This window comes from Perca flavescens, chromosome 21 (genome assembly GCF_004354835.1).
Source record: "Perca flavescens isolate YP-PL-M2 chromosome 21, PFLA_1.0, whole genome shotgun sequence".
Taxonomy (NCBI): domain Eukaryota; kingdom Metazoa; phylum Chordata; class Actinopteri; order Perciformes; family Percidae; genus Perca; species Perca flavescens.
The window spans coordinates 10,198,967-10,271,055 of NC_041351.1; the positions used below are offsets into that span (position 1 = coordinate 10,198,967).

Consider the following 72,089-nt stretch of genomic DNA (forward strand, 5'->3'; position numbering starts at 1 on the left):
CGGCAAAAATACATGCATCCGGTGGAATTTCCTGCGGTAGGGCCTACCGGAGCAATTCTGGAAGTGGAACGTCAAGGATATGCTATATGTACCATAACATAATATTAGCTAAATAAAATGCTTGAAGTTGCATGTCAGCATGTTAAGTTCCCATAGTTTAACTTAGTAGTAACTTAAAGATGAACACGTGAAGCCCTGCTGAGTTTATAGTCTAAGTAGCCTAACTTAACAATGGTTAAAATTAATTCAGCTGTGATCGCGTGTAAGCCTTAGCGCTACTGAAAGATCAGCCAAGTCGGACAATTTATGAGATGTCCTAAAATTGCCATTATAGTTGATAAACCATAACAATATGGTCTTTCCTCTCCAAGTTGTATTCTCTGGTGTCTAACAGACTACAGCCTTACTGGGCTGCTGGTATGGGTTTGTTCCATCTGTAAATGTAGGCTGAATATTGGAGCAGGTGTGTTAGCTCGAGGTAACTGATCGGCACTGGAGTTGTTTCTTGTTTACCTTATAAGCAGGACTGTCTTTATCTTAGCTGTCTGCGGTCAAGGACAGCACAGAGGCAGATGGCTTCGGCCAACAAGCCTTTTGTTGAGCACAGACTCTTCAGCAAAAGATGAAAAAAAAGGAAAAGACAAACAAGTGAGAGAACAAGACAGCCAGACTTGGGTGTTTATTGAAAAAGCAGGTCCTTGTAGCTTCTCTCACCTGAGGACGCAAGCTCAACCCTGCAGTCTCAGAGATCTTTCATCCAGCAAACAGCAACTCTGCAGAGACTTATACCGCTCACTGCACATTCATACTTCAAAGCCTTGTGTGGTGTGTGCGAGGGGGCATTTATGTGTGTCTGTTGTCCCAGTTAGACACAGTGGGACTTGGAAGAAAAGGTGTTACTTTCCTTACTTTAATAAAGCAAGAGGTGAAAGGGAAGACGAATGTGGGAATCTGCAACATGTAGATAATTTGTTAGAAGCACATAGTGCCACATTTTGGGAAATACACTGATTTGCTTTCCGGCAGAGTTAGATGTGAAGATCAACACCACTCTCATGTATAGCCGTTAAATATACAGCTACAGCCGGCTAGCTTAGTTCTTTCCATGGTAGGGCTACATCTAATGATTATTTTCATCATTGATTAATCTACAAATTATTTGAAACTTTAATGGAACCCAAGAAAGCACAAAATTTGGAATTATATTTATACTACAAAGTTAGTTTTTTATTTATTTTTTACTATATTGTACGCTAATGTGCATAATAGCAAACATGCAACAGATGGGATTTTTGTTTCCTCAATTTTATTAAATTTTTATATTTTATAAAGACATTGGTTTTCACATGCTTATCTAAACAGGGACTAATACTATATAAGATAAATTTGTCTCTGTTTATAATAATAAGCATAACAACCATGACATAGCTACCCACACTGCCGTACTTAAACAAAATGAATCAATTATCCTCTCATGGCCAATGTGAGACAGACACAGTATTTCTGTCTGCAGGCAGATGGGAGCTAAAACCAACACACAAATGCACTCCAGGCTCACTTGGGTAATATTTTATTTACTCATTAATCTTCAAAACTATTTTTCATAATAAATTTCCACTTTATGTTCATCAAAGAACCGTAACAATAAAAATAAAAGTAAATACTGTAGAAAAATTGTACATATAGAAAATAAACATGGTTAATGAACACCTAGATGTAGAATCCCATTGGTTGAGACACCTCCTTTGTTTCAGATGGCAACAGAACAGAGATAGAGGGGAAAGAAAGCGATAGACACGGAGGAACTGGGAGGGCAGAGTGGGAAACTTACAAAACAAGGGGAAAATGAGAAGGGAGGAAAAGGAGGTCAAGGCCAGTTGAGGAAAGAAAGAATAAGGAAATATGTTAAGTTAATTTTGACATTTAACTTTCAAATCTCACACAGTCGTTTTCATGTCCGTTCTCGCCCTGGTCATTTTGCATGCATCCGACTGGTTCATTATGTTGCTTGCAAGATCAGGAGGGGCTTGTTCATGTCATGGCACTGTTTGTAGTGATATATCATGGAGCTACAATTCTTGAGCTGTTGAGGGCTCAGACACTGCAAAAGTCCATAAACAGATAATTATACGGTAGCACATCGGAAACCCATCTATCTGCCCTGTATTGTTCATGTCATGAATATTAATAATAAACAGTCAACCAATAGCATGAAGACAAAAGGACACAAAGAGAAAGAGAGAAATGGAGAGCAATGAAATCAAAGCAACTCAGGTTTTCATAGAGTCAATGGCATCATGAACTGGACTTTTCTATCTATTAGCAACACATGGTAACATTTACTTTGTTCTGTTTTTGATTCTTTTCCTCGGCTGTTTTTTTGCTAAAAAAAAGGTGGTTGGTTAGAGCAGGTATAGTGGGAGTGGCCTATAAGACATCAGGCTAAAAAACAGGACGTGGCCTTTGGTGGCCGCACACATCCAGGCGTTGCACAACAACACCCTCCCTCCTCCCACAAACAAACCTACCACCTCTGGACTTAGTGGGACACGCAACCACTTCACAGCACAGTTCAGAGACTCAGGCATGCAGCACACTCGAGATGGTCACACTTTGTCAATAAGGATTTGAACTGAGAGTCGATTCAGAGATTAAATCATGGTTGAATCCCACAGACTGAAAACCATTTGAAGTGTGTATTTAGAAATACTTCAAGCCAAGGTGGTAAGTTTATGATGGTGGTGCATCACGGTGTAACCTCTGGAATTTCAATGCGGTATAAATCACACGGAGTAAGATAATTCACGTGCAATAAGACCCCCCCCCTCCCTTCCCCAAAAAGTCTATACTGCCCAAATGTTCTTCATGTTCATCATTATCATTGCCATAACAATTATCATAATGGTCATTGTCATTTTCACCATTGTCTTCTTTTATAGTCTTCAGTGTCAGATATGAAGATATGGTCGGTCTTTAGCATTGCAGGTATGTGTATGTCTGCAGGTATAGATTGTTTATATTTTCTGTGTGTGCATGTGTGCTGTATGTATGTGTGTGATGACACCGCAGTCATGCACGACTGGTGTCCGTAGGTAGCATCTGAAGTCTCAAGTATCCTGTCCAGGAAAAATCTCTCCGTTTTCCGTTGATTCCACCTTTGTGATTTAGAGGGTGCCATAAAACAGCAGCACCACAGCCTATCCATTATATTCACGGCACCAGCCCTGCCTCTGCCTATTAACTCGTAATTTACTGTCTCTATTGCTACACCTTGATTCCCTGTCATGTTGCTTGGGGTTAGACTTGGACTGTCAGTGTGCTTGTTTCTTCAGCATCCTCAGTGCTTCATCAAGTCCCGTCTGCTAAAGGGGAGGAATGCCAAGAAACTTGGGAGAGACACTTAGTGCTTGTCTTGGTGCTTTTACATCATCTTTGTTCTGGTGCTCTGCCCTTTCGCTCAACACACTCAGTCTGCCATGTGCTTCACTTAAAAGTCTTCCTTGACCTCTCCAAGTCCAACAGGAGAGGTCCTACTGTGGCAGGGGAGTGACTGGTCTTTTTATCTGGCTGGCCCCAAAATTGTTCTTAACTGGGAGTTGAACTGGTGCTTTTTTAAATCATTTGGAATGGTTTTTATGTTCTTAAAACAAGCCTCTTTCAGAGGCTTTTCTCATTGGTAAATACTGTACAATAAGGGTCCACACCCTTGGGCCAGTCTGTATGAGTGTGTGTGTGTGTATGTTTGTGCTTAAATGTATGTGTGCTTGAATGTGTATATGTTTGTGCCTGCCAGCATGTGTGCAGATGTGATTATTGGAGAGTAAACATTAACATCAGCATGTCTATGTCGGTGTGTATGTGTGCTTTTTTTTGTTTGTTGAGAATATATCTTTATGTACATATACCGTTATATATAAAGGTGTATGCGTATATGTCTGTGTGTCGGACGTCTTCCGCCTCAGACGTAGTACTCCTTGTCTTTGTTCTTCTTGTTCTTGGAGATCTTGGCGATCCCCAGCGGCTTGTCCTTGGCGCTGCCGTTGGGCTGTGTGGCTGAGTTGCTGATGTAGTTGCGGCTCTCATCCACGTGGTAGGAACCCTCGTCGCGGTTGCGGTACTTGTACATGGCATAGAGGAGGATGAGAATGCAGAGGGCTGCAGCCGCCACGATGCCCACCACCATACCTGTAGTGCTGCTGCTCTCCCGAACCACCTCAGATGGACCTGGGAACACCTTAACCTCTGGCAGGGGAGGGCGGGCTGTATAAGAAGGGAAGAGGGGAGGAGGGGAGGGAGAGAGGGGAGGTATGTGATGTTACATTACAGTTAATTGCACACATTATTAATTTGTATTACACGTCAAGGTGTTGGGTGGAGGGCCGGAGCAAGAAGATACAATGCATCATCATGATGAATTATTTGACATGCATTTTGCATAATGCTACATGATGGCAAGGGAAATCTGCAGCTTAGAGCCAAAGCTGTTTGCATATTATCACATAATGTGTAAACAGATTGCATTACTGTGTTGAGAGGAGGGCCAGAGCACAGGTGCACATTATATCAGTTTTATTACATACATTTGACACTTTATGACATGCACAGGCAGTGAGGGCTGCAGTGCCGTGATATACAGTGTGGAGGGGAAAAGAAGGAAAGGAAAGATAAAGGGAAAAAAGAAAAGAAACTGCTAAAAAAAGAAAAGATGGATAAAATGAGATAAGGAAAGGTGAGGTTAGAGGGTGAAAGCAAAGTAAGGGATGGAGATGAATATAGGGGGAGTGGATGGAGAGTGTTAGGTAATGCCCGGAGGCAAAACCTAAGTGGAAATGAAAAATTCATCGCGGCGAGCGACCAAGCGGCAGGAAAGAGCTGAGCGACAGTGAATGTGCAGGGAAAAAAAAGTGGCAGTGTGATCTGTGTATTTGTGTGGATAGTCTCACCTGAACTGGGGTCACAGGGGTCAATGTCTTCATCATCGCTGGGACACTCAGCTGACGCCACCAGCAGGTCGTCTACCGACTACGGAGAGAGGATCCAGAAAAAAAGTAAGAATATTAACACACGTACATACAAACAAACCCTTTATCCACTTACAGCCTGTGCCCACACCCCTTCGGTTTATTTTCTACATGTGTGAGCACACAGCACCAATCCATCGCCCACCCGTTATCCAGTTTGCCACAAACACTTTTGCTTGTTACGGCCCCCAGCAATGGCAGGTGGCCAAAACTTGAGTACCAAGGAGGGAAGAAGAAAGGAGGAGGGAGGAGAGAAACATAGAATTCTGTTTAAAACCACAAGGGGACAGTCAGTTATCATCTCCTACTCTCTTGACCCTCCCTCTCTTTTCTCTCCTATGGCCTTTCTATTTTCCGCACCTCCCTGCTTCCCTTTGTTCTGCTTTCTCCATCTGATTTGGCTTGTGTTGATAAGTGTTGGAGAATGCACAGTGTGAAGCCAAAGAGAGGAATAAAACCCCCCAGTTTTCATTATTCAATATTCCAGCTAAGCACTTAATGGCTCATTTAAATCTCCTTTATTTAACACCTCTCCATAAGCACCATGTCAATAACCCACTTACACTGAACCTCTAACCTATATCAACCAAGTAATATCTCAACAACCGCTCATTCTCCGAGCCTCGCTCCCTCTCTATTGAAAAGGCGCCCTTTTTACTCTCCATCCTTGCTCCTGCTGTTGCCATGGCAACTCTAAGTTCAGGCTGTTAAAAATGATGGGGAATAAAAAAAGGAGTGTGCACCCTCAGTGGGGACCTGTGCATTGATTTGCCATTCCAGCCAGAGTATGAGGAGAGGGGGGAAGAGTTAAAGATATATGGATGAATAAAAGGAATTTTAGGGGAATTGGGAAAAAAGAAAGAGAAAAGAAGATGTATATATGAGCAGAAAGACTTCAAAGTGCTGTGGTCTTTACTTAGCACCGTGCTAATGTGCTTCGCATATTCATGAATTACTGTTATACATCGCCTGCCTTGACACTTCGGTATGAGAAATGTGAATGTGTGTGTGTGTGTGTGTGTTTTTAACCACACTGGGCGCTCAGTGCCAGCATTAAATTAAAATTGGATTGTGATGCATTGCAGTAGATCTTAGTAACCCACAGAATAAAGGAGAGAGCGGCAGAGCTCTTGAGGCAGATTACAACTAGACACCAGAACAGAATCTGAACCAAAGTAGTAAGTGGTCGATTATCTCTTACCTAAAACATACAGGCAGTATTTCAAACCAAAATTCATTACGCTTTTCTCTGTCTTTGGTTTCTCTATTTCCTTGCCTCCTTGTCTTTGTAAGAACATATATTACATAAGGTTAGAGAAGCAACCACTGAGTTTATTCATCTGAAAAAGCACGCACTGGCTTTGTATGGTGTGGTCTTGGTCCTGACAAGTCTACTGTGGTTTAGTTTGGCCTGAAACATATATTAGGTTATTGATGCTTGACTCTGTCTCTTTCCTCCACTGCCTTTCCAATCAGTTCTGCCCACTGGGCTGTCAAATGCTGCTAGGGTGAGCTTAGCCTCTGGAATCTAGCCAGTCAATAAACCTTTGTGCCTTTGCCAGGATCCAAATAGCACAAGAACCAATCAGCCAGTAGGAAACACATCACCCCTGTCTGTCACTAATCAATGTCAAGCCACCATGCTTGATTATTGATCCAAAGACACCTATGTGTCCTCCACAGAAACCTGTTTTGAATCCTGATTTCAGCTAAAAACAAAAGCAGACAAGTACATTTAACAAAGGCCCCTCCTCTGATCTGTGACATTCCCCCATCAGCTGACCACCCCATTCAACCGGCAAGGTTTCGATTGGACTATTGATCCACCTATCACATGGGAGACAATGAACACAAGGAAAACTAGAGACATGCCAAACACGACTTATCACATCAATAAACCACCGAAGTTTCTAGAAGATGTGCTAAAGGGAAACCTCCGCCCCTCCATTTCACCCTTCTTCTGTGCCTCCCTCTTTGTCCCCATCTTTTCATCGTCTATCAATAGAGCATGCTGACATAATGATGGACACAGATGCACAACAATAGATGGGGAAAAAAAGAGACACAGGAGGAAAGAGATAGGAAGTGAGAGAGCATGAAGAGAATGATACCTGCATGCTGAAAGAGCAAAATCTCTACCTGAGCAGCCGAACAGTGCCAGCGACCGTCCATGCCTCCCTGACTGCCTAGTTCACACATTGTAGCTGCACTCTGTCCTTACACACTCTAGCAGAAGATTCAACAGCTTGGCTGATACTTTCACAACTGGAAATCAAACACACATGTGCATACACAAGCTCTATAATAACCAAACACGCTCCATTGCTCTATTTCTATTATAGACACATCTACACAGGCACACAAGCGTACAACAAATCAGGCTGAAGTTGGCAGACTGATGGAGAGATCCTGGCGAGAGAGGAGAGAAGCTAGCTCCACTACTGCAGATGGTGAGATAGACTCATACACCGCCTGCATTAACAGCCTATCACTGGAGCGAGAGATGGAGGGAGGGAGGGAGAGAGGAGAGAAGGGGGGAGGGGGAGTGACGGGTAAATATGAAAAGCTATGGAGGGAGAGAGAGCAAAGGAGAGTAAAAGAGAAAAGTGAGTGAGGGAGGGAGAAAGTATCTCCAGAAGATGGATAGCGAGCAGAAGAAAAGCAGGAGGGAGAAAAAGATGGAGAGAGAGCAAAGAAGAAAAGACAGGGAGGGAGGATGTGAGCGAATGAGAGATAGATGTTCAGAGGGCTTGTGGAAGTGTCTGGGTCAGCTGATTCTTGGTAGCCAATCGGGCGCCGCTCTGAGCCTCAGGTTTCTTCTATCGGTCTTCCCATCAAACACAGGTACACACATACACATGAACACACACAAACACACACAGACAGATAGACACCAAACATCCAAACCAGAACTCAAGCTCTGTGACTCAGAGCAGCCTCGAGCATAAACACTCTCACACACTCTCACACAATCTCTCCCTCTTTTCTCCTCGCTGGTTCTCAGCTGTCATGCATTATTAATCCTTTTACTTTTCAACATAAAAAAAAGAAAAATTAACCAACAAACAGAAGGAGGCCCTTAACACATTCTTACTGCACAAAGTACTGGCAAGCGTGAACGACAAGAGTGAACCCATGGGGCGACTTAGGCAGATCCACTTCAAAACACACCCAAGCATGTGTGTGTGTTCAATCGATAAATTGCTGTGACCCGAAGCACCTTTGGAAGACATCTCTTACTGCCCCTTCTCTTATGCAATGTGCTGCAATTCAAGCCTATTGTTCTCAATCCACCTGAGTGTTGTGTGTGTGTGTGTGTGTGTGTGTGTGTGTGTGTGTGTGTGCGTGCATTCTGTGTTCACTCTGGTTAAGGCCAGGTTTGTTGCCAGGCAACACTAGGCAGCCTCAATGTAGAAGCTGTAGATTCTTTTTAAAGAAGACCAACACACACAAACAGAGTTTGGGGGCCAGCAGGAGTGATTTGACTTTACACAAACAAGCAAACACACACACTACATCATATTGAGCATATAGGGGGTCTGACCTAGTTCTCATACAGTGATATTGAGGCCAGTGCACAACTCTGCATCCCAGTTTTAGCACTAACATCAGCATATCACAAGAGCAGGAATAGTTTGTTTAAAACACATAAACAGGAAGAGATCGAGAGGTGAAGTGTGACAACAAGCCCCTGTGACAACGCTGTCACTCTGCAGCGCTATCCATCCAGCTCTCATATCCATTATTGATGCCTGAGGCTTAGCTCCCAGCTCTCTGTGTTCTATTATTTATGTCTGAAACAGCTGGCAGTTTATACACAGAGGAGCTATTCTCTATGGGAGTCTGGATGGGAGAGAGAAAGCAAGCAGCGGGTAGTGGGGCTCACTATCTCCATGGCAACTTGTATCATTCAGAAGAAAAAAAATCTTTTTCAGTGCGGCAGGCTCAGTTTTATAACACAGAAGAAGAACTGCAGTACACACAGACGCCCACAAAGAGCCTGACAACATCACACTAGTGATCTGAACAATAGAGCAGAATAGTCTGTGGTGTACCCGCTGATAATGTATCTTCTGTCATTAGCACTGACTCCAAAGTTACATCCACTATAAATATGCCTCAAACAACAGTTATGTGTGTTCTGTTGTAGAGTCCCATTTGCATTAGTTTACTAGACGCATATTATGGAAAAGCTATTACAGCCCCCATTAACACAAACATTTCCCCCCCCCATGTAATTTAGAGGGTAGGGACCACTTAGTTGAGAACTTGCCATCTAATCCACTCATGTGAATGTGCTGCAGCAGAAAAATTAAATGTGTACGTGAGCCTTTAATTGATGAAATGTTGTTGGCTCCCTTCTGTTTTGCATGCAACTTTTGATAAAGATGATGTTACAGAGCAAATAAAATACTATTAATCATTCACCATAATGAAAAAAAGGAACTGCCACAGAGAAAGGTTGAATTCATTTTACAGCAGTTTTTTCTTATTATGTTTGATTGTTTGGTTGTGTCTTGCATATCACTACATTAATAAGTAGATTAGTGATTAATTTGGTTAATCTGATTTTGATCAGCCTAATATGATATCTAAATATTGAGCATTCATATTTATCCACCTTGTGCTTAGATCCTGAACTACTTCTTGTTTGGATTTCTTTCTTTCCATAAGTCTGATTTGTGTTTTTAATGTCTTCTTAACATTACGTAAAACACTTTGAACTTTATGTACAAAATGTGCTATATAAATAAACTCACCTTGCCTTGGAGTGGAGTTTAAAACCATCCCACTCCTCCTGAGATATCTTCCTATCCTCTAGTCCTTGATAAGTGGGTTTGCTAATCCCCTTACTGAGTTTGAAAAGAAACTTATCAAAGCAAATTAACACTTTTTAATTACAGATTGTCACACCAAAGGATGATAGCAGTGGGGTAATAGGACAAATATGTACAAGATATCTGAGGAATTACATCCAAGTACATCTTTGTATAACCACATACAGCAGGGTTTAATGAGTTTTATATACAAGTTGTGAAAAAATGTGATGGTGCTCTGACCTGCTGTGTGGCCCCCTGTTTCCTGTTGGTGGCCGTGGTGGTTGTGATGTCACTCGTGGAGGGGGCGGAGTCAGAGCGGTTGCCTCCCGCTGCAGCACTGGACTGCGGGGTGATGGAGGAGGACGGCATGTCGCCGACCAGTCGTGCGCTTCCTTCCACTCTGATGTGGGGGTGCCCCTCAGCGGCCATGTTGAGTATGCGGAGGCCATTGTAGTAGAGTCCAGACAGCTGGCCCTGGAACATACCTTCACGCTCACCTCCACCAACACGCACCGTCGTCTGGCTGTTGAAGATGGTCAGTTGGCGACCTACACGGACACAGACGCACACATGCACGCACACACATAAACACACACACACACACACACACACACACACCAAACACATAGAGGCACACCAGGAAGGAAGGTGGACAGACACACGCAAATACAGTCACACACACATACATACCAGTGGTCACATACGTGCATACATACACACACAATAGTGTTTGAGTATTACACAATCCACCACCCCCAAGCCATGGTGAGACGATGGGATAGATTAAGCATGGCAGAGCAAATCGAAGCCGTGGAGAACCGTAGAGAGGGCTCAGACTGTGAGAGATAAAAGTGGGAACAGAAAACAGAAAAGAAGTAGAAGAAGAAGAGGAGAGAAGGGGGAGGAAAGAGACAGAGAAGTTGAGGAGGAGGAGGATGAAGAGACAAAGAACAGAAGGAGGAGGAAGAGGCAGCAGATGAGAGGAGTCAGAGGGTCCTGAGAAGACGGGGCTGACAGATGGTTGCTATGGTGATGGCTGTGCGGCACGGCATTGTATTTGAAGGAGCAACAGACAGGCAGACAGAGATCTGGAGAACTGTTGTAACAGCCCCATGAAGCATGCACAGGTTATAAGCTCTAGCACTGCTCACTGTTAAAGGGACTAGAGGCTAATTTAAGGAGCTCTGCTGAAGTTTAGGAGGAAAACTTTTACATTTTTTCAAACAAGCATTGCTCTATTAGTCATCTCAAATTTACATAATTCTTCCATGTCACAATACTTTGCATGTACTTTAATTTGATTACAGAATTGTTTTTCAATATATAATCTTTAATAAATGCTTTATTGTTTACAATTTGATAATAAACACAATTATTTACCAGTCTTAATAAAGCATCTTTTATCAGTACTCGTTATCTATATTTTCTGATTTATTCACATTTAAATCTCTCCATCGTCCCTTTAACCTGATATTATCAGATACACACTAACAAGATATGTTCACAGGCACTACAGTTTACACAGTATTACACACTACAGCTGCCCAACTTTTAAATACTTAGTTATGGATTTATTTTTAGATGTTAGTTGATGGTGCACAATATAGTATATTCAAATTGTATTTTTTAAGCTCAAAGTTTTAAGGAATTTTAATCAGGGTTTTTACCTTTGTCGAGTAGCCAATCGTCAACTACTCGACCGAGCCGATAGGGGATTCGCTGTCTGGCGATGGCCAGGCGCTCGTTATCAATGTTGCCTTTAATTTAAAGATGAAAACACAGTAGTAATTACGCACATCCAAACGTGGTACAGGAGCTGGATACAAAAAGAACAGCAATGAAAAGAAAGTAATGGTCTGCTCATTGTTAGCATGTCACTGCGTTAAGGTAAGCTTGATGTGCTAAGAGAAGAGGAGCTGAATTCACTATGTTCCAGTGAGCGGACTCTTACTCTCTGTTCATTGGGTTTAATTTAAAGAGACATTTCAGGGGTTAACATCTGCAAGAGCACAGGGAAATAATGTTACAGCTGCCACATACTGTCTATATGACTGCCTGAGTTTAGAGTTACATACAGGAAGAACCCTCACACACACCCTCACAACAACTAGCATTTAGCATTTTAACTATCAGCTAACTATAGCCTGGACCTCATTGTGTTAAAGACTTCTACCTAAGATTACCACTTTAAATATAAAAACCAACAAATATAAAAACAAAAACTATGTTCAACAAAATACACTTTTTTCTTTTTCTTATTTTTAACTTTCTAGTTAAACATTTAACTCAAAAGATGACATGTTTTTAAATTATTGTTTGTCCAAAAATGCACCAACTGTTATTATTTTCTTTTATGGTGAGAAAAACAACCGACACCTGAATTGAATATTTTCATAAATTACCTTTAACACTATTTAACAGGCCTAACATGACATAGCTGGCTAATATACAAGCTATTGTAATAACTATCTCTTTTTATGGTTTAAAAAGTCATGTTTCATATCAGATCACACATATTTCATTTCAAACACAATAACATAAAACAAAGTTGCAATTATTTTTCTCAGTAACCTCATTGTTTAAATATATAAACATTGATAGGAACACTGATTCACCAATCAGGAGCTGGGTTGATTTGGACTAAGGTGTAGTTAGCTCTGTCCCAGGACAGGCAGTGCTGTGGTGGGTCGGAGGGTTGGACTTATGTGGGCGGGGCAGGGCCTACCTGAGGGATAGCGCTCTATGACTGGCAGGTCGTCCAGTTGGAGGGTTGCATTGCCTCCGCTGCGGGTGAACCGAATTATGTGGTACTTTCCATCGTTGACAAACTTGGAGCTCTCCTCGATGTTGATGTCATCAGTGCCAACATTAAACACTACTCTAATGTTGCCTTTGTCCTGAGGAGGTGGATGAGAGACATGGAAATGCTTCATGAGGAATGTAATTGTTTTAAAAAAGGCAAGGATATCATTTCTTTCTTTAGTTTTTATGTCCTTTGTTATTTAATACCTAACAATTTGAGTTGTTTCAATTCAATTTGTGCCTGTGTTTTTGTGTTATAGGGGAACTCCACCGTTTTCAACATCAAAATCTGTTCACAGGTGTTGCGGAGTACTACTGCATACGGGAAAAAAAGTTATATAAAGCCCCAGATGGAGCTTCAAGAAATCTGATAAATTGCCCCAAGTGATGTCAAATGAGTCAGCGTCGATCTGGGCTGAAGACTACAAGTTTGAAAATGAAAACAATCTCTAAAAGAAGATAATAGGTCTGTCCAAACATTCACATTTGCGGTCTGTGCAGGTTCTGCCATGATTGTGTAGTGTTTGGACGTGAATAATAATATTCAGATTGAATTCAACATGTCATAAACTTATGTCTGCTTCATGTTTGCATGCATTGCCGCCACCAACTACTGTACTGGTGTTACACGGGAGACTGTGGTGAATTGTGGGATACCACTCACTCTATGCGGTATTAGCATGACTGTCTATTCAGGGTTCTGGCTGTTGGCATTTTGCAGACGTAGGACACACTTGTCTACTACCTGATGGCACGTGAATGGGCACAACCCCCTAAATGCAAGTGTGGCTACTGGGACTAGTTGGTATATGCTTTGGTTAAATTAATACTTGGAAGAGCAATATGTAAAATAACTGTACTTACTATTTGCAGCTGAAGGTAATCTCCCAGACCAGACGCGCTGTCCACCCGGAGCAGAATGGCGTGTTTCTGTTGGGTGCTGAACCCGAGGGCAAGCCGGTCTGCCCTGGTGCTGGGACGTTCATTAGGGGGCCACGTGTAAACCACCAAACCTCCATCACGGCCAAATATATAAGTGGTCCCAGCTGGCCCACACAGATAAAAAAATTAATTGCAAGCATGTCTATATGCCATAAACAGTGTTATCTATCATCAGAGGTTCCATACTGCAGAGGGCGCCTTGGCCTATTTCTGCTAAATGTTTAATACACAAGGGGCATATTGGAAAATAATAATAAAAGCTCTAAAATGTCACAGTTGACTGGCCTTCCAAAAAATCTGTATTTCCCAAACTATTCAACACTACTGCAGGAGTCTGACTGCAAAAATAACAGAAAACTATTGTTGGACTAGCTGCAGGATGCCTAAATAATCATCAAGTATCTAACTTGTAAGGCTGCAGAAGATAATTTGTTGAAAATTTAAAGAGGACATTATTAAAGAGAGTCAGAATAACCAAACTAAACATTGAGCTGGTGGTATTTTTGTGCCACTTCAGAATCAACAGTTGACAGCGCCCTCACCTGGTAGCTCTGATCAAATGCAAACAAAAATGCTTTGATTCAGTGTTTGAAACCAAATCAGTGGCAGCCGTAATTCTATTTTTTGTTTATGTATCTCTGTTGTTGTTGTTGTTACCGAGGTTGAGCCATTGTGACACATCTGTCAGTTTCCTCTGCACTGTTTTAAGTCGTAAACCAGTTATTGCAAGAACTTAACTCTTGTCTCTGACTCGTGGTGGAACCTTACAATGAGCATGTGAACTGTGAATAAATGGATTGCCAAAATCTAAAGTTACACAGCGCACTGGACATTGGTTTATTTTTAACCCAGGAAACGCATTCGAAACAGTGCCATATTTAGATAGATAGCCTATATTAGTTTTGTTGAAAGTCACAACAGATATGACTACATTATTTTGACCATGTGTGAAACTATGAATATTGTGTGAAAATGTGTGTGTGTGTGTGTGTGTGTGTGTGTGTCTTTGTGTGGCTGACTGTGTATTTGGCCTTCTGCATGACTCTTCTGCAAATATGACCTACTGTATGAGCGCTGTTCTTGTGGGCACTATAAATTAGAATCCTGCCAGCACCACTGCCACGAATCATCAAAGCATCACTTTTAATCCTGCAGTTAAACACCAGGGTGTGCTTTCTACATTTTAGAGACAATTAGGGTTAGGATTAAGGTTTGACAGAGAGTGCAGGACAAAGGAAATAACGCACATAGCATAAACAACTGCACAATTAAACTTGATGCTCTATGATCTACATACTCAAACTGATATCTAATGAGTATTTAGGGGTCACACATACTATTACAATATATTTGACTTTTAATTGACTTTATTTAAATATCGAAATAAGCTAATTTTAATAATAAATTGAATTTATATAGCGCTTTTCACGAACTCAAAGTCGCTTTAAACTCAAAGTCTAATTTTACACCTACAGTAGTACTAGGTCTGAGAGAGAAAAAGCAAAGACTCACCATCATTGCATAGTGGCCCAGCATATGACGTCATGCTGCAGTCACAGGTGAAGCCTTCCCACTGCTGCAAACAAACTCCCTGATTTGAGCAGGAGTCTTCTTGACATGTAGTGCTGGGGCCTGCAATGAGAGAGGTGGTGGGGTGGGAGGGTGCAAAGGTTAGGAGAAGATAAGCAGACATACTTTTTTGATGTTGTCTGAAGCCCAGTGTTTAAACAACAGTATGCCAGTACTGTATGGTTATTTTTAGTCCACATTTCCTTGAAACATTTTGCATTTTGAAATGGCCGGGTAGACTGTTGTGCTGCAATGATGTTATGATTAGTAGTATTAGTAGAAAATAATTGTGAGACTAAGATCGTATGGATAAGCTCCCATTGATGCTAGATTATAAATATAAACTGAACTGAAACTAAACTGGAATCTGATACTCGGTGAAAAGAGCCAAATGTGGAGAGCATGCAGGTGGTGAGGCTAGATGAATGGGGCAAGGACAGGAGGAGGTGTTAAACATAAGAGGGCAGAGTTATGTTTAAAGGCCTTCATCCCAATACTCTTTCTTCAGCAGTCTGTCACCATTCACTCACTGCCTCGTGCTAAAATCACACAGGAGAATGTCAACGCTCTAAACTTAGTTCTCATTTGTTGAAATTCTAACACGAGGCGTGGAGGAAAGCGTGTGAAATGACTCACAAATGGAGTATTGAAGTTAAGGTTGGGAGTCAGTAGGAGGAGTTAGAGAGCATGCTGCTAGGCAACACAGGTGGTGGAGCTGTGGTCAACTCAAGTCAAGTGGTGGTGATGTCACTACTGTGATGAAATCACTATGGTGGCTAGGAGAGGACAGGTCACATCTGACCTTTGACTCTGGATCACTGGGATCCACACGACACTAGACACCACTGGGTAGTTTCAGTACACGCACGCACACACGCACGCACGCGCACACACACACACACACACACACACACACGCACACGCACACACACACATTTTCCCACCCTCGTACACGTGTCTCACATGCTCACACAAAGCGATATACCTTGCAAGTCAGCTTTCATCAATGTAACTTTTGTCAGCCAAACAAAAAAGCAAACAAGCAAATTAAGTTAGATGGTTAGTCAATGCACATAGATGCCTGTGAACTGCTGAAAGAGTGGAACAGAGAGAAAAAACACAATGTGCAGAAAGACTGAGGAGATGACAAGAAGGAGAGCAACATTTACATCTAATAGACCAATGCTGGGTTAGTGGGTTATCCTAATAAAAGAGAGCATGAGTTAAATGAAAACTGAAAGAAAAAACAGAAGGGACATGAGACCAGGACAGATCTACTGGTTTGATTTCTGTGTGTTTGCACCTCACCTTCACAGCCTCTCTCTACTTGTCCCATGGTTGCCAGTGCATCAGCCAAAAGGTCAGGGAGCCGGCCATTTAGATCAACTGTTGCTAGGCAACCCTGGAATCCCTCGCGGGAGTGGACCAGCTTAGGCAGGTCTCGGTACATCTCTTTGGAGACGCCCCCGATGTACAGGTCACCTGGAGGAGCAACATAATGAATGGCAGCTTCATGAAGCAATCACAAGACTGTATCAGTGTTAGGGCTGCAAGTAATGATTTTCATTATTGATTGATATAGCCATTATTTCTGTGTGTTTATAAAAGGTTACAAAATAGTGAAAAGAGTCTTTGAATTGATTGTTTTGTCCGACCAACAGCCCAAAAAAAACAACAAATGAAATGTACAACAACACACTGTACCTGTATAACAGAGAAAAGCTAAAAAGGTTCTTATTTCTTTTTTTTAAAGACATTTTTAGGCCTTTATTTGTGACAGGACAGCTTAGACATGAAACAGGAGAGAGAGGGGGAATGACATGCAGTAAAGGACCGCAGGTCGGAACCAAACTCGCAGCTGCTGCGTGGAGGACTGAGCCTCTATATATGGGCGTGCGTTCTACCAGGTGAGCTACCCAGGCACCCAAAGGTTCTAATTTTTAAAGGCCGAACCAGTGAATATAGATAAATAGATTAGAAAATGTATACCACTCTTATGTCTGTACAATCAAGAGGCGTATAACTTAGCTTAGCACAAAGACTAAAAACGGGGAAACAGCTGGCCTGGCTCTGTCTGAACCAAATCTGGCTACCAACACCTCTTAAGTTCACTTGCCAAGAAAAACTCTGGAACATAACCACCCAAAATGAATTGCCACTCGGGGACAAATAAAAGTCTTGAACTTGAACTTGAACTTGAATTTTTACACTTCAGATTTTGTATGGATTAAACAAACTAAATATAACCTGTTAAATTAGTGAGCTTTAGCACTTATCACTGCTTGTATTTTTGTGCATACCCTTTAGGTCGAGGTTCTTGGCACCCATGGTGGTCTGCGTAGTGACTTTGGTGTCAATCTTGACTGTGTGGAGATTGTTAGTGTCTCTGGATATGTGCACGTTGTGCCAGTGGTTGTCGTTTAGGGGACTGTTAGAGTTGCCCTTGATCAGGTGTGCTCCATTGCCCAGGTCAGAGATGTAGTGTAGGTAGCTATAAAGGGAACAAGGAAAGGAGGGGTTCAAAAAATTGGGCAAAATTAATCGTATTCATGATGAAGAACAACACAGGACTTCAGGACATTATAATCTGTCTTGTAGAAAAGTAATTACAAGCGTAGAAAAAGAAATGCTTAACTTGTGCATTTTTCATATTTGATATTTCAGCCTCAAGAATTTTTTTTTTCATTCATAAAGGACAATGTTAACTGTAAATCCCAGACAAAATTGAACATGCACATGCATTTCTGCAAGACAGATATTACCATAAACACATATTTGAAGTGCATATTCATAAATTTCCCCTTGCAAGACATTGCACTGACTCATGTAATGTAAATACCACACACTGCTTTGCCCAGCTCACCCTTTAACCAGCTCTACCACTATGAAGTCATTGCCGTCCCCCCTGTTGAAGAGAACAAGGCCGTCGGGCGACGTCGTCTTGAACTGCATGAAGAGATGCATGGAGTAGTAGGCCTGCAGCGTGGGCAGTGTGACAAAACTGGAGCGCGAGCGGAAGGTGACGGGGTCAGCCACAATGCTCTTATAGCCAATAACAGCGTTGAGCTCGCAGTAGTCGATGTCACCGTTCTTGCACAGGTCGATGTAGGGCATGCCGTTCAGCGTCAGCCCCTGAAGATGGCCGATGAAATTGGAGGGCACGGCAGGCATGAAGCGTTTCTCCGTCACAATACCCGTCTCCACATTGTGGAACTCCAACTGGGTGTGGTCGCCCGCCATCTGACCTGGTGGCGGGGTAAGCTCAGAGGTGAGGGCTACGGAAAGTTGGGTTTCAAGTGGAACTGTTTAATACTAAAACAAATACTAATCCTATTGCACATTTCAACACTTGAACTAACAGTGACAGACTGCTAGTAATAGATGTAACAGGCCCTAATACTACAACTAATACTATACTAGTGTAGTGGCGTACAGTTATGCACACAGTCATAATTCAAAATGATTATTTTCACTTACACAGGTACAGATGTTCTCTAAAAAAGAAATAAAACCCTTAATGTTGGTCTTACAGCATTAATAAAAAAGAATCAACAAGCAATTTATCATATGAAACATTTTCACACAGAATACAATCAGATGTCTACACACAGACTCCAGATAAAGCAAAGAAGATGTTTAGTCATTTTATGGTAAAAAAAAAACAAACTTAAAGGGGTAAAAGTAATGCTGCTGTGGTTACCTTCAACAGGCTGCAGGTCGTCTACGGTGAGTTTGAGGCCCTTGCCACGCCGGACTACCCTCACCGTGTGCCACTCATTATCATTGAGGCCCGACCCCGCAAAGATGGTCTCTGGGCCTTTACCTACACATAGCCCAGACCACCATTAACATAATGCACAGAGAGGTGGAGAGAGACAGATAGAGAGAGACAGAGAAGAAAGAAATCCAGAGACAGCAAAAGAGATAAGAAAAAGAAGCCAGGCAGATTGAATTCAAATTTCAGGACAGAAAATGAGGGAATGGAGGGAAATAGCAGAGGGAAGGGGGAACCATATATATCCTGGGGAGACAAACACCTCCGTGTCAACACACTCTCCCCATAGATAGACAGACAGGTCACTTTGCAGATGCGCCAGTGAGACGGATGATGTGACACAGACAGAAAGATTAGCATAAATGGATGCCATGGGTTCCTAAAATGGAGACTGTGAGTCACAACAGGCCCACGCTGAGACAATCCATCTGTGGACAGATCACACAGCCATGATGACCACGTACTTCCCACACATGCACAGACAGCACATTCGCACCCCCTTGACTCCTAAACCACCCCACACATATATTAGCCTGTGTCTACATGCAGGAGCTTTTCTTTATTTTGCACAAGAGCGTAATACTGCAACGATCCTCATGGTGGCACTAGACACAGTGGAACATCAGAGAACTCTCCAAGGTGCTGATGTGCAACAGAATGAAAGAAGCTGAGCTGTCCCCTCATGATGTCTCTCTCTCTCTGCCCATCTACCAGCTCATATCTTCACATAGTTGACTGCACACATTTGACAGACTGACTGTTCTCAAAACCTCTGTGTCCCCTTACTCCTACTCACTACAAGCACCCCACCATCCTTGACAAAACACCTACCATCCCCCAACACATATGCACACACACTCCCTTTCCCCCTCTAAGCCCTGTTGGCTTGAGTGAGTCTGCTTACAGTGACCTATAGGAGCTAATGATGGGGGAGGTGAGAAGTAAACTGACCCAAACGAATTCTGCTGCAGAAAATGTCAAGCATGCCTACATCACTCATTGAGGCACGCAGGCAGGCTCACCCACACACACACACACACACACACACACACACACACACACACACACACACACACACACACACAGGTAGAGAGGTAGAGAAAGAGGCATGCGGACAAGCAAACATAATACGAAAAATGGAACAAAATGGATATAGCAGTGTGAAATGCATGTGTGTGTGTGTGTGTGTGTGTGTGTGTGTGTGTGTGTGTGTGTGTGTGTGTGTGTGTTCGCAAAGCTAAAAGAGTGTGTTATGCATTCAGAGAGGACACAGGGTTCCCCTGAGGAGACTCAGCTGTGCTCTGGGCATGAGCATCTCATCCTGTTACCATGGATCACTGCCTAACACTGAGTGAAGGGGAGAATATGTGCGTGTGTGTGAGTTTATAAGTGTGTGTTTTTGCATATATAACCAAATAAACTCAAAAAATGAGCAGACTGTGGTGAGAGTGAGGCAGTGATCTGTGTCAGCTTGGGAACAGAGAGAGGCACAAATACACTCCAAAAACCACACAGACAAAGTCAAACACACACAAACAGCTATTTTGGGTCAGTGCTAACAGTGCATTCAGCAGCGTGGTGAGCTTGGTTTAAAGTTGAGCTACTAGCGATCACTGTGGTGGTCAGCAGACAGTCTGTGCTCTGTGCCGTTAAACCAAAAGACAAAAAAGGCGAGACAAATCATATAGAAAGACAAAAGGGACTGTTTGTTGCAATGGAAATACAGTTCAAATCAAATGGCACAAGCTAGTGGAGATTATAAGAGCAGGATAATGAAAACAAAATGACCAAAAGCGTTTCATATTTCATTAGCTCCAAATAACAAATGGCTTTTCTGCCGGATAAGCCTCAAACCTCTCCCATGCCGAGGCTTTTATTTGACTGCTGAGTGGACTAGTTCAGCGGCGCTTGGCTGTTAAATACTTTTTTTCTTGAATATCAGATGTATAATTTATTGTATGCACACGGTGTGCCAGAAAAGTGGCTGACTACTGAAATGTTCATTGAGACAACCGGTCTAAAATTGGCCAACAGACACACTTGATAGCAACAGCACTGTGTGGCTAGTAGGGTTTCTATGGCAACTGCAGTCGTCCATTTCACCACCTCTTTGCCGTCACAGAGCAATCGTCTCTCTCTCTCTCACTCCCGCTTTCTCTGTGGTCGTGACAGAGAGAAACTCCACGTGAGGGAATTAAACTTCATCAGGGATTCAGCTCCACTCACAGCAGTATGAACAGAAACACACACACACACACACACACACACACACACACACCCCCACAGATGGGCAATGAAGAGAATACAGAATGCAAAGGCGCTCACATGCAAGCACACACTAAACCCGCTGATTGAAACATTACCCAAAAATCCCTCATGTACAATTTAGAGAGATACAACAATCAAACAAAGAAAGCAACCAGACAGACCTTGGGATGAAGGTGCAACAGTGAGAAACAGAGGGATAACATGTCTTTTGTCTCCGGCATGAAGGAGAAGTAATTACCCTGCAGCTCTAAGTTGCATTCATCCACCAGCTACACTTCCCAACACACCTGAACACCTCATACTCAGATTTTTTCACCCCCCTTCAACCCCCGCCGTCCTCTCTTCCGTCTATCCTTCTTTGCTAAAATGGCCGACCTGGAAAACCCTGGCCCTCAGCAAAAATTGCACCACTCCTGTGGTGTAGCTGAACATGTAGACACAAACACGCATATGTGCACCTCCCCTGTCCAACACACACTCATACACACATATATGCACACAGACACATGGTACAAATGTATGCTGAATGAGGGATTACGATCAGATGAACTGACGAGACAGAGTGAGTGAAAAATAGTCAGACAGACACATTACATGTAACAAAAACACACACACGGCCGCACGCACGCACGCGCACGCACACACACACACACACACACACACACACACACACACACACACACACACACACATACTAAGGAGGAAGAGGAAGGAGGAGGGGTTAGGTGAGATGGAGGATCACTTACTGGCTGTACAGTTTATCCTGATACAGTCTGGAGGGAGAGCAGAGCAGAGGGTTAATGCTGCACACATACATATACTCTCCACGCCCCGGGGACGCACACATCGACACACCCTGCACGCATATACAAACACACACACACATACACTGCTGAGAAAACACACACTCTCTTTTGTCACAGGACCTCAAGCTGGACTGTGTATTTTCTTACAGTTAACAGTGTGTTGCAAATGCAATTTCTGAGATTTAAATTTTTAGCCAATACAGAGTCAAATCTGGATCAAGATTGGTGGATTTTTTACAATGAACAATTACATGTTAAGGAGAGTGGTGTTTCCCAGCATGAGCAGTGTGCTTATTGGCTGCTCTGGCCTGAGCGACAGTTTCAGTCACCAATCAAAAGCACCAGGAGACTGAGATGGGTCATGTGTGTCAGTTTGCCTGATGACATCGAACACATCCCATAATTTTTGTCGCCCATCCAGAGCACAAATCTCCGTAAATGGTCGGAAGATTTAGCCCCATTATTATACATTGTTGTTGTTGTTTTTTAGCCATGATGCCTTGGTGTGTCGTGTGGCGTCAACCACAGAAAAGACGCGGCTGCAGACAACCAGAGACCAACACATGCACCCCTCAGTTAGTCTATGTGTGTGTGTGTGTGTGTGTGTGTGTGTGTGTGTGTGTGTGTGTGTGTGTATGTGCGTGTGTGTGTTAGCATGTGAATGCACTTAAATTCATATGAAAGTGTGTGTCAAATAAAGGTTTTGAACCTTGAAAGTGTGTGACTTTGAACGAGTGAGGCTGTTTTTAGCAGTTGCAATGATGTTTGGCGTGTACTATTTGGACCGTTTTGTACATTTTGAGTATTTGTATTGATTATTGAAGGTGTTAGGGATGCACAGGTCCACTGGGAGTGAGCAGAGAATGCAGCTTGAGGCTTGACCCTCTGTTCAACGCAGAAACAATGCCACTAACCTTTAATTGGGTATTTTCACGTGTGTGTATTCAAAGGTAAGATGTATATGCACAGCAAAGTCAATCAAAATGCTAAAAGGTATCTGCCAAAACCTGTGAAACCCTTGAATATATTGAGCATAAATGGTGCAGCAGAATTATCAGGAAGAGTTTACTTTCCAGGGACAATATATTATTAATCAACATTTAATGACATTCCTATGCAAGAAATAGCCAAGAGGCCAGTATCAGCTGCATTCCCCTGGCAGGTAATTAAAACAATGTTGGAGAATCTCTGTGTGTATGTGTGTACCTAGGTTGACAGTGAGTCTGACACGGCCCCCATCCAGCTCCAGACGAAGAGTGTCTGCGGAGTTACGGGATGTGGTTGCCATGAGAACGCCATAGGCCCGCTGGGAGCGAAAGCGTAGCGAGACGTCCTCCGCCGCAGTGTGCATTGCCATAGGCAACTGAACCTTCATAAACTTACTGCCGTCGTACGACAGGATAGTCGCATCTGTAAAAGACACAGAGAGAGAGAGATAGGCAAAGAACATATGAGAAGAAGTGAAAGACGGAGGAAGACAGAGATGATGATGGAGGAGAGTGAGGTGGGTGGACGCATAAAAAAGAGACAGAAAAGATTGACAAGGAGAAAACACATGAGGTGGGAAGAGACAAAGACAATTTGACGTTGAGCGAATCAGATTTAAACATGACAAAGTATGTTGCAGCGTGGCTACACTCCCTTATTCCCCCACCACGTCATGTTGAAACTCAAAAACCTGCTTCGTACAAAATTACTTTCCACCCTTAATTCATCATCACTCCCTCACTGAAGAGGATGTAAAAATAGCCGCAGCTGGTTGGCCGGTCCTATTATCCGGTTGAATCAGAATGCATGGCAGTGAGTGTGTTAGCCACCGTCGCTGACATCTCCAGACCCTGGAGTCATAATGTAACAAGCTCAGGTGATCCCGCTTTAATGTCTTTTGCATACTCATTTACATATTCATAATCTTCTCTCCCTGCTACCTGCTGGGGCCAATCCCCAACCGCTAAACTGTTTACCTCCGAGAACCCTGTTTTTTATTGGCCAATTACATATGCAGCTAAACACACTCTCAATGTCTCTATGCCTTTATCTCTCTTGCGCCTTCCCTTTTTCTCTCTATTCCATTCCTCTTTCGCTTTCTCTCCCTTTCGCTCTCCCTTTTTCCGTGGGAGACGGTTGGAGCCAAGGCAGAAACAAGAGAACAGGAAGAGAGGGAGGCCTCATGAATACTGATGAGCTGAGAAGGAGGGAAAGAGACAGATAGTGTGCGTATGTGCGTGCATGTCAGAATAAGTGAGTGAATTTAAGTGTGAACAGAGGAGGGTTTAGAAAAGTGAGAGCAGGGGGAGAGAAAATAAGGACAGAGCAAGACAGGGGGGGAGCTCTTGGCTAAAATGCAAATGAACCCTCATTAACTTGACGCACACACACACACACACACACACACACACACACACACACACACACACACACACACACACACACACATATTTCTGATAAGGGAGACAGCTGACTAAATTTTCCTCACCACAGCACTTGACTCACTACCAGGCAAATAGAGGAGGTAGGGTTGGTAAGTATGGAAGCCCATTTATGCCCACTTTATTTTGGATAAGATGTTGCATACCATTGCATTATCGATACCTGTAGCACATACCAGATGTGCCATACAAACAGAATAAGTAGTTAAAGGATCAGATATTATCAATGTTTTTGTTGTTGTAGTTTCATCTGTTTCAAAATAAACACCCAGGATGTCCATAAGAAGCAATGAGCTTGACTCCACATGTCCAAACCACATCTCCAAGGTAAGTTTATCTGTTAACTAAAGTGAAAGCAACAGTACAAAACAACAAAAATTGGGTCAAAAAAAAACTATGCTGCTCCGTAGAAATCTGTCTCTGTTCTTTCCTGATTAATAAAGTTGCTGCTATGGCATCATTTATGTCTGTGGAAGCGCGCTGACTAATCTTATTAGCAAACAAAAATGCAAGATAATATTTTACATTCTTCAAATTATATTTTTTCGTTAGCTCCAAATCAATATTCATGTTTCTTACGATATTTGTTAATGATCCCATGAAAAGACAGAAACCAACAATACCTTGTTAACTTTACTACCCTGTATGTGGCACTCATTTCTGATTTCTTATTCGATCATTGAAATTTATTAGCTCATCATAAGTGACTTGTCATTATCACTGACCTAGTATTTCGTAAATTTGACTCAAATAATTTTGACTCATCACAAGGATTTTTATTTTTGTCCAATCCTTAAACGTGAATTGTTTGAGATCAATATAAACTTAAATAAAAAAAAAATGGATGTGTTAAGGTCAACTGTAGATTGACTTAGGGTTATCCGAAAAGTATTAAGAGATTTGAATAAACTCTGAAAAAGTTGGTTGGAAGAGTACAGAAATATTAGCTCTTTGGTATTAAAAGACTCAACATTTCAAAGACAAAGGGTTGAAGATAACATTTTGGTAATTCCTAACAGTTCATCTATTTTTCTTTTCTTTTTTCGAGTTTTCTTTTACTGGCAAGAGTGGGCTTCCATAGTGAAAGCAGGACTAGGGTGCTAATATGGCAACGGTGCCTAAACGACCGGTATCTGCCAGACCGAACAGCAACACGGATTTCGGTGCTACTAAAATGCCCGCACTTCCGATGCTCCGAAACGGATGTTACAGGCAAGAAGCCTCGCCGCACGTGGCACTAGTGAACACTTTTGGATTAAACACGGTTAAAATGCTGACACATAACGTTAAACGGTGTAAAACTGTATTTCACTGTAGAGGATTCCAACACCGGCACATAACAGTCTGCAGCTGCCGTTGTTGGAATAACAACACCAACGGTGTGTTCACTTGAAACTGGTGGCGTAAGCCTCATGGTGCATTCAAAGTTATTGTAAAATACCCTTTTCCCATCTGGTGGTTGTTTTTGTCATTTAACAGCAATTTACTGGTGAAATAAGTTATTCTTATAAGTTGTTGTTATTACATTATTAATACATAATTTCATTTTGACCATATGGCCATAGCAATAAACAAGCCGTTGTTAAATGTCACCGACATTTTGAGCTCAGTTTTTTTATACCCAACCTTAAGCAGGACAGCAAGAAAAAATGTAGCCACCACCAGTGTAAACAGCAAGTGAGCAGGAGGAATAAGATGAAAATGTGTTAAGAGATGTGCAAATGTGTCGCTAGAAATGTGTGTAACTGCTATTTACAAAATAAAAATGAATCTTGGAGGCAGAGCGTGGCGACTATCTTTGTTCATTAATGAAGAGAGAGGGGGAACAAAGGAGAGTGAGAGAATGAGGGAGGAAAAAAAGGGAGGGAGAAACCGCAGGTAGAAGGCATAAACATGGCCAATCACTCTCTCCATCTGCTTCTCCATCTGTGCTTCCTTTAATCCACTGAACCACCAGTTAGTGACCCCTCAATGCACACAGAGAGGGATGAAGAAAGACATAGGAAAGGAAGACAGAGCTAAGAGAACGAGAGAGAGAGAGAGAGAGAGAAAAGAGAGAGAGAGAGAGAGAGAGAGAGAGAGAGAGAGAGAGAGAGAGGGTGCATTGCTGCGATAAACATACACTGCGGATGTTTGTCCTCCAAAATAAAACATTTTCACATCACACCTTTCAGAAAGTGTGTGTGTGTGTGTGTGTGTGTGTGTGTGTGTGTGTGTGTATGTGTGTGTCTATATCTCCTGTTAGATTATAGTACAATCATCACTTGAGACGCGTCAGTAGTTGTGGCACAAACAACATTTCTTCTCTTCTCCTTGTCTGATTCCATCTCGCTTCTTTCAACAGGCCTGTATCAGTCCCTCTGACAATCTTTCCTACTTTCCATTTCTCTCTCTCTCTCTCTCTTGGCCTGAATTCATACCTTTTCTCATAACTCTCTCTCTTTGTCAGATTATTCTACTCCCATCTCCCATTCCTCCTCACCTGCTGTCATATGGCGGTTCTAGCCCAGTGGTTCTACCCCCCTCTGTCACAGCTCCTGCTCCCTGCTTTCTGCACATTTCCTCCCATCGATTCCCAGTCTCTACATACATAGCAGTCCAATAGTCCTGTCTGCAGCTCTGCTTCCTCCCACCTCTTCTCTTTCATCCACTTTTAATCTTCTCCTTTCCCTGCCACCATCTTAATACTCTCACTTTCACTCAGAAAATGTGTGCTTTTAAATAAAAGATACAGCCAATAACAGAAAAGCTGCACTATTCAGCATGCATGCTCATTTTCTCCTTGCCCTTATTTTGTATCTTCACCTATCTCTATAGAACCTCATTACCTGCAATTTTCCCAGGGTAAACTTACCTAAACTCAATCTGCAAGCCTTTTAATTTGAACAGTTTAGCCACATTTTTATCTGTCATAAATCTTTACGATGGTACGTTTTTAGCACACATCAGAGTAAGTACTATCAAAGTGATGTAATCTCATAGGATGGACCTTTTAAAGGAAAAAAGGCATAACCTAAAGGTATAATAAATAAAAGTTTTATCACCCAATATAAAATGATTGATGGGAATTATTTCTGACTTTTATACTTTCCACGCCATACCATCTGTCTCCTGTCGCTCACTCCTTTTGGCATTAGTCACTGTTCTCAAGTCAAGCAAATGACAAAGCTGTCATTATGACTGTATTTTGCATCATGACATATTATAAATGTTTCACAAAATTTTGCTGTTTGGTGACTGTAATTAGCCAGCTTACTCATCACTATTGTGAAAATGTGACATTTATGTCAAATTACTACACATGCTGCCAACGTGTTATTCTCTTCCTCTTCCTCTCCGCCCTCCCACAAGCTCATTCTCACCTCTCTCACAGGAGCGTCCCAGGTATCCCGTCCCAGAGCAGTCGCAGACGTAGCGATTCCAGCCCTCCCTGCAAATGCCGTTGTGCTGGCAGGGGTTGGACAGGCACTGTTTGGGCGGCTCTCTCGAGCAGGAGGGCTTCACCCCCACCGCCCTCTGGGCCTCCGCCAGCCGCCGGATGTCTTTGCTCTGCCCGTCCACAAACAGGTCTCTGATGCAGCCCACATAACCATAGTTCAACAGAGCCGTCCACACCTGAGGAAGAAGTCATTGTTGAGAGTAGTTTTACATGAAGGAATTTGACCACAACTAAGGATTTTTTTCATTATTGAATAATCTAGAGAATATTTCCTAGTTAGTTAGTTAGGTCTATAAAAACATTGAAGACAGTGAAAAGGGCAAGTCCCAATTTTCTAGAGCTCAAAGTGACGTCATGCTATAAGTTAAAAAAAGAAGTTGGAACCACAAGCTTGAAAAATTACCCAAACAATTAGTTTTTGGTTGATCGATTAATCAAATGTTGTATTATCAACCTTAGTATGACTTTCTGTAGACACACGATGTCAGCACACACACCTCTGTAGGAAAGATGAGTCCAGCGCGGTCTTCAGGTAGTCCTCCGAGGTACAAAGTCTCATCCAGGTCCAGGATCTCACTGTCTCCTGGAGCTGTGTACGCTGTTCTCACACTGTTCACCGAGATGGTTCCTGGATCAAAACAACTTCAGTAATCATCATGACCTTCAATGTGAACATCCTCATCCCAATCATCACTCCCACCACGACCATTATGACTACCATCATAATCTTTATTATCGTCATCATTCCCTCCGTCTTTGTACTCCTCGTTCATCATCACCACCACCACTCAATACTTCTATAATCAGAAGCAATGGAAATACAAACTACACAGGCCATAGTCATTGTTTAGCAGTCCATGCTGGTTGAAAAGTGCTATGTCCAACATTTTGCATCCAATACATTTTTTTTAGACATTAGTACAGTTATAGTAAACAAACAAGATCCACAATGAGAAGATTGGCAGCCTCTACTGTGGGTCTCTAGACTGTGATTAATACAGTTATGAAAACTATAATTATATCAGGATGAAAAACATTTCAAATACTGGTAGTGTATATACTGTTTCAGTAATTTGGCTGATGTGTTCAAAGGACCGGGACAAAATACATATAAGAAGAGACAACTAAAAACATTGGGTGAGTATGTTTTATGCATGTTTTATGAAGCACAGGCTTAATTGCAAATGTGGCCCCACCTTTAAAAAACTTTAACAGCACTACCAGTAGCATGAGAAAGAGGCTACCAATTGTTTTAATTACAATCTCAGTGTTATGGTAATTATACCAACACATTACAATACATTTGACAGTGCTACTGTATATTGATTGAGTTCAAACTGGTCAACACAGCACCTTTACAACCCAGTTTGAATTAAATACAGGCAGCAGACGGATGGCAGCCGACGGATGGCAGCAGCCGAATGGCCTTGTTAGGCTGGGGCTTACTATAAAATGTTGAAGTATGATCTCGCCTACTCATTATCCTCCACCTCCTCCTTATCACCTCTGTGGTCATGGTTAGCATCAGAGTTGAGAGAGCTGTGAGTGTACCTGAGCGTCCGTCCCTCTGGAAGTCCACATGATACCATTCTCCGTCGTTGACCTTTCTGTCGATAGCCTTGGTCTTGGTGGTTCCTGAGCCCATGTCCAGCAGCAAGTAAAGATGCCCATCCAGCATCTCAATGGCAAAGAAATCCACCTGAACATCAAAAAGACACAGTATTAGTGTTCTGTAAAAAGGGACGTTGATGGCTAGCAATAAAAATGCAAATTACAGCTGTGAGTTACAATGAGGTTAATTAGGCTCTGTCTAATGTCATTCAATTTTAGTGGATACTAGTATACATTTACATTGTCGAAAACTTGTGGGAAATGGGGATTTCTAGTTGAGATTGTTTAGAGTCACGATTCTGAATATATATATGTATATTTCAGAGACAATCAGGAATTCAGTGGTTTATAGGAAAGTTTTAAAGGCATAATTTTGGACAGCCATTTTGGATTTAAAGTGAAATCACATTTAGTTCTGTTTTCAATAGATACATTTGACAATAGTAATAAAAATTGCTATTACATCTTGTACAGATATTTTTGGTTCCCAGACAATGTCTCGTAATAACATTTATGATCCCTGAACTTTTCATCTATCACCACCAAATTCAAAACTTTAATTTGTTTAATACACCGTTAATGACCAAATACTTACAAAACTAATGGCATTCCCACTAACTTCAGCTGTGCTTTGTAATTAGAGAATGTAAGATGATTAACATGCTAAACATACTGTACCTGCTAAACATCAGCATGTAGCTCAAAGCACTGCTGTGTCTAAGTCCAGCCGGTAGACTGTTTGTCTTGTTTCTTTTAATTTAAATCTTCCCTGTGTGTTTAAAAAAAAAAAGATTCACCTTGAGTGTAGGAGGCGTGCGTGGGTCCTTGCGTTGCTGCTGTCTGGGTTTGCCATGGCTGAAAAGCATCAACCCATTTGGCTCTGTGGTCCTGAAGTCGAATGAGATTGATCCCGCCTTCTTCGCTGACCATTTGCTTAGTGCCACGAAAGACTCTGGGGTGTCAAAGGTCACGGGGTCCAGCGTGGCCACACTCTCGCACTTAAAAGACACTACCCCGCTTACCTGGGGAAGGTAGAAGAAAAATAAATGTTTAGGGGTTCCAGCATTTAGAAAATGGGTTGTTATGATTTTCAGTGAACATCAACAACAAAAATAGTCCCTTTGTAGTCTAGGATTGAAGTAAAGCCAGTTGCTTTCAGCTGTGAACTGACTACAAGACAAAAGCTTGCGGCTACCTCTCAAAAGTATAATCCCATTTACTTAAAATTCCTACAGTATATGTTTCACAGGGCCTGACAGGAGGTTGTGATACAAAATTATGTCTGTGTTCTGTGTATAAGAGGATAATGTGTATGGTTCAAGTTGTGCATGATGTTCAAAGTATACCTTCATCTTTGGGTCTCCCAGTTTAGCCAGTCTAGACAGCTCCAACCGTACATCATTGTTCTTGTACACCACCTTCAGGGGACGGGGTTGAAGGGCAAAGAATGACACATTAATTCACCTTTAGAATAAATAAAAATAAGCCTATTTTTTCTTCTTCTTTTGGTCAATAGATGCCCTATATCAATATTGTGGCACATAATATGTATTTTTCTTTATTTAACCTTATTATAGCAAAGAGAATAAGACACGCTTTGATTAACCTATTCAGAAGTCAAAAAAAGGAGAGAATGCTGAAAAGATAAAGAGGGAGCAAGACACCAGACATCCATCAATCTTTCAACTCAGGAAACACGTTTTTTTATTCAAGTTTCTGGTATTTTTATATAAAAGTGACAACCTTAAGAGCAGTGAGCCACTCCAGCCTCATCTTTAATAACTCTTATTTGTCCCTGTCACTTGCAGGTTCGCTTTTACTCTCTCTCTTCTTCCCTTTTGTTTCTCTCTTTCCTTTCCCTGACACAATACGCTCTCTGACTGAGCAGCATGAGTGTAAGGAGTGTGCTTGTGCTGAGCATTTTGATGTCCAGAGAGACGGGCACACACAGGCTCTGCTTTATTAATCCAGACCTCTTTCTATGACCTGTGAGCAACTCGGCAACATCACAAAATTTCCCCTCTGCACTGGCTTTTCACCTCTGTCTTGAATTTTTTTGTATGTCGGTGCTTTCGTGTCTGTGTGTAGGGCAATGAGAGTGATTCTTGAATATAAGTGCTGCAAGTGTGCAAAATGGTGTAAGCGTGTAGTGTGTGTGTGTGTGGAGGAGTGTGCTTGCACTGCATCAAATGCACAAAATTGTTACAGTCGTGACCGTTCATGCGCGTGATTCACTGCATACATCTTAATTTGCTCACACGGATTATCATATCATCGTATTAAATATGTAAATGTGCCAGAGGAGGGTTCACTTTGACAGCGGCAGCCTCGTTTAAACGCCATCATTCTTAATGAAGCAACACAGAGCGTATTCACCACTGATACAGATAGCTCTCTGTTTGGCACATCATCTGTCGGCTTGTTTGGTTGTTTGTTTATGCCTCTGTGTGAGCCTGTGTGAATGAAAGGGAGACTCAGACAGGGTGGGTATAAAATGAGTATTGTATATGTATATGTGTATTTGGGAGTTTTGTTGTGTCAGGTGCTGTTTATGCATATGTATGTTTATTTTTGCTTGATTCATTTTGTCTCTGTGTGTGCTTTAGTGTGTATATTTGTGCATTACCGCACATGTATGCGCATGCACATATCTGTGTATGTATGCATTTTGTGATTGTGAATGTGAGTTTTTGTTGTTGCAGTGTTGTGGCCCATTTCAAGCACAGCGGATGGATGGAGCGTCTCTGTGGCGTAGCTAATTAGCATGTTAGTGCTTAGTGCTGTATCTACTCCCTCAACGACACTCATCACTGATTCTCTCTGATGCTGGGGAGGGTGTGTGTGTGTCTGGGACTGTTTGTGTGAGTCTGCCAACTGGAAGCATTTGTGTGTGTGTGTGTGTGTGTGTGTGTGTGTGTGTGTGTGTGTGTGTGTGTGTAAATGTTTGTTTGACAGAAAGGCTAGGGAGGAAGAGAGAAAGTAAGAAAGTGAGAAAAAAAGAAGAAGATTGGTGTTTCTTAAAACCTGAGAGTATATAGAAATCTGTGCCTTATGAGTGTATGAACTTGGCAATAATGAAATATTTTTATTCATTGTCTTTCAGTGGAATCATACTGTGAAGAAATGATCATGTGGAGATTATATTAGTAGCTCATTCAGCCTGAAATCAGTCTTTTTTAATAATACTACAAATTGTAGTTAATAGTCTGATATAAAGCAGTTTGACTATTCTGTGTAATTTTGCAAACATTTGCCTTATTGCAATATATATGATAGGCTACTGGATAAATAATCGCATTGTTATCAAGCTAGTTTTTTAACAATACTGCCTTGCTCTAGTACGAGTGTGTCAAACATGTTATATACACATATGTGTGAATCTTGCATATATCCCACCTCTTTGAGACAGCCCATGAAGTTATTGCTGACTGGAGAACCGGGCAGGTCAGCAGTGCTGGGGCTCCCTCCCACGTAGAAGAAGTCGTCAGAGCCCAGCATGGTATAGTCCTCCTGGGTGTAGCCTGTGGTGGTCAGGATGCCGTCCACAGAGATGGTCACCTACATAACAAAGCACAGGGAAAGGACACGCTATATACTCACACCAAAGGCAGCGCTAAGCGCTAGCTAGGCGCTGACCAGCCAAATTAGCCCCCGTTACACTGGTAACGTGTATGCATTGTGGTGGGGAGAAGTCCTAATTGGTTTGGGGAATTGGCTAGTTGTGCTGTTGGGACTTTGTTTTGGTGTGGATCAGGGCTAACTGTGTGGTGTAATTGAGTTGTGCTGCCTCTCGTCTTTGCTGGTATTACTGACATTAGAAATATGTTTCTATACTCTGCTAAATGTCAATCCCTCTGCCAACAGTTAGTAATACAATCTGCAGCCCCATTTACCACTTGCACTCTAGCTAGAATCAGACTATGTGGTCTGCCTGCTTCTCCCTGTCTAAGTCTATTGCACAGAATGACAACTAGATGCTGTGTGTGACTCATAGGTTCACTGATATCCAAAGCTTCAGTGCCACCACCAGTGGATTGCAACTCTCCATACCCAAACTTCAAAACCAGTCTGTTATTCTGTCAGTGCTTTGTAGTGACTTTACAAAACAAACTAAACCAACACGATTTTTGCAGCATTGCAATAAAAGGCTAGCTGCGTCTTGTCCGCTAATTCAACCTTTACATTAAATTAAATTCTTATGTCTCTGCCACAAACTCTAATCTGCTTCATCTTTTAAGTAGAATATGCAGATTTACTTCCTAATATACTAACATCTCTCCCGAATGCTCCACCTACAGTAAAGTGACACTTGACACGCGTGTTCTTATTCTTTAACTAGCCTACTACGACTACTCTGCTGTATAATAGCCTGTTTGGGGCTTTTAGCTTGCATTGGTTCCTAACCCTGTCACACATAAGTCACAGTTAGAGGTATGGTATCAAACTGATATTCTACAGTATATTACTGACCATGTTCAGCTGCCCATAAAGGTTGTGAGCTCTTTACTTTCTCACTACAGTTAGTTTCCTGTCACTGATGGTGCTTATCATTGCCGGGCAAACTTGCCCAGCCAGGCAGGTGTTAGTAAAGTCTCCACAGGCTTCTTCGTGCTTTGCAATAGGTGTTAGTACTATTTACTTGTTAGTAGTTGTTAGTTGTTGCACTGCTGGCAGCCACAGTAGTGCTACTTGTGTCAGGCCAAGCCGTGTTGGGTTACTGAAGTTAGGGTAATGATTTCAATGCTGTTAGTAGTTGTGATGATGTTATGTTGTTGTGTTTTTAGGGTGAGTTGTGATGATGGTGTTAGTTAGTTAGTTAGTTTGTGGTCTGGGGGGGGTTTAGTTAGATCAGCGAGATATGACACATGGACGAACATACACATATTGATGTATACACACGCACAGGTGTTAGATGGGTTACAGCTCATTCCACACGTACACATATGCACATAAATATATAAACATGCAGCCTGTTCCTCTCTCTGCATGCAACCACTGGCAAAGAGGACACAGTAGATAAAAAAAAAAACTGAGGACAGGATGAATCACAGGCACCATGGAGAACATGCAGTGGCAGTGTGGAGGACGAGAAATCGAAAGAAGAAAAAGAAAAAAAGGGGGGGGAAGGAGGGACCTCTCTATCCATTTTACAGACCAATCAGAGAGGAAAGGGTTTCTGAGTCACGCCATGCAGGGGGGGGGGGGGCTCGCCATTTGCGTGCAGGTGAGGGATGAGCCAATCAGTACACGCCTACATGTCAGTCACAAAGTGATGGGGTAACAAAAACGGTAGAGAAAGGGGGGGGGGTTTAAAGAAAAAAAAGTGGTTGGCAAGGAGGAGGTACGGGGGCTTTTTAAGCGTAAAAGATTACCAACCGCATTTATCCTTTTATTGGTTTAGTTTTGAAGTCTATGGTTCAAAAGGAAATAGACACGGGGCAAACCCAAACTAAGAAACAATTAGAATGATATCTACCGAACAATGGAGTTTGTTTACCATAGCGTGTCCAATGCCTGAGTGCTTTGTAGGAGAAGGGGGAGAAAGGAAAGCAAAAAACTGTGAACAGAACAACTTCGGGAACAAAAAAAGGAAAGCTAGAAGGCCTCTGGTGAGGTAAGTAGGTTGGTTGGAGTGGTTTCGCTAGGAGAAGGGCACAGGTTAGGTTAGTAGAATGAATCATTCCATGGATGGTGGTTAGTTTCACTAGCAGGTTAGTAAAGTTAGTAGTCAAGTAGTACAAACAGGCAAACGGTAGAGGCAGGGTACAGGTGGGTTAAAAGCACCTGAGTCCTAGTGACCCTCAATGTTCTCTAGTTCACTCTCTCTTTCATTTACTCACTCACTCACTCACTCACTCACTCACTCACTCACTCACTCACTCACTCACTCACTCACTCACTCACTCACACACACACACAATTGAAAAATGACTCACCTAGAGCTGAAAGCAGTGCTGGTCTGGTGGTTAACCCACTGTAAACTAAGACCAAAACCTCAGGTATTTTCTTCCTACCACAGCATCACTGCAGATGGACAACACACCACTGACCGTAGCTTCTACATTGATTAGTTTCTTGCTGCGGACTAAAGTCTTTTCAGCTGCCCACCGCCCCTGAAACATCTGCAGCAGTCACTGTGATTCACCAAAGTCAATTACACACTGATACTATTTACCAGGGAATTACAATTAACGTTATAACTAACAATCATTTTAACTTTTGATTGATCTGTCAATTACTTCTCAAATAAACTAATCATTTAGTCTATAAAATGTCAGAAAATAGTCAAAAATGCCCATCACAGTTTGCCAGAGCTCAAGGTGATGCATTCAAAATTCTCGTTTGGTTCAACAAACAACCCGAAACCCAAAGATATTCCAGTTACAATGATATAAAACAAGGAAAACAGTAAATCCTCAAAATTGCCGAGTTCAAACAAGCAAATGTCTGGCATTTTTGCTTGATAAAGTTCATCAAAATGATCGAAATTGTTGTAAATTAATTTTCCATTGATTGCTTCCATCCATTCATTTATCTACCACTTGCCATCCTATGATATCATATTATACCCTATCATATTCAAACCTTCAAGTCTTTCTTCCTCAAGGCTTATCAAACTCATAACTAATTTTACATCTCCTCTCCTGTTTGCTTGGCCGCTCACTCCTCCACCTCCTGTTGTCTGGTTACCTGTCTCAGGTTGCGGGTGACCTTGACGTCGTGCCAGGCGTTGTCGTTGAACTTGCCATTAACAGGCTCCACCAAGGCCTCGAAGGCCCCGGAGCCGAGGTTGATGACAAGTGACACGGCTCCGTTCTTCAGTGCTAGGTTGACGTAGTCGGCTGACTTGCCGGTGTGCAGCATCAGGCCGTTGCGCTGCAGCGTCTTGAAGGAGAGCGTGATTTCATCGCTGCTAGACTGGATGGGGTTGGGCGACAAGTCGTAGCAGAAGTACTCAGAGCCCTTGAAGGTGGCAACATACTCCTCGCGAGCTGAGATAGAAAGGGAGAGTTGAAAGGGGAAGGAGGAGGAGCAAACAGGGAGGAAAAACAAAGACGTGTGGAGCCATTACACTCTTGTTAAACATTTTCAAAATGATAACTACAACATCCAAGCTACATGGCTTCTTCCCACACTGTTCTTCACAATATGCTCAAAGATGATAAAATGGTGGGTGTTCATCAGAGCCAGCTGAGTAAAACAAAGCACCTGGTTAAATTTGATTCGGATGTGGAGTACAAAACATATTGTTCAAGATGCTGAAAATGTTGTTATTGTCAAGCAAAGCCTCACTGATGCCAGCACTTGGAAGAAACACTTCCTTCCATACCTCTAATCGTACATGGAGTGGCGTGTAAACAAGCTTTGATCGCTCATGTGGGTTGGAGATTAAACAGTGTGGATGTAAGAGACAGTCGTGAGTCTGTAGCATTCCAAACTCGTTATGAAACCTGCCATCCTCCCTTTTGAGAGAACAGCTGTGCTGGCAGTCTGAAGTGATGTGGTCTTGTTTGACAACATGGCTCATTTTGTGATGTTCGTCAAAAGCCAGAATGTGTGTGTCTGCATATGTATGTGCAGTAGCAGTAGAGGTTAGAAAGGTTTTGAAAAGGATGGAGAACGGCGACCTGTAAGCATTGTGGCAGCCAAAGCAGGCAGAATTGGCCAATTAGAATTCAGAATAACAAGCAGACAGCCAATGGCAACTTACCTTGCACACCCTTCGTGACCCCCAAGGACACAAGAACAAGGTTTTGCAATCCATCATCCTTAAGCTCACACTCTCTTATCTACTCTCTCACACCTACTCAGACACATAGCACAGCCACAAACGCAAGCCAGCAGAGGAACAAATATGCACACCTACACACACAGCTGCGAAAAAATGATCATACTATTGTGTCACAAGCAGGGGCGTCATTATCTTTCTCCTTCACACCCCTCCCCCCAAAGCATCACCCTTCCTCCGCATCCGCTTTAGCGTTCTCCTTACCACCGTCCCTATGTCGCTCATACTTTCCTATACGCTTCACGCCACCATTATGCACATCTCTTTGGCCTCTTTTTCTCTTCTCTGTGGAGCCTCTGGCATAACCACCAACTTGTAGTTCACGATAATGAGGAGAACAGAGGAGAATTTAAAGCACACACTAGGTCAGGCTGGAGCAAGACAGACACTTGGTGAGGAACCGCTGGAGAGGAGGGGGGGATTGCCACATAATGAAAAGTGACACTGAAGTGTAATAGGTTATTAAGGTAGTGAGAGGCAGAGAGAAGAGCGTTGAAATGGAATTGGCCGCACTTGAGTGAATATAATACGGAGAGAATGAGAAGGAAAAAGTGACAATATATCACAATTCAAAGAGCAATTGTGGCAAATTGTCTTTCTTTGCTTCTGTTGCATGAAAAAGAAAACAAAGTGTGACGCCAACATAAGGGTAAAGGCCCTGACACACCAAGCAGACGGCCAAAAACTAGTTGCGATGAAGGCCAGCTGTGGCGTCGCATCACGTTGCCCCACGTCAGCCCTTGTTGCCTTTGTCTTGGCCAAAAAAATTGCACTGGAACACACAAAGACTAGCCTAGAAATCTAGACGCACACTAGCGGCAGCAAATGTAATTTGCAGCCAGGGTCGTCTAGCAATTCTCTGTTGGCTTGCAAGCTGGAAAAACCAAACTCTAGTCAGGCCAATCACATTGTGTATAGAGACGATGGGCGGGCTTAACATAATGACAGCAGAGTCGCGACGGTTCCGCGTGAATTCCCTGCTACTTGAAAACAAAGAAGATGTCTGCTGCTGCTGGCGAACAGCGGTCTTTCAATCGGCTTTGGCCGCGACTCTGGAAGACTTGGAGTTTAGCTTTTCTTTGAGAAGAGAACAAAGAACGGCACTGAAGTCATTCTTAAAAAAGGAAGATGTGTTCGGAGTTTTGTAAAGTTTAATCTATCAACTAGCGTTGCTCTGGTTGGTTGTAGCGCTATCCTATTGCGTGCAGAGGGAAGTTGAAAGACAACCGCTTATCCCGCCCCTCGGATTGAGCCCTGCCAATGGTGAGATTCCAGACCCAACATCTTGATGTGGGTCTGGCTTGTCAGGCTACACAAAGACTACAGCCTCTGGCCAACTACCACGTAAGTTCTGCGCCTACATGAGAGAAAATAACTCTCCATGCCAGCAGGCGGCAGTAATCTATTCGTCATTCAAAAAGGAAAACCGGATACAAACATTGCTATGACATCTACAACAAAACAGCCTTTGCCTGAATCAGCAGCAGCAGCACAGAGCGAAGGTCCCCCTGCTGAAAAACAGCGGACACCGGGAGATGGCTAACCAGACTGTCCATCTCCCGGGCTGTCATCCTTTCTCTCGGTATGTCTCCCTGCCATGGGAGTGCAGTGGATTGACCAAACAGCCCACTGCTGGTCGCTGGCTAGTTGGCTAATGTTAGCTTGCTAATTTCACTCAACATGCCTTCATGCTACAATGGTTACAGAAAATGAGCCAAACAAAGTTGTCACTCATCTGGAGATAGCAATCTGATTTCCAACAAAGAGCGACAAAGAGCGTGTGAATGAAACATTAGCTAAGTTGTTAAATTTTACTAATTAAGTGGCCGGCTGCCAAATTATGAATCCCACTATGGCCACGCCAAGACCCGCCCTACGAAGCAGCTCGGTTAGGCATTTCACCTTGAGTGGTTAAGGTTAGGGTTAGGGGATTGGTCAGGGGATAGGACCTGTACATGTAAGCATGGACACCTGGCCAATAGTAGTGTGTGAAAGCTATTGAAGTGGCCATAGTGGGTAAAAAAATATCGCTGGCTGGCTGGCCAGTTGGCTCATGGATGTATGAGTTGGCTGGCTAGTTAGCTAGCTTGCTTGTTAGGGGGCTTAGCTAGTTGTCAGTCAAGCACCAACCATGAAGCAGAGAGAGAGAGAGAAAGAGAGAGAGAGAGAGAGAGAGAGAGAGAGAGAGAGAGAGAGAGAGAGAGAGAGAGAGAGAGAGAGGAAGAGTAGTCTACGCTCTTTCTATTAAGTTTTACAGTGTAGGACTTTGAATTAAATTTTTTGCCAGTTTTGACAGCTCTATGTGTATTAGATTGATCAGATGAGATAAGGATGAAAAATGTGAAGAGTTTGTGCACTCTTACGGTCGTTTGTTTGCTTTCCTCACACTACCGTTTTTCATATTGGGTACAAATTTGCTTATGCCACAAAGCCAATCAGATGGATTCCTCACGCAGATGCTGACGGACGCTGAACATGTTGAAAGGGCCAAAAAAAAAGGCAGACGGGACACACCGCGAAAACTAGAGCAACGGTTGCTCACCATTGGCCCTTCCCTGGTGTGCCAGGGCCTTAAGAAACAACAAGTTGTATGCCAGCATGCGTGTGAGTTCCCCCTAGTGTGTGATTCCTTCCCTCTCAGCATGTTAATTAGGAGTGTGTGTAACTTGTGTTCAAGCACGTGAATGTGAGCGGACAAGTATAGGCTTTTTATGTGTGCATGAAATGTGCAGGGGTGTGGGTGGGTGCTGGTCTCTGTAAATATTGGTGTATTGCTGTCAGAAAAGCTATTACCAACTCAGGGCCTCGGGCTAGTCTTTACTGAGAGGAGCGAGAGCGAGGAGGTGGAGGGAGACACACACAAGAAACACAAACACACACACACAGAGAAAGAACAGCCACAAATGCTAACACAATCACACACAAGCAGGCACGTAGACAAATGTAGATGAGGTGGCGGAGTAAGGGGGGCAGCCAAGTTGTTCACAATGAGAACACACGCAGCCGTCCAGCAGCATTCTAGCGGTAATTTACAGAGGTGCCATTAGGTTTCACCGTTGTGCTCTGCCATTCTGTTGCTAATTTACAGACATGTCATTAGACCAGACAGGAGCACATAAAGCATCTGCATCGATCTTGAAGCTCTGGCTCGCAACAACAACGGCCGTACGCGCACACAAATCAGGCAGGAAAATGCATATTGGATGACACAATCACAATGAAGAACATGTGTCGTGCATGCAATCAGTGACCACAAACACACACACGCAGGAACGCGCACACTCTCAAGTGGGCAGGTTGGAGTGGATCTGTAGCTCAGATTAATGGAGTGAGTCAGTATTAGCTCAGAGTAAACAGTGAGACAGACACTGACATACACACCACATGTCACACTTCATCCTGTGGAAGGCACTGTCGATCAAAGCAGACAGGAGGATGAAGATATGCAGAGAAAGGAAAGACAAAAGAAAAGGAAAGCAGAGGAAAAGAATGGAAATCTCTCAAGCTGAAATATTTCATTTCCTTTGGAGATTTTTGAGCACTATGACTCTTTTTTTTCTAATGACTAATCTTTTATCTATTAGTTGTTTAATGAATGGTTTATTGTGGATTGGATGTGTGGTTGTAAAGTCTGACTCTAAATGTTTTTAATTGTGCTCATTGCAAAAGAGACCCTGATCTTATGACACTACATGGATAAATAAAGCTTGTAAGTAAAAAAGAAAAAAAAGGAATCTCTCAAACTAGGTTATTTAATTTCCTGTAGAGATTTTAAAGCTTAATTATCAGCTGTTTAGCAGATTAGTCCTTGTTGATGTTTCCTGATTATTTCTGATCTTTGGTTGTCTGACTTTGTACTTCTTTAGCTGTGACCATTGTTTTTACAGGCTGGTTGTGTGGTTGAATATGAGCTCTGACTGTACTACGCAGCCCTAGACATGACATCCAAAAAAAAGAAAGAAATTGTGGCCACGAAATGCTAATTTGTGGCCACAATATACTAATTTGTGGCCACGAAGTACTAATTTGCGGCCACAAAATAGTATTTGGGGGATAATGACGTAGCCTATCTATAATGCGGGCAATTCTGCTATACCTGTGTGGGGCAAATAGGCTACCCAGAGCAATCTAAAGGTGCAGTCATGGACAGAGATGATTTGATTGAATTGTATTTTAGGCTGGTAATGAGTTACAAAGACATTCTAAAAAGCCTGGTATTGCAAGGAATCGTTATTACCGAGAGGCATTTAAACAGAATATTGAGAGCCTGAATGCTGTACCGGCAAACTGTACGACTTGGATGCCGGTGTTGCACCGAAAGCTGTGACCCATCATGCGTGGTAGACAATGGAAGGCGAAGAACAGTGTCTACCCAAACGGCGTAAACATTAATACATTACATCCACGGGTGCAAGCTGTATGATTATTTGTGGTTTGTTATTGCTTCCTAAGGAGAAAGAATAAACTGCTGGTGACCATATTAACCACCTCAGGCATAGTAACATATGTTTATCTGAAAGTAAATAAAATACATTAATGTACATTTTCTCAGAAATGTTTCTAAACATGTATTTCTTTGTGACTGCATGCACGAGTATGCATTTGTAATAACTTACCTAAAACCTTACACTAAACCTACATTAACTTAAAATAATCATATTCTACTATAAAGAAAAGAAAGAACTAAATATATAATGGACCAGCACATTGGATACATTTTCAGAATATGTGACCCCACTGTACTGCTTAATAAAGGAATTAAACTTCAAAATATTGTTTGGGGTAGTTATGTCATCCCTTCAGACTAATCTGGACACATGTTTTCTTATTTGGAATCATCACAGAGCCAGTACAACAGGTCACCATTATCTGACAAGTAGCAGCTGTCAGAATATGTGACCCCACTGTAACAGCTACTGTACTTATAATATATGGTGAACTCTGGTGTCCAGATTAGTGTGAAGGGATGACATAACTACCCGCATTATAGTTAGGCTACATCGTTATCCCCAAAATACTATTTTGTGGCCACAAATTAGTATATTGTGGCCACAAATCAGTATTTCATTTTTTTCGGATGTCATGTCTGGGGCTCCGTAATAAGAAACAGTTAAAGGGATACTGATGATAACCTTTAGTTGCAAGCCTTATCTAGCTGAAAATGTTTTTCTTTTTCTCAGCACTCCCTTGAAAAACAGATCTTGATCTCACTGAGACTATCTGTTTAAATTAATTTACTAAAGGACAGGAAAGGAAAGGAACGAAGGAGAGGAGAGACAAGAAAGAAAAGGAGGGAGAGCGAAAATTATGTAAGAAATCACCAGGAAAATGTGCAAGGAACTAGTTAAGAAATTATTAATTATGGAGGCTACAGTGGAAACAGGCAAGAATCTAAAGATGGAGGATGATCAGCATTAGACTTTGAAGGCTATCATTAAACTACTAATATAAAAGCAGCCTGTGGGGAGACAGGAGGGGGCGAGAGAGAGAGAGAGAGAGAGAGAGAGAGAGAGAGAGAGAGAGAGAGAGTGAATAACTGATCTGATGGTTGCTGCTACTGGGACCAGCTGCAACTGTACCGCCCCTCCGACGATCAAACACACATCACTTGGATTTCTCTGTGTGTTTATGGCGAGTGTGTGTGTGTGTGTGTGTGTGTGTGTGTGTGTGTGTGTGTGTTTGTGTGTGTGTGTGTGTGTGTGTGTGTGTGTGTGTGTGTCTCATCTGGCTTCGTCTCTTCTCATGGGTTTCCTTCTAAACATTTCACACACTAAGTTGTCATTTCCATGGCAAACCTGTGTTACAGCAAATATGAATGTGTTTGTGCATGTCATGTGTGTTTCTGTGTGTGTATGTGTGTGTGTGTGTGTGTGTGTGTGTGTGTGAGAGAGAGAGAGAGATAGATGGAGAAAGAGGGCGAGAGTGAGAGAGAGAAAGAGTGATTGAGTGAACAGTACATTATCATGGACAGCTGTACTGAATCAAAATGGCGGATGGAGGCTGGGAGCACATCAGGGGAGCCTACATTATACAGCACCTGATAGAGGGAGCATGGTAGAAAAGATGCTGGTTATAGGAAAAAGGGAAAGATGCATGGGGGGGAATTTGAAAGAAGGAATAAAAAAAGGGAGACAGAGAAACTCATTGAGATGTGCAACACAAAATGGAAGAGAAAGAGGTAGAGGGGTAGAAAGAGAGACAAGGAAAGGGAGTGGCAGAGAGTGAGGGATGGATGGCTAGAGAGAACGAAACAGAAAAAATGCTGGTGTATCTAAATCCTAGTGTAGCAAGCCTCAATCATGGCAGCCCTGTCATTCTGGAGATAGCACACTGCAATTCCCCTGCACCTCGTTTTTAGCCCACCATGCAGTTCTGCTATCAGCTCCTCTCAGACTGTCCACACACGCAAATGTACACACACACACACACACACACACACACACTCACACACACACACACACACACACACACACACACACACACACACACACACACACACACACACACACACGCATAAAATCAAATATCCTGCATAAAAGCATACCTCCTTAATAACAGACAGGTGGATTAACTATGCACTCATACAGTATACAGATAGATGACCAGTGTAGGAAATGTATGTAAATGTATGCTAACATATGCATAGTCTCTATATTAAGTTAAAGTGTAAAAAATCCATACAGCCAAGTTCACTAAAGGCTACGACTGCCGTTTCCATCTCTATTCAGTGATATACAGCATCTGGCTTTGAAACCAACTGGGCTATCACATCACAGCCAAGGGAGCAATATAGGGATATTACTGTCAGGACACAAGTGACATATTGGCTGTCTGCAACGTTAAACTCTTATTTCTTGTTTTGCTGTTAAATTGAAGGCATTCATTTTCAACATAAGATATACAGTTTAAAAAACACAACGTTAACAAATAATTTCATAATCTATTAAAGGTGCTGTAGGTAGGAAGAAGATCCAGGATTTAGCCAAAGAAGATCCAGGATTTAGCCAAAGAATGTGAACATCGACAACTTCTCAGTCCCTCCCCCCTTTCTGCCTCAAGCCCAAATGGTCTCCTAAGCCCCTTCCCCCACAAGGGAGAATGAATGTGTGTGCATGAGCAGTGATTGACACGCAGTTAGACCCCCCCCTGGCCCTGATTGGTGCATCTGAACATGGAGCGGTGGATTTTTGCATATCGCACTACAGGCTGTAGGTGGTGCCAGAGGAGCCAGATTTATTTTCAATTTTTTTAATTAACAGCTTCATATAGTTCTACTGGAACATAGGGTCAGTTTCAGCAAATATGACATAAAGTTAGCCTTACCTACTGCATCTTTAATCTGCAGGATTTTTTTCTTGGTTAACTGATTCATTGTTTTGTCTTTTAAACAGCAACCAGTGTCAAAATGCCGATCACAATTTCTCAAAGCCTAAGATGATTTCACCAAATTTTTTGTTTTGTCTGACAAAACACTCAAATATATATTTAAGTGAAGCTGGAAACATAACATTTTGGGCATATTTTACTTGAAAAATGATTGTCAAGGTAGTAGTTCATTTTATGCTTCAACGAAAATACAGTATAATCAACATAAAATAGGAAAAAATGTCGGTAGCAATTTTCGAGAGTCCAACGTGATGTCTTCAAAACCCAAATATATTAAATTTACAGTGATGAAAAATAGTCAGAAAGAGTATTTTTGCTTGGTACATACAACATAAATTAAAGTTAAAATTGTTTTTGAGCAGACATGGTCTTTTTCAAGTGAATTTCCTTGAGGCACAAACAGATCATAACTTAATAATACCTTATATTGTTAACCCCTTCAAATTTCGTTTTTAAGAAAAAACAATCAACAGCGCACTTCCTGCCATTATGTTCAATCTTTATTTCTTGTCCCTTTTTGTTTGTTTTATCTTTGCTTATCTTTCTTTCTCTCTCTCGAATTTGGCCTTCTCTCTGGTACCCAGGGAAACCGGTTTGTTTCCATGACAATGTATGCAGGCAGAACAGTGTATTTAAGCTGGATAAGATCAGAGTCTGTTTCATCCGTGTTAGACACACACACACACACACACACACACGCACACACACACCGCACACACACAGACACACACACACACACACATGCTGTGTCACACTAACAAACACATACCTAATGAAACCCGTTACAGCAGGTTGTTAACAAATAACAAGAGCATAAAGACCTATTTTCATAAAGGTAATGTAATGGGTTTTTAATGATTGGTTTCTATTTCAGTTGTCGTAGTTATTCCAGACAAGCACCACGAGTAAATGAGTGTTTGTGTCTGTGTGTGTATGTGTGCAACGCCTGTGAGTGCAAGTGTGTGTATTCTTGTTCATGTGTTTGTTCTTGTTTTTCGCAAACAGCAAAGAAATGAACTTCAAATGCCAGATGGGGTACTGGAGTGAATCGCCAATTGGGCCACTACCCTCCGCACCCACGCAGACACAATGGAAATAGCTAGAACAGGTACGAGACAATTGGAGCACCGACTTGCCTGTTTCTTTCTCTTTCTTTCTAAAAAGGGAGTGTAAGTGTGTGTATGTGTGTGAGTATGACGTATCTGCATCACTGATGAATACCATCCTGGCTGATGCGAGACTGTGTCAAGTCGGGGAGCTCAAGGAGAGATCCAGCGTCCCTGCTGAGAAACGCTGCAGTCTTATCTCCCTTCCTGTCTCCGACCTTCTCTTTCCACCTTTCTTTTCCCACTTTCTGAACGCGCTCCTATCTTTCCTCACCATCACTTTTCTACACTCCTTTACCCTTTCCTGCCCACCCCTCCTCCCGCCCTCCCTTACGCACTTGTAGCCAGCCTCCGCTCTATATTTTCCCTTCATCCTCTGTAAATGGGGAGTCCGTTTGAAGTCTTTATTTTTAGGCGATTACAGGTTGCATGGCCTTTGCGTGTTTCCTATTAGTGTTGTGTTGAATGTGCAAATATGTTAATGTGTACTTGCTAACAGGATGGTAATTGCATACAATTACTAGTAAATGTGTACATTTACTAGTGGGATTGCTTCACATTTCTCATGGTGAGTTCTGTAACTGTGCATCTCCCTGATAAAGTGGGGGTAGAGCTCTGTATGCTGTGCTGTGACTTTCATTACAAGAGCTGCATGGGTGTTAAGCATTAATGAGAGTTGTATTACAGAACTGTAATGGGTGTTAGTAGCGGAGAGTAGAGGCAGAATTAGTCCCATTAGTGGAAAGGGTACATCTAGAAAAATTGTGCATTTTACAGTCAAAACTTTGTTGCAATTGCATTGTCACTGCTGGTGGCCAGAGGGGGCACAACTTCGTTTTTTAACAGTTTTTTGTTATTCACAGCTCAAGATGTGGCCATCAGGAGCCAAATTCATGCCAGTCAGTCGGGCAGGCAGCCAATCACCAGACACTTGCCTCTTAACACCAAGCGGCTCTCTCACCTCGGGTTGAGTGCTGCTCACTTGCCCGTCTTGCTAAATGATGTAAACGTTACAGCTACAATGGCTAATGTGTGTCTGACAAATATATTTTATTGACAAATATACCGTATATTACAGTATTTCCTTTAAGGCTTAGATAATTTTGCATATGTCATTAGCATGTATAGAATTCTGGAAAATGCAAACAAATGATTTGTTATTTTAAAAGAGTAACATTTACTGGATACAATGAAAAAATACTATATATACTACATAAGCCACATGGGCAATTAACTTCACCTTATGGCACAAACATAAGGCAACTTCCTTCATTGCTCTACAGGATTAGTTACAAGTAGTTAGATGTTGATTAATTGGTTTATTATTTTTTTCCCAATTAACTAATTAATTGTTTAGTCTATAAAATGTCAGAATATAGTAACAAAAATACCCATCACAAGTGGCCTGAGTCCAAGGTGACGTTTTCAAATGACCAACAATGAACCAACAGGGCCAGACCAAAAAAATATTTTATTTACAATGATATTAGAGCTGCAATGAATGATCGAATAAACAATATATATGCTAGGATTTGATGCGTTTCTTTGTCATTCATGATAGTAGAATATTTGGGGGTTTTGACTGCTCGTTGGACAGACAAGACATTCACTGGAAAACATCAACTGGGGCTGTGGGAGATGATAATGGGCATTTTTCCCACATTTCTGACATTTCATAAACAAAAATATGTATTGACTGATTAAATTATCGGCAGATTAATTAATTATAAAAAATAATCAATATCTGCGGCCCTAAATTATTTCAAATTTAAAAAACAGGAAATCTTCACATTTGAGAAGCTGGCATCAGTGAATGTTTGGCATTTTGAAGAGGTATAAATGTATATACAGTACAGGCCAAAAGTTTGGACATGCCTTCTCATTCAATGCGTTTTCTTTATTTTCATGACTATTTCATGACATGAGATTCTCACTGAAAGCATCAAAACTATGAATGAACACATGTGGAATTATGTACTTAACAAAAAAGTGTGAAATAACTGAAAACATGCCTTATATTTTAGATTCTTTAAAGTAGCCACCCTTTGCTTTTTTTATTAATAAGGGAAAAAATTCCACTAATGAACCCTGACAAAGCCCACCTGTGAAGTGAAAACCATTTCAGGTGACTACCTCATGAAGCTCAATGAGAGAACACCAAGGGTTTGCAGCGCTATTAAAAAAAGCAAAGGGTGGCTACTTTGAAGAATCTAAAATATAAGACATGTTTTCAGTTATTTCACACTTTTTTGTTAAGTACATAATTCCATATGTGTTCATTCATAGTTTTGATGCCTTCAGTGAGAATCTACAATGTAAATAGTCACACTAGAAACACATTGAATGAGAAGGTGTGTCCAAACTTTTGGCCTGTATTGTATGTATATATATATATATATATATATATATATATATATATATATAAAATTATGATTTGTTTGATATATATAATATATAATATATATATTATTATATATATATCGAAAAAATCATAATTTATCGAAAAAACAACACCTGAGAAAGATAAATTGAGAAATGATATAATAATATTAATTAATCATTATTATTAATAATTGAAATAACAAAAATGTTTTCTAATTTAGTATCAGTGCCTATATTTATTAAAGAATAATCATTCCTAGTGTGATTTATTATGAATGTTAGATGATGATGAGTAAGAGGTAGGAGACATGCTGTACTTTGCTGGTACTGACTGGTTCCTCTTGTCTTGGCTTCTGCTACCACTCCCAACACCACATATGGTGAAGTCAGCATGGAGCCCGTCCTCTGCGTGTGTGCAAATGTTTGTTTTGTGAGGAATAGCACGCACATGTGTATGTCGGGGAGAAAATGAGAGTGAGGTGTAGGGACAAAAACAAAAGAGGCACTTTCAAGAGAAATCCAAAGAGTGTGACACTAAACATGTTTGTGTGTGTGTGTGTGTGTGTGTGTGTGTGTGTGTGTGTGTGTGTGTGTGTGTGTGTGTGTAGCGGACTGTGCGTCCATCTGTGTGTTTTTGCCATAAGACAATGTGTTAAAATGAGGCGCTTTGATTGCCGACGCTTTATGAGTCACAAGTTATGACTCAAAATCCACCTCCCCTGAACACGCACTCATGCCCTCACACAAGATACGCATGCACACACACACAAACATACAGACACACATACACCTCATTCTCTGTCCTGCCTTCATCCACTGACCGTGAAGAATATGTGCAGGCAGCCTTACTCATGCATATTTACACTGAACACACACTCACTCACCTACTCAGCGGGCACTCTCTAAAGGTTATCGTGTGTGTGTGAGTGTCTGTTTGTCCGTCCGTTCACGTACAGTAAGCGTGTGTGTAAAGGTCACTTCAAGCGAGGCTGACCACTTGTCTGTGCCGTGCACAGATTGTTTGATTGATATTGAGAACACTTGGATATGCAGACAAACAACTGTTATTAACCGGATAAACCCCCTTAAGCTATAAATATATAATTTAATCATAACGAGCATTGCTGCCAATTACGCCCAAGAGCCACTTCTCAATCCTATTCAGAACTTACAATCACTCATACACCCAGGACCCTTCACGGTCTATTCTTGGCCAGACAGAGAGAAGAGAAAAGGCAAAATCTGCTCAGCACATTTTCCATCCATTTTCCATCCAGATTATTGCTGCTCAATACTTTTAAAAAAAGGGAAAAAAAATCCATTTCCCCCTCTTCCTTTGGCTGCTCAATACTTATGAAAATCCAATTTGGCTCCCTCTTTTCTTTCTTCCCTCCACAATTCGTGCATTTTCACCCACTCAAAGTGATTAGTGATCTGTGGGTATCGTTTCCAGGGAGAATGATAGCTGTGTTTTATGAAGGAGGGGAAAGGTCCAGGGCTCCCCATCAGGGCTGATGTCCCTTGCAGAATGACTGGGCTGGGAGGGCAGACGGGAGCACCACTGTCCCTTTGCAGATACAGGCAGTTGCTCTACATCACAGGAGAGAAGACGACTCACTTTATCTCTCACTCGCTTCCTCTTTCCCTCTCTACTTCCTCTATCATTTATTCCTTTAGCTCTTCTCTTACAGGCACAGTCGCTTTTTCTCAATTTTTCCAGCATGCACGCGCACGCGCACGCGCACGCGCACACACACACACACACACACACACACACACACACACACACACACACACACAAAGAAACTCATTTCAGCTTTGCAGGCTCCTCAAAAAGCCTCTTTACGCTGAGCTAACCTAAGCTAGGCTTCGTCTGCACCATTTGACAGCCTTTACTCCTCAGTATGCAGAGCAAAAACACACTTGCACAAACACACATGCACACACAGCTTTTCCATGTGTACAGTTTCTGAAAGAGACTTCAAAGATTTAAAAAAAAAAAGAGAAAAGAAAAGAAATCAGCCACAGCTCTACATTCAGCCTATCACAATCCAAACATCCGTAATAGTGAGGGCATCCACTATACACAAATACACTGAATACATTGTGTAATAATGCTGGAAACATATGTTAATACATCTCGGTCTTTAAGTAGGTGATTTAAATTGCTGAGCATAAGCCAGATGAAGCAATTACATTTTCACTGCCACCTGGATGATTCATGCCAGACATTTTAAGGCAGAAACTCCAGCACAAGAAGCTTACTTAGCAATCAAAACATAACAAAAATGCTCAGATAGAAATATACTTGTGAGAATAGAGATGCCTCACTGTGATAGATGGATGAAGAAGTAATTTGTGCTCTTTTCAAGATATTTTTTTATCCACCAGCTTGGATGAACATTTTATCAAATAGCACATTTCAGCAAATATATGGCGGCCTGTCACAATGGGAGACAGCCGCCATCATGTCCTCTCTCATCCAATCAAAGAGCACAATAGAGACAGATCAGCCTGTCACGGTCAGGCCTGTCTTTATGTGGGTCAATCAGTGTATTCATCAGCGCCATGCAGAGCTGACCAATCCAGCAGCACCTACCTTCAGATTTTCAAAAGCACTGTATGCCGGAGCTACAAATCATTCGCACGCATGCATGCACGCTTAATATGAGCACGCTCACACACACATGCATCAACAGCTTACCTTACCAAAAATGAAACATTCCAATATAATAGCAACCGAAAATGAGAACTTGAAACCGAACGGCTCTAAAGGTCTGCATTACCATACATACAAGAGCCTGTTAATACATTCAACTACAACACGACCCAGAACACCCCATTAGCCATACACATAAAAAAAAATCAGGGGGGTGGGGTACCTCTGAGTTTTCCTAAATTCACAGAGGGTGGTGTCCCAAACATTTAGAAAGAAGAAACAGAGGAAGGAAATAGGAGAAAAGAGGGCAAGAAGAGAGAGGTGGCATTGTGAGTTTTGTTCATCAGTGAACAAAAAAGGCAGAATAGTGGCACTTTTTGGGGGGCTGTGATAAAAAACACTGAACAACTTAGGGGTTGAGGTATAAAAAGCTTTGCAGAATCACATGTGCTCGCCAATGTATGAGCAGGGGCCCATGTGAGGACCCAGCGACGGCAGAGCGAAAAATGCATGTAAGACGATAAAAAGCCATGGATGAATGTGGAGTGTTCCTATGAAAACTTCCACAGTTATTGATTCAAACCATAAAGTAAAAGCACTCATGCACACATACGTATGCATCATGCATGCACACACACTAAACATTCCCATCCTCTCAATCAAACTCTTACATACAGATGAGAGAAAATGAAATGAGGTGGAAGAGTAAAGACCAATTCAAACCATCCATGGAGTCAGTCGATCAGTCGGCCCTTAGCTCCATTTCCACGACCTGGTGCCCTGCCAAGTCTAACCAAGCCAAGCACGGTCAAGCCGCAGCCGTCTAAACTCTCCCATTACGCCCTCCCACATCAGCAGCCATGATTATAGTATATGTCCCAGCAGAAGTTGCTCTCAGGCTCATCACTCGCTTCATAAATCAAACCAAAAAATGTAAGGCCATATTTCAGTTATTATTATGTAATTGCTCCACTGTAAATGCCCAAGTTGTCATTTTGGTTTAAATTAAAACTTGATAAGACCAAATGGGACCATTTTAAAACAAGGAAATCTCAATTACAGAACAAAAACTGACCTTAGTTCAGTGCCTAGAGAGACAACTTCCTCCTGCGCCAGGTGGTGATGAAGTGAGGGAGGGATACAGGGAGTTGTGAGTGTGGGGGTGAGGAGGTAGGGGGTGATGGTATAGCAGAGGACAACAGGAAGTGAGGTAAGAGGAGGCCATACCTTGGTCGCCAATCATCAGGTGTGCCAGACCTTAAAAGAAGACAAGAGCACAGTCAGCACAGCAGAGGATCATGGGGGTTGAAGTGTGTGTGTGTGTGTGTGTGTGTGTGTGTGTGTGTGTGTGTGTGTGTGTGTGTGTGTGTGTATATGTGTGTGTGTGTGTGTGTGTGTGTGTGTGTGTGTGTGTGTGTGTGTGTGTGTGTGAATATATGTGTTTTTGTGATACAGGAGTTTGACATACTGGTGAAGGCTAATGTTCTCTGTGTAAAAGTGGGTGTGCATGTGTGTGTACAAGTCCTCTAACTCGCTTTGAAGACACTTACTCATCCTAGGCTGCATTCCTACGCACAAACAGGTACGCACATAGACGACGTACGCACACAGCCAGTCGTATACAGTACAGTACTAGTTTGTGCCTACATTATGTCTCTGTAACCTTCAGGCAAGAGCCACTTCAGATGATTGCACATGGGATGTGGAACTTACCAGATGTCAGCATCCAACCCCTACACACCCACACAGACCAACATACATTTACGCTGGCTACCTTGACCTGTATTTCCACAATAGAAGATGTAATGAGAACAAGAAGGCCAGAAAGAAGAATGTGAAAGACTGACATGAGAAATATATAAATGGGAGAGAGTAGAGTGGAATGGTGAACATAAGATGGTTATAGAGCTAAATAAATGTAAGAATTAATTTAATTTAATTAATTTAAGTGTATTTAAGAATACATTTAAGAACATGGAAAAGAGGGAGTCAGATAGAGAAGCAAAGAAAGAGATGTTTGAATAAAGAGCAGAAGGAGAAACTTAAATTAGACAGACATAGAAGGAAGGGAGAGAAAGACAGATAGATAGAAGTGCAACCTACCTGGAGTGTAGCTGTGCTCTGGAAAGGTGTCACGTCCGGGCGAGGAGAGAGAGAGACAGACATTCATTAACATGCATGCTAAGCCCTTGGGTTACCATGGCTACTTACTGTACATGCACACCTGTCCAGGGTTACCGTGGTTATATACATGCAAAGTCCACGCAAACGTCACAATGGATACCATGCTGCACTGGTAGCCAAAACTGAGGTTTGTCTGTATGTATATATATATATATATATATATATATATATATATATATATATAAAATGTTGCATTTAAAAAATGCACAATCTCTCTGTATGACTCCACGTGTACATATACACTTACATATGAGCACACACTCATACCCACCCACACTTGTAGATACAGAGGAGGGGGTGTTGGCGAAAATATACTTTCCTACCTGTATGTTTGGATTCAGGAGCCGTTTACCCCAGAACTTACCTTGCAGCCGCTTCCTCTCTCCAGAGCCCCCCGACAGATAGCATGCAACACACACACACACACACACACACACACACACACACACACACACACACACACACACACACAGTCTCACAACCCCTCACTTACTCTCTCTGTCTTTCACGCATACAGACACAAATACACTAACATTGAATATGCCAGTAATAATGATGTGAAATAGCAGGAAAATACAAAATATGTAGGGATGAATTAGCAGTGCAGGAATGCGAGGAGCATGCATGGTTCAATACTGGGACTGTGTGTGTGTGTGTGTGTGTGTGTGTGTGTGTGTGTGTGTGTTTGTGTGCATGTGAAAGTGTGTGCGCGTATGTGTGTAAGTGTGTGTATTCTGTTTCCTTGCCTCTGCCCTTGTGCTAGTAGCATGGCAGAAACAGGTGGAGCCATTAGCATGCTAACAGCAATTTGCCCTCAAGGACAATGCAAGCCAGGCCAGGCCTAACAAGCCAGGTTCACTCTGCCTTCACTGGAGGGCAGAATGGCTTAGACAGTAATTACATTTATGCAAAGCCATGCCCAAACTCTATTCACTATATCTCAAATTTTTATTTTTTTCTCCAAAACTGACATATTGTTGTGCTTTGGAACACCCTTTTCCTCCTGATTTGAAAGATGTAATACAGTGTCTTTCAGGGGAGAAAAAGCTCACAGTATATAATAGTATTATATAACTTTCCAAATGTTCCCAAGCTTGTCAGAAATCTGCAAAAATATGAGTGTGGATAAAAGTGGATCATTAGGGAGCCTTGTAGATAGTGTGTAATTGTAAACTGTACGGGAACTAGCACTGCCACAGTCAAATTACTTATTTCTGGCTTCAAACGGGATCCTAAGGATCCATTTTTTCCTGTAGCAAAGCATACTCATTTTCTATTAAAAATTCATAACAGACTTCTTTTCTAATTTTCAGAGGGTTATAATTTCATCTCAGCTTTATTGTGCAGCTTCACTGAGGTTGCTAGGTTCAAAATAAAACAATACTTTCAAGGTACTATTGATGATGGATAAATGAAGGATCTGAAACCTCATGCACTCAGACCCCAGATTCTGATTCCAATTTCCTTGCACTCTAAACTATCCCTCTTGAGCGTGTTCTTTTGATGATCACTTAATCAGTGCACTGAAATAAATTACTGAGACAATAAAATCAAGTTAACACTTAAAATATACAAATACACATGCTGGCCTTCACATGCGGGCCCACAACTGTGAATTCCTTGTGTCTACCAAGTTATCAGCACATATTCAAAAGTCACATGTCTATATATTTTCTATGGGCTGTCCCCCTTCCTCCGACCAGCAGAATGTGAGGGGGTTGCTGTCTTCATGAACACCGGTCAGGGCAGACGTCTGTTTGACTCCAGCTAGAGACCGAGGCCTAAACACACAAATTCCTATCTCCCCTAATTAAACTGCACCGAAACCTTTCCAACAGAACACACACCCACACACAGATAGGCACATGATACACTTATACTATAACTTGGATAATATGTATAAAATAATAGAAATATCTATAAGAGATAAACCTACCGACTCTGCGTGACTCATGGACTCATACGTTATCCCCATGTCTAAAGAGACAGATCACAGAACCTTACATGCTGAAAACATAATATTTTGTTCTTCATTCAAAGAGGGATTTTGACCTGAGCTTTTATTTCCTACTCCATATCCAATCCACTTTCTCTAAGATACAACCTTTGAATTTCTCTAGAGTGCCTTAGTGCACCGTAAGAAAGATTTCTTTTGACAGTTAGTATGAGATAAGAACCAGGCATAGAGAATACTCTTAAGATGTTGTTGCACTCTGTTGTGCATGGTTTATGATTTTGTTAACTAGCCACATTTGCTGCTGTTTCTTTCTGTTTGAAAAGCTGCTAGTTTACTGGAATAGCTCCGCCCCTTGAAACACTTTCCTGAACTAATGTCCATGAATTACCGTAATATCACCACCAGTGAGTAACAGAAACAAGACATGAAGTAACCTTTTAAAACCAGCCATTAAGCTACTCTCAATTTCCACCATCATACTATAACCCCTGCAGCAATTTCCACCTACAGTAAACTTTGAAATGTGACTCTCAGAAGCCAATGCAGAATATAAGCAAAAAGTATGCTGGTAATGCTGTATGATTTTACATGATAGCAAATTACTACAACCAAATACAGTACTGCTCACCCCGTGTACATCCATCTAAGCAGAGCTCCTAACTGGAACCATTTAATTAGACTACTATTACTAACACCGGCCACTATTACCAAGTGAAAAAAAAAAGATTTTAGCACTTGTTCTACACACCAACACTTGGCATCTATCACATTTAAAATGTAAAATGTAAAACAGCCCCTTAAAAGGTAAAAGTATCTTCTTGTTGTACGAGAAAGTGCCAGTCCAAAGCAGGTATTGTATCTAGTGAGAGCCTTTATGTAAAATGTCTGCACCTCCCATTTAGCCAGTAGCGTTACACTGCTGTTAGGTACCTCAGTGGTGTTGTGACTAATGGTGGTGCTGGAGCCTGCACACTGTATGAATGTGGTTGTCCATGTTTGTGTTACATGTGTTTGTGCAGGTAATGTCTGTGTGTCAGTGCTGTCTGTGTCTCCCAATTTGATCTAACCAGCAGTGAAAAACAGCCCACTGGATTAGACAGGCTTGGATGACACGTACAGTAAGATTACACCAAGTTTCGGCAGAGAGCAGATCATAGCTTCACCTGTCACTTTGTGAATATATAGACTCCACCCCTCATTCAGAAGCGAGCACTGGTAATGCAAATAATGATTGTTTTAATTATCAATGAATCTGTCAATGATTTAGATTTATCAATTGATAACTTAATCTATGAAATGCCCAAAGAATAGTGAAAAATGCCATTCACTATTTCCCAGAGCACAAGGTGAGGTCTTCTGTTTTGTTTGATCAACTGTCCAAAACCCAAAGTTAATCAATATGCAATAATACAAAACAGAGAAAAGCAGAAAATCCTCACCTTTTTGAAGCTGAAACAAGGCATTTTCGTTTTATAAGTAACTTAAAGCGTAACTCTCGCCAAAATGCATCCTAGGGTATTTTTGTGAATGTACATGAGTCAAACTTTAGTTTAAAAGCATATTTAGGCCCGAATCGCCACTTTTAAGATTCACCGTATTCTTGTTTTTGGGTCAAATGGCCTTTTGAATGGTAGTGATAGGGGCACTCTCATGCTAGTCTCAAAATAGCTATTTTCGAAATACTAGGAAGGCTCGACACAACATTAAACTTTGCTTCAAGTATTACCAGGAGCTCTACACCTTAACGCAAGCATTGACAACATTTTTTGTGTACACAGATTTACTAAAAAGAAAGTTTTTGAGCAACTCACTGCAGCTCTTGTTGTTTCCGGCCGCAGCCATTTTATCAGTCAAAAACAATCGATTTCCGAATGCAACGTAACAGGGAGGAGAGTAAAGACGGAAAGCTCCTAATGCTTAGTTCCATATAACTGCACGGATAAGTCGTTGTTTTGTCGTTATTGAAAAACAATATTGACCTTGTAGTTGAAAAAGGAGCCTCATATGGAGTCTGTTCATTCACATTCATGTTGTGTCGAGCCTTCCTAGTATTTCAAAAATAGCTATTTTGAGACTAGCATGAGAGTGCCCCTATCACTCCCATTCAAAAGGCCATTTGACCCAAAAACGAGAATACGGTGAATCTTAAAAGTGGCGATTCGGTCCTACTCATGCTTTTAAACTAAAGTTTGACTCACGTACATTCACAAAAATACCCTAGGATGCATTTTGGCGAGAGTTACGCTTTAAATGTGAGGCTGCAACTAACAATTATTTTCATGATCTGCAGTAATGAATCAATTACTTGTTTTGTCTATACATTATTGAAAAATGATTGTTAGGATTTTCCACAGCCCAAACTGATGTCTTCAGATAGTTTGATTTATTCAACCATCGGTCCGAAACTCAAAGATATTTAGTTTACAATCATATATGACAAAGAAAAGCATCAAATTCACACCAGCAAATGTTTGGCATTTTTGCTTGAAAAAATATCAATTCTAATTTTCTATCTTATCAATTAATTGACTAATCATTGCAACTCTACATAAATCAATAATTATTTCTCTGTCAATCGACAACTCATTTTGGTACTAGTAAGCATAACGCACCAGCTACCTTCCCCATCTGCTTGAAAAATTAAGACCAGTGGTCAAGACATACAGGTCATTATCACCTTAAGGATGCCTGTCATACATAAACATACAAACACAAACACTCACTCACTCACCATCACAAACATGTAAATACAGTAGATTTGTGTGGCAGACATGATGCCTGAAGTCACTACGAGCTGAGGCAGCTGTGGGCAGCAAGGAGCTGAGGAATGGGGGTAGGGAGGAAGGACCGAAGAGGAAGGACGGAAGAACGGAGTAAGGATGGAGAAACACTCCTGGCATGAGGTCTCCCTATTAGTCCTGTCTCCATGGTAACCAAGGCCATCCCACTGCCCACTAAATGCTAGGGTGTGATTTGGTGGGTGGCTGAAAGGAGGTGTGATGCTGACAGCGGTGCTGGTTGAAGTGTGAGGTCAGCTCGGTGACAAATTGTGGTACGGCAAGGCCACTCTGCCATTTTTTTTGGCAGATGCATTGGTGTCATTAAAATATCAATCGCTGAGGCAAAGCTTAAAGGTATCTTTGGCGTCGAAAAGAAGAAAACCCATACAGGAGTAGAGAGCGCTATTGATTAAGGATGCAGATTTGCTCTTGAATGAACTGAAGCAAATCTGATGACACACACAACTAAGCAGTGGGAAATTAAAGCATTTGCAGTACTGGCCATAACAAGGTAGCTGAGTTCATTAAGCAGCTGTTTCATTTTTGTAATGGCCATCCTTAGAGTGCCCTGTATATTGGCACTTGTATTAACCAAGGGCTTGTTTGACATTATTAAGGGAGGGTATTCATGAAGGGTTGAGATATTAAATAATTTGCCTCTTCCACATAAATGTTTTATTCTTATATCAGGCTGTTTATTGTTAAAGTTCTTCATATTTATAAAGTACTACTGAGAGGACACTATTTCCTCTTTTATAATGCATAACAACACACGCTACGTTCACACAAACACAAACAGAGCATCTTAACAGGCTGCAAGCTGTTTAAAATTAATGGCAGGCAATAGATTTTCCACACTTCATTTCAACAACCTATGTTTTGCACCTGTGAAGGCCATCTAGAATCAATGCAAGTCCATTACCACACGCAGCCAGGTGTCAGCCATGTACATAACAACCACTGATTTCCAGCCTCTTAGCCTAGTTCCAATTAAAGTCGCTCAACACAAGCCAACAACCACATCTATACTGGATCTATGTGGTTATTGTGTTTTGCCACACACACCAAGTGAGCCCACCAAGGCTTAGCCAGGTAACTGTTTCCAGTGAATTTGAGGAATTTTTCTCAGATCTCCAGACTCTCAAGCTCGACGGTCTGACTGCAGCTCAGAACAGCTCTTCTCAACTCTCAGCTCCAGCTTCACTAAACTGACTCCACTTCTTGTGAGGAGGCTTAACACTGAGTTCTGGAGGTACATACTAAATTGAGAGTCATTGGCAGCAATAAAAAATCAATATCTAACATAATCAGTATGCATGTCTTGCACTGTTTGTGAAGGCTGCTGGTCCATACGCACCAGTAGAAGGCAGCTGTGAAGATGTGAAGGAAAAATAGATGTCTACGCATAAGGACCTGGTGTCTGGAGTTGGAGGTAATTTGGAGATATGGAACTGTACATGTGTGTGTATTCAAGTGTATGTGTGTGTATGTAAAGGATGAGATGTATATGATGGGTCAGCATGGTTCTGGGCCTTACCTTCGCTGCAGTCGTTGCCTTGGTAACCAGTGTTGGAGCAGTCACAGACGGCCTGGTCGTTGACCACGCTGCACACCCCTCCGTTTTGGCACTGGTGATCCGGCTCACAGCCAGCTGTTACTGTGACGCCCTCTGAGCTTTCCAACGTCGCCAGTGAGCCATTGACGCTCACCGCCGTGATCCAGCCACGAAAGGCAGGGTGTTCCCGTACCGAAGGGGATGTGAGGCGCAGTGGCGAGGAGTGGAGCTCTGGCGTCACCCCGCCCATGTAGGTGTGGCTGAATACTGTCATGTCTCTTCTCTTGCTCTTCACTTCCGCCCATCCCTCCAGTCGCCCATCCACCTCCAACGAGGTGTTCCTCCAGTCCCGCTTGACACGCACTGCGTGCCAGTGCCCATCACTCACCGCCACACCTGATTGCAGCTCTGCCGGCTCAGCACAGAAGATGGAGAAGCGCAGGCGGAGGTGGCCATGGAGAAGCAGCAGCTCCAGGAAGTCACAGAAGCCCTCATCATCCAGGTAGAGCAGAAGGCCCTCCTGGCTGTGAGTCCGCAGGCTGAAGCTCAGCACACTCTCGCAGCAGGCGTTCCACACTGGGAACCGCCCCCACTGGCTGGACACCCCTCCAAACTCCAGGACCTCCCCTTGGGCCTGGCCCCCCACGCTGCACAGGCACAGCCCCAGGAAGACCAGGGGGGCTGCCGCCCAAACACACACAGCCATTACACTCATACACGCACTCGCTCTCACACTCACACACACACACTGAAGGAGATAGAGGCTAGAGCTGGGGTGTTCCCTCTAGCCTACAGCTCATGGTGACAACTGTAGGGCACTTTGTAAAACACTTGCTATGTGTCTCAGGTGCACCCTGCTTTCTTGGTAGTCGAGGTTCCTACAATACAGCTCCAGCGAGGGAGGGGGTCAAACAGCAGCTCCCTCCGTCCTTACAGCACACTTGAGGAATCTTCTTTTGCCTTGGCCTAGTGTTGGTGTCTTCTCTGATATGTTTAATGTCTTCACTCCATTTAGTCTTTCAGTCTTCACTTCTGACATATGAGATTCCAGGTGTGTGTATTTGTGTGTGCATCTGCGTGAGTGCTAGACAAGTGACGAATAGGATGCGAACTCCATCTCTGTGCCCTAGATAGGGCCTTATCCCCCATGAAGGCAACTCCCAACGGAGTATGAGTGTGTGTGTGTGTGTGTGTGTGGCTCACACATTGGTAATGGAGAGAAATGACACCATCATGGCAGAATATTCTCCCCCTGCTCCTTGTCTTAGTAGGGCAAGACTTGAGTGTGTGTGGGCAAATATGTGTGTGTATGTGCGTGTGTGTGTGTCTGTGTGTGTGTGTGTGTATGTCAGTATGAGTGTGTGCGAGTGAGGTCTGTGTCTTTCACTGCCACGTCATCATCTCTCTCTCCAGCAACCTACAGAGAGAACAGAGATGGCACAATCAACCAGGGTCTCACACACATACACACATACACACACACACACACACGCACACACAGCATACACAAGCCAAGCCTGCTATTATTCTCAAATTACTCACTCTCATGCATTTTTGTGCTCACACACACACACACACACACACACACACACACACACACACACACACACACACACACACACACACATTTTCATATTACACATTTAACAGGCCCAAATCAAGAATGTTATAGAACATACAGAACATACACAATACAACCTAGATTTTTATTTCCACACAACCCATACCCTACATGAATTGTTTAAGCTAAACACATAGGCCTACAGTGTAGGAACGCGCGCACACATAGAGAGACACACAAACAGCACCTCCTCAGTAGAGCTCCCATCATGCCGCAGGAGATTTTTATAAGGTGGCAAACCTGAGACTGCCTTAACGTCATAAAGCATCTTATTTTTAAGCACTTATGAGAACGACACACATTAGCTAAAGACATTTGTTTTTGAGTTTTTCTTTTTATTGTAAAGGCATTAATAACGGGGAATAACAAGGATTATGTTAGCTACATCACAAAGAGCGGGAGCAGCACCGCGCGCTGCGGCGGATGACTCAAACTGCCTCGCTTTATCGAATTAACGGCTTCGGAGCTCATTTCTAACAACTGAACACATTCACACACAACATAACAAACATTGGCTGTAAATGCACACACACACACACACACACACAAGGTAGGCTTTCGGCTCCGTGAATCTTTGAAAGGTGAAAAGCGGCGACATCCCAGTTATTGATAGACGGGGTGAATGAATGCGGTTGAAATATCGATTCTCGATTTGCGGCCATATACCTCCTCTCCATTTTTTTCCAACGCGCCCGCTACTTGACTACACCGGGTGTTCCGTCTCGGCACTTTACTACAGCCTAGCTAACCGTTGACACGGTAATTACTTTTTTTTTTTTACACGCTTACTGATTTAATTGAAATAACAACCTGTGACTGTCATTTTACAGCTTCGCCCCGGTTATTAATAAACAGCCCAACCGCAGGTTTTACTCAATCCAGGCACATATAGGCTAGAAGATCGACCTACCTCACGCACATCTTGTGGTTCCGTGGCAACAGTGCGGTGTGCGACTCATCGATTTCCCTTCCCATTTGAGGAGAATCTCAAAGCCGCGAGAGAGGGGAGAGCACCCGCGCGCCTGGTGGTAGATATAGCCGGTCTACCGGGCAGGGACAAAATTATCACAGGCTCGCCTCCAGGCGACAAGGTGCTATTGCTCTTCCCCTCTCTCTCTATCTCTCTCTCTCTTTGTCTGACTTAATGTCTCTCTCTTTTTTCTCTCTCTCTCTCTCTCTCTCTCTCTCTCTCTCTCTCTCTCTCTCTCCGTCCTCTTGAAGAGGAAAAGGTGCAGTCTGATGCTCTCCGCGAGACACGGCAGAGGGAAAGTCACGTGGTCGCGCGAGAATGAAAAAGAGTGTGTATGTGAGAGAGTGAGGTAGAGGGGATGGGCGGGGCCGCACGCTGCTGCAGCACCTTGGACAGCGCGCACTCACCGCCCGCACGAAACAGAAACGCAATTACCGGAGGCAGAAAATAAGGCGAGAACCGGGGTAGATCCGAATGATTTAATCCGTGAGTGACAGTGACGATGGCCTTTACCTCTCTCGTGCTTCCGGAGCGAGTGTAAGGAAGTCAGCGATTCAGTGAACTGTGTGTGTGTGTGTGTTTACGAAATGAAAAGGAAACAGAGAAAGACCTTCTCAACGTACATTCTCACACAGTTACACCCACAGACAGAACACACACTTAATTAATCTGAATAAACACGGTTCTGGATACACTTTATGGCCAAAAGTATATGGACGCTGTACTTGTGTAGCCTGCTACTTTTAGTTCCAGCTGTTTGGGGAAGGCTCATTCCTGTTCAATATGACTATGCCCAAATGCAAAAAAAATCTGGTCCGTGATGGAGAACCTTATCCAACACTTTTGGGATGATGAAGAGTGGAGGCTTAGCATCATATTACTGTAATGCCCATGGTTTTGGAATGAGATTTCCATACTTTTGGACATATAGCATATGAGATCCCACTGAGGCTTACTTGTGGTTTGTGTGTGTGTGTGTGTGTGTGTGTGTGTGTGTGTGTGTGTGTGCTGTACAGCATCTGTATCCACTGTATTCTTGGGAGGTGCATTTTGCTTTAGGCATAGAACAATCACACATTGGTGTAACGTTCAGGTCCACACATACGTTTGGGCATGTAATGTAATGTAGGCCTATTTATATGCTACATGTACACATATTCTCAAATTTACACAACCCCATGCATGATAATCAACGAATGCAGATACACACACCTTGTTTTTTTTCCCAGCCTTTCCCAGGGAGAGACTCCAGCTGTGTTTAGCCCGGCTCAGAGGTGCTCTCCCTGGGCTCCCCTGGCCAGCTGCTGCTGCTGCTCTTTTTCTGTCTGTCCCTCAATCTGTATATGTCTGTCTCTGACTAGCCAGCACATCTGCTTTACTCCTTTTACTCTGCCTTAACACTTACCTTCATCAAGTGCTGGAGCCGAAGAAGCAGGAGTAGTAGAGCTGAAAAAAATCAGCTCTGACCTGATCGGAGATGCTGATTCAAGATACACTCTACAGAAACGATGAATGGAACAGCATTCAGTACATAACGGTGTGCAGGCCGTCAACTACACACACATACATCACTCCTGGTTTTGTACAGTAGTTGTCATCTTTATCCGTGTCTGTTTGCAGCGCCGGCTGTTTAGTGCTATGACATATTTGCTTATGTATATATTTGCTCCAGCAAGGCAGGCGACTGGTAGAGAGGCAGCTTTAATGGTTGAGGTATATCACCACACAGCTGGAACATGAAGGCTCAAATTGATGTAAGCAACAGATATAGCGAAATGGTTGACCACAGAGACCAGCGCTGGGATAATAAGCACGCAGTTGTGCACATGTTTTCATGTATGCTCTTATGTGTGAGGGAGAATGAGACTGGGAGGAAGAGGAGGAGGAGGAGTTACTATGGAAACTATCTCAACATCAGCACCTGGTTTCCAATTGGACTGACTGCCACAACCACAACTGCTCAAACCCACTTAAACACTACCCCCCCTCCCACATACACACACACACACAATCCCCAGGCCAGGCTGACCTTTTGGACCAAATGGCATTATCAAATAATAACATTCTTCCATCTCTTCCCTGTGCAATGAAAAACACCACAGGAAATTATGGTAGAAACTTGTTTCAGTGTAGAGAAATATGCACAAAGAAACGGTAACAAATCTAAGATGAATTACTGCTCTGACAGAACACAGTTAATAAAGTTAATGTAAAACAAACTATTGATCAAATGATCCCCATTGAATACAGTAAGATGTTCATTCTATACTAAAAAAAATATAGCAAGATCTCTCGATCTCTTGTCTATTGAGCCATTAATGTGTTGTTCTCTTGAAATAAGTACAACAAATCTTCCAGTGCAGTCAAATTATCTCAACCTTTTCCCAAAACAAAACATGTCAGTATCTCAAAAGAAGACACAATGAGGCACATCGCTCCACTAGAATAAAATAAAATGACATTTAAATTCTAGAAAATTCTTGGAACAAAAACAGGTTGAAAAAATCTCATCACATAGGCAGTTTTAATCTTGTTTTGAGAAAATTTAATTTTCATGACTTTCATTTATAAGGCTTGATCATGTGGAGATTTTTGCAACAAAGACATTCTGAGAATATATTCACATTTAAAAATCCATTTTAAGAAAGTGATTGCTGAAGTGACAGATATCCTTCGTGGCCTTTGTGGGAGCATTGCTTTTGCTTGACAAAATCATAACAGAGGATATAATTATGTGCAATAATTCTGAAAGATTGAGCAGTGAACTTCAGGTAACTTTTGTTTTTTAAATGGATTTTGGAATGAAACTTCTTTGTAGCCGATTAAGATAAAAACAAGCGAAATGGTCAGGCATAATGGTGGTCTCATTCAACATGCTGCAGAGCAGGTTATCTGTTTCTACAAGAGCCATCAAGGCGTGATGTGATGCATCATCAGTCTGTAAGAGGCACAGGGAAATGCATTATACCATGAGCATTTTAAATTGCTGAGACTCTATCAGCCAACATTAACCGTGACAGATATGGGCCGCCTCTGATTGCATTAGTCTTTATTGAATGATGAGGCGGTGGAGCTCCATTCCGTACATTCCTTCAACCACGTTTGCTCTTCCTCTGCCTCTTCCCACTTCCCCTCTCCCTTCCTCTCTCTGACAGGCTGACAGCAGGCAGTGACCCCTGACTCTTTGCCTACTCAGCAGAGAGAAGGTCACTGTATATGTGTGTCTCTGGGTGTGTATACATATTTTCTTTATATGTGTGTGTGTGTGTGTGTGTGTGTGTGTGTGTGTGTGTGTGTGTGTGTGTGTGTGAGTGTGTGTGTGAACTGCCAGCAGAGAGAATATACAGCCAAAAATAAAAACTCATCTGTCAGCATCCAGTGGGTGTGTGTGTGTGTGTCTGTGTTTGCGCGCCCATATTTTGTGCTTGCATTTATGTCAGTTTGTGCTTCAGTGTGTGGAGCTGAGCTTGAGATGGTGAGGTTTACCTAGTTTGTGCTGTGAATAGTGACAAACATCACAAATGGGAATGAGAAAGGGTGGACTCAAAGTGCCACGTGTAGAGAAATCTCTGTTTTTTTAATGCTATGATATAAACATGGGTACGTGGGATTATATGCATGTAGAAGACTTACTGTGTCATTTAAAACATTGTTAAACAGCACTGTGAACATATGATCATAAGGGTATCATTTTATGAGTCAGACAGACACCTCTACTGTCATTCATACAGAGAGGGAGATCTTTGGGTAAGTACAAAGTGTGTGCATCTGTGCATGCGCATAAGTGAGTTAGTGTGTGTGTGTGAGAGTGTGTTTGACAGGCTACCACCCTTTTCTAAATGAGATTAAATGGGAGGTTTGTCTCTAATCGTGTTGTAATGAGTTTCTGTGTAGCTCATACATTTACTAATTCCACTTGCCAATAGTGCAAACAGCCACGTGCGCATGTGTGTATATGTGTGTGTAAGTGTGTGTTTGTCTCTGTGTCTGAGGTAGGAGAGGTCACCTCCCTGCAATCTTACTCTCATTTATAACAATAGCGCTGTCCTGTCCTCATCAAAGGATTGCAATTTCTAAAACACAAATAACATTAGCTCATGTGCACAAACATGCACACATGGATGCCCACACATGTGCATAGGCAGACACGCACGCAAGCACAAGAGCAAACGCGCAGTCCATCTGTGTATAGATCTGTGTGTCATTAGAACTCTCAGCAGGCATTAGCATTGATCATCTGACCAGCAGATGGAGAGTGACCGACAAGAGCCAAACAAAGCCTGTCAGATTGTGTGTGTGTGTGTGTGTGTGTGTGTGTGTGTGTGTGTGTGTGTGTGTGTGAGTGTGTGTGTGCAGAACTGGGTGAAGAGGTTGAATGAGAAGAGAGAAGGTGTGTGTGAGGGGTGGGCTTGCTTAAATGTGTGGCCAAATGAAAAAAAAAAAACTCAAGATCCATAGTTCATTAGCCCTCGCACCACGGATTTACGTTTAAGTGTGTGTACATATGCGGAGCTTTGTGTGTGTCTGTGCGCATCAGAATGACCATAAATCTTGCCCTACGAGCGGCTATGGTTGTCATGGCGATGCAGCCACTCTCAGCCCGCGGCAAAGGGTCAAGGGTCAGAGCAGTTTTGTGCAGTGGAACCGACTTTAAGAGAGGATAATGAACAAGGGAAACGAGTAACAAGGAACACATCGTCGCCTTTCACTTTTGACCTCGTGGCCTTGAAAATGTCATGATAACTGCACAGCACATGTGGAGAACACTCCAGTGCCCTAATGCCTGAAGCTACACGGACCTCACAGAGTGAAGAAAGACATCAAATAAAGTGGATACACCTACATACAGTACCTGGCACCACACATGCATAATGAGTAAACCACAATGGGATTTAATATGCTTTATGGCCGAAAGTATGCAGACACCCAAACATTATAACCTTATATAAAAGGCCTTTTTTTTTGGATGACATCAGGGCTGCAAAATGCTTATTTTCATTGTCGATTAATCTGTCGATTATTTCATCGATTAATTGGTTTGGTCTAGAAAATGTCAGAAAAATTTGGGCCAAATGTCGATCAGTGTTTCCCAAAACCCCAAATGACGTCCTCAAATGTCTTGTTTTGTCCACAACTCAAAAACAAATTCAGTGTGCTGTCAAAGAAAAGTAAAGAAACTAGAAAATATTCACATTTAAGACGCTGGGATCAGAAATGTTTTACTTCTTTTCCTAGAAAATGACTCAAACCAAAATAGTTGGCGATCAATTTAATAGTATACAAGAAATCAATAAATCAATTCATCTTTGCAGGTCTAGAAGATATTAACCCTCTGAGGTCTAAGCCATTTATTTAAAGTAAGGAGAGATTACATGAGTTGATTTTTGGATTCATAATAATTTTACAAAGACATGATGGATTAAAAGGCTTCTGGATGGCCTACAATTGTTAGAGAACCTCGTTGAACTGGCGCTTTTCTCTGCTTCTAAACAAATAAAAAAGTCTCTACACTGTATTGATCTGGAGATGTTAAATATTACACTAAAACGTGTAATTTTGTCAACGCCGCCAACACCTGGTAAATTGACATTAATCTGCTGCTTTCACAGACACTGTGGAGGCTTTTCACAAGATTTTAAAACCTGGCTGCAAAGATTTGCTCCCATTCAGTCACAAGAGCATTAGTGAGGTGGAGTATGCTGGGTGATAAGGACTGGCTAGCAGTCAGTGTTCCAGTTCATCCCAAAGGTGTTGGATGGGGGGTCGAGGTCAGGGATCTGTGCAGGCCAGTCAAGTTCTTGGAAAACCATTTCTTTATGGACCCTGCTCTGTGCATGATGACTATGACATGTTGAAATTGGAAATGGCCTTCCCCAAACTGCTCCCACAAAGTGGAACACACTCTATTGTCTGGATTGTCATCGCATTAAAATTCCCCTTAATTGAAAAACAGCCCGGGACCAGAAACACAGCAAATATGGTTTGTATTGATTATACACACAAAGTGGCCCATTTGTGCGTCTGTATGTGTGCAGGAGCATAAAGGTGCAGGTATGTGCTTGAAGGCCATGGCGGAGAGGGGTAGCATGAATTAGGAAGTGTGAGCAGAAAGAGGAGGGTTACTATGACAACGGGGGAGAATGTTCCAGGTGACAGTGAGATCGTTGAGATGCTAATTGTCCATTTTCAATCCTCCATAAAGTTTAACAGCCACTCTGCCTCCACATGTTATTCTAACTCAGTCACAGAGTATACCTCTGGGATGTACAGCTATTCCTCTGTCTCTCCATCCCTCCCTCCCTCTTTTTTTCGTTTATAATGACACCCCATCCTCCCATCACACCCTCCATCTCCTCCTCCTTCCTCCTCGCAGACAGAGGGACACTGTGTAAATATCATAGGCGATCTGGAGCATATGTGTGAATCTCCCATGAGGCCAACCAACACCTGATCATCAGACTGTCTTTCCATCCATCTCTCTTTTGCCCTCGTTTCATTCGCTTCATCCTTGCTCACCTCCCTTCTCCTTCTTTACACCCGTCTACTCATGTCCTCCCGTCCAAATTCATCTCCCTCCAAGTTCCCCCTCCATTGTTCCCTCCTTCCTCTCGCTCATTCCCCAGTGTTTATCTCTGCCACCGCTCCCTCCCAATGCAGTGCATTTAACCACTTTGTTCCCCTTTAAGATAAAGATAATTAAATCAGCAGCTAAATGAGAGAGAGAGAGAGATAGAGAGAGAGAGAGAGTGTGCTGCTGGCGTCACCATGGTAGCGCTTTGATGTTCTATTTCAGATAGTATCAACATCAACTCATCAGTCCCAAACTACTGTTGCGCACGCGCACACACACACACACCTACCAACTCCCTCCACTTCACCCTCCCCTTACAGTACACACAAAGACAGATTCGACACGCTAAGCTCTACTGTCTTATTTCCTGTCATCCGACCACAGCATTCCTTACTGTTGATCTCACCCACTTCTATTCCTTCTTCCCTTCCCTCTCCAGACCTCTCCATCTCTCTCTCTTCTAATCTTATGCCACTCTCTCTCTCTCTCCCCCGCCTCCTTCCTCCTGATCAGCAGGTTGCTAGGCAACTGCGCTCCATTGATCTAGAGGAGCACGATGACAAGCTCCCATAACTGTCATGAAAACACACACAAACACACACACACACACACACACACACACACACACACACACACACACACACACAGTTATTGGGGATGTCTAGTGGCACCTTTAGAAAGAAGACGTCCTCGCTTAAGGACAAGGAACGGGAGGAGAGAAGGAGGAGGGACAAAGTGATACAAATGACAGAAGAAGAGGAGGAGGAGGAGTGGATGTCTCTTTATGTTGCTTACCTACTCATACCCTTCCTCTCCAGTCTCCATACTCATTCCCTTTTCTTCCTTTAGCTTTCCCATGTAACCCTTGCCATCCCTGGAAAACAATTACCTTCCTTGGTGGCCTGGCTAAATTGCCAATCTGACCCATCACAAAGTCATGGCCACCTCATCACTGTAAGCTACAAACGGGTTGCCTTCCATTTGTGCCTCCACTTCAGCGCTTATATAAATCAGCGCTATCAGCGCCCACAATAAAATAAAACAAAAGAGGAGATGGTGGGTGAAAGAATGGGAGTCTGCAAGTGGTAATAGGTTCAAGGCGGTGGTGTATAATAGACACATTTTCATTTACAGATAATAAAAATGTCAATACGTGTGTAAACGAGTAAAAAAATAACATAGATGTCAGGTTTAGTGATGCGTTTGTGCATCATTTAAAGTATGCAGGAGATACAGCCATGAGATAGTTAGCTCTGTCCAAATTAAACCATTAAAAATCCACTTCCCAGCACCTCTACAGCACACTGATCAGTGGCCTTCAGTAGGCTACTATCCTACAGCAATTAAACCACCTTTGAATAATCCCACCATGAGACCAGGACATGTACCAAAGAAGAAGAAAAAAAAGCTACAACAACCGGTTACATTTACTCATACAACAACGACCACAATGCAATCAAAAACACAAATAAGACAATCAGCGATCAACAGGCTTCCCCACAAATTCTAGTCAAGCTGCTGGGGCTCAAAAACACACATGCCACCACACACACACAACAAAGGCACTGCGGCCACTGACACTGCTCAAACCATTAACAGTATAGCAGCAACAATCTAAAGCAAGCAGTAGCCTAATAGCTAGTAAAATCATTTTACTAAAATGCAGAAAAATCCATTAAACTTACCAAAAGCTGTTCATCATTTGAAGAAAAAGTACATCCACCTTTCTTTCATTAACTTTACATCTAAAACTCAAAAACAATTTGAACTAACGTTACTGCTATGGTTATGTGATGCTCGCTAGTTTTGCTTCTCAGCCACCGTATAGCTACTAACTGGTCCGAAAAATGCAACAAAAGCAATAAAATTACAGTAATAGACTCATGGAAACGGACTTTGTAACATACATTTGAAATGAATAAATACATATATTTTAGAAATTAATATATATAGGCTATATATAATTATAAAAATATAATTGTCTGATTCTGACAATCTCTTGGCCAGCAGAGACGTCCTTGCAGGCCCTGACGGCCCGCCTCTGTCATTGATTAAGACATTATCTGAAGTGACAAATGACATATAATATGTTAATAAGTGAGCTTTATATGTGCTGGAAGGCTGTTTTTTAAGCCTTGAGTAGAGCCAAGCTGGCTGTTTCTCCCTACTTCTAGTCTTAATGCTAAACTAAGCTAATCAACGACTGACTCTTACTTCCTGTTTAACATGAGATCTTCTCAACTAACTCCCGGCAAGAAAGCGAATACGTGTATTTCCCAAAAGTCAAACTACTTCTTTAAAGGAACACGCCGACTTATTGGGACTTTAGCTTATTCACAGTAACCCCCAGAGTTAGGAATAGAGTCAACAATTACTAGATAGTAAAAGCATAGTGACCTTGTTATTTGTAACATGTAAACAGGAACATATTGGCATTATTTTGTCACTTATTGGAAGCAGTAGGCTAGTTGGAACCGGTTACCTCCAGGATCTGTGCTAGGCTTAGCTAGCACTGGGGGTGTCAGACAGAGTTACAACACGCACAGAGATGAGAAGGGTATGTACCGACTTGTCTAACTCTGGGGGTTACGGTGAATAAACTAAAGTCCCAATAAGTCGGAGTGTTCCTTTAAGTGATATTGTCTCTTATACTCAGAACATTCAGTCGGCAGCCCTGTGTAAGTTGTGTAAAATTTCTGTTATAATCAGCTGAGTGTAGAACACATGTTCAGCACTTTAAACCATTATGATGCTATTTAGTAGTTAGATCTGTGAAAGGGGAAATGCATCTGTTTTTCATCATTATAGTCACTGATAACTAATTTAAAAAGAACATACATCAAAAACCTTCATAAATCAACAAGACTTAATTTACTCAGACTGCTATACACCTTTTTAAATGGGCTCTGATGTAGCTTGACACATTTTCATATGTATAGAGATGATACATCTGAGTGAGCTTCCATAAATTCTGAGCTGCATCCTGTCTTACCTTCCAGTGCTTTTTCAATGTCATGGCATTGTTTTCATGAATATGCTCTGCTTTATAGTATTATCAGTAGTACACTGATACATAAACATAGTCACATAATCTATTCTCTTAGACCTATAGTTAAAAAGTAGAAAATAAAATGGCAAGGCTGAGGCAGAGAGAGAAGAACGGCTCATTGAGAGAAAGACCTTGAGTTGCATCTGTAAAAAGTCTAAAAGCAGGATGTAATGATGAAAAAGACTTAATGGACAAATTATATTTTGGTTCTAAATAGAAGTTGGTTGATCAAAGTGATTTTAATTTATCTTGGGGGGCATGAATGTCTGTACTATAACTAATGTTGTGCCAATACATCCAGTGGTGGCCGTAGAAGAAAGGTCAGAGGATTATAATCAAAGTCATGAGAATTTATCCCCTAGGAACTATGAATATAATGCACACGTTTTCATGTCATTTCAAGCATTCACCAAACATCGGAAAGAAAAAGAAAGAACTTTCAGGGAATATATTGCAAAAAGCTTCCAGAGCCAAATGTTCAGTCTCCAGCCAGAGTGACAGACTTCCTTTCATCACGTCAAATCAGTCCTCTTCACCTGCCAAACTCAACATATTCTCAGACAGCACAATTTTTCTTTGTCAGCCTCACACTGTTCTG

At 42.2% G+C, this 72,089-nt stretch overlaps 1 protein-coding gene across 1 annotated transcript; it reads right to left on the reverse strand.

The window, feature by feature from the left end:
- Positions 1 to 1,624: 1,624 nt before the first annotated feature.
- On the reverse strand, positions 1,625 to 60,632 carry nrxn1a (neurexin 1a). Its single transcript, XM_028567491.1, has 22 exons — positions 59,263 to 60,632; positions 52,032 to 52,061; positions 36,173 to 36,474; positions 32,879 to 33,040; positions 30,829 to 30,900; positions 30,280 to 30,504; positions 29,423 to 29,570; positions 28,369 to 28,499; positions 27,795 to 28,047; positions 23,210 to 23,413; positions 21,944 to 21,970; positions 18,855 to 18,977; positions 18,018 to 18,399; positions 17,455 to 17,645; positions 16,463 to 16,636; positions 15,098 to 15,217; positions 13,508 to 13,689; positions 12,567 to 12,738; positions 11,509 to 11,598; positions 10,082 to 10,389; positions 4,944 to 5,022; positions 1,625 to 4,260 (listed from the first exon to the last, which is right to left on the reverse strand). The coding sequence occupies exons 1-22, from the start codon at positions 59,993 to 59,995 to the stop codon at positions 3,959 to 3,961; spliced, it is 4,410 nt and encodes a 1,469-aa protein (XP_028423292.1). The 5' UTR covers positions 59,996 to 60,632; the 3' UTR covers positions 1,625 to 3,958.
- Between the last annotated feature and the right edge of the window lie 11,457 nt (positions 60,633 to 72,089).

Coding starts and splice junctions, on each gene's coding strand:
- nrxn1a (XM_028567491.1), bottom strand. CDS start 59,995: ATGAGTGTAATGGCTGTGTGTGTTTGGGCGGCAGCCCCCCTGGTCTTC. Junction 28,048..28,368: donor GACTCATCTTTCCTACAGAG/GTGTGTGTGCTG, acceptor CTTCTTCCTCAG/GTGTGGACGGCTCTGTTGAA. Junction 10,390..11,508: donor CGATTGGCTACTCGACAAAG/GTAAAAACCCTG, acceptor GTGTCCGTGTAG/GTCGCCAACTGACCATCTTC.